General features: G+C 43.7%; 5 protein-coding genes and 3 non-coding genes across 9 annotated transcripts; 2 read left to right on the forward strand and 6 right to left on the reverse strand.

The window, feature by feature from the left end:
- Positions 1-3322: 3322 nt before the first annotated feature.
- Positions 3323-6990, forward strand: LOC124698431 (co-chaperone protein p23-1-like). Its single transcript, XM_047230918.1, has 6 exons — positions 3323-3473; positions 4308-4491; positions 4568-4727; positions 4826-4857; positions 4936-5029; positions 6634-6990. The coding sequence occupies exons 1-6, from the start codon at positions 3469-3471 to the stop codon at positions 6708-6710; spliced, it is 552 nt and encodes a 183-aa protein (XP_047086874.1). The 5' UTR covers positions 3323-3468; the 3' UTR covers positions 6711-6990.
- A 1074-nt stretch (positions 6991-8064) lies between these two features.
- LOC124698432 (probable F-actin-capping protein subunit beta) lies at positions 8065-12140 on the reverse strand. Of its 2 annotated transcripts, XM_047230920.1 has the most exons (8): positions 11976-12140; positions 11493-11563; positions 10627-10740; positions 10379-10461; positions 10234-10295; positions 10005-10124; positions 8604-8699; positions 8065-8508 (listed from the first exon to the last, which is right to left on the reverse strand). In XM_047230920.1, exons 1-8 carry the CDS (start codon positions 12102-12104, stop codon positions 8425-8427), a joined length of 759 nt encoding a protein of 252 aa, XP_047086876.1. In that variant the 5' UTR covers positions 12105-12140; the 3' UTR covers positions 8065-8424. The 2 variants fall into 2 exon arrangements, with proteins under 2 accessions (XP_047086876.1, XP_047086875.1); XM_047230919.1 differs by having other exon boundaries at positions 8065-8699.
- A 6481-nt stretch (positions 12141-18621) lies between these two features.
- Positions 18622-22806, reverse strand: LOC124695676 (tRNA pseudouridine(38/39) synthase-like). The gene is made up of 11 exons (XM_047228501.1): positions 22736-22806; positions 22237-22282; positions 22047-22157; positions 21131-21197; positions 20692-20782; positions 20408-20468; positions 20199-20329; positions 19981-20098; positions 19578-19701; positions 18975-19076; positions 18622-18677 (listed from the first exon to the last, which is right to left on the reverse strand). Exons 1-11 carry the CDS (start codon positions 22750-22752, stop codon positions 18622-18624), a joined length of 924 nt encoding a protein of 307 aa, XP_047084457.1. The 5' UTR covers positions 22753-22806.
- Positions 22807-24493: 1687 nt separating this feature from the next.
- LOC124695677 (galactose mutarotase-like) lies at positions 24494-25816 on the forward strand. Its single transcript, XM_047228502.1, has 3 exons — positions 24494-24704; positions 24785-24834; positions 24953-25816. The coding sequence occupies exons 1-3, from the start codon at positions 24494-24496 to the stop codon at positions 25814-25816; spliced, it is 1125 nt and encodes a 374-aa protein (XP_047084458.1).
- A 2343-nt stretch (positions 25817-28159) lies between these two features.
- Positions 28160-30565, reverse strand: LOC124698433 (40S ribosomal protein S9-2-like). The gene is made up of 3 exons (XM_047230921.1): positions 30453-30565; positions 29438-29819; positions 28160-28558 (listed from the first exon to the last, which is right to left on the reverse strand). Exons 1-3 carry the CDS (start codon positions 30478-30480, stop codon positions 28381-28383), a joined length of 588 nt encoding a protein of 195 aa, XP_047086877.1. The 5' UTR covers positions 30481-30565; the 3' UTR covers positions 28160-28380.
- On the reverse strand, positions 28743-28826 carry LOC124704970. Its single transcript, XR_007003824.1, has one exon. It is a non-coding gene; the product is annotated as a small nucleolar RNA Z162 (small nucleolar RNA).
- On the reverse strand, positions 28929-29013 carry LOC124704968. Its single transcript, XR_007003822.1, has one exon. It is a non-coding gene; the product is annotated as a small nucleolar RNA Z161/Z228 (small nucleolar RNA).
- On the reverse strand, positions 29165-29252 carry LOC124704966. The gene has a single exon (XR_007003820.1). It is a non-coding gene; the product is annotated as a small nucleolar RNA Z161/Z228 (small nucleolar RNA).
- Positions 30566-70740: the final 40175 nt, after the last annotated feature.

Consider the following 70740-nt stretch of genomic DNA (forward strand, 5'->3'; position numbering starts at 1 on the left):
ATGCATCATAGCACTCGTAGTTTCAGAGGCTTTTTTAGAGTGCAATCTCTGGGCGTATTTTCCATTGCACCGATATTCGTTGAAATATATGAACAAGGTTCCTGCAATTCTTCAAAACTTGAGTCTTCATATCTTCTTGGGTTCCAGCGAACTGGCGCTCCTGATGGGAGTAATAGTCTTCATATCTTCTTGGGTTCCAGTGAACCGGCGCTCCCGATGGGAGTAATAGTCTTCATATCTTCTTGGGTTCCAGCGAACCGGCGCTCCCGATGGGAGTAATAGTCTTCATATCTTCTTGAGTTCCAGCAAACCGGCGCACCCGATGGGAGTAATATTCTTCAGGGGACCGTGCGCACAGTCGAATCTTCAAGGGACCGTGAGCACAGTCGAATCTTCAAGGGACCGTGAGCACAGTCGAATCTTCAAGGGACCGTGAGCACAGTCGAATCTTCAAGGGACCGTGAGCACAGTCGAATCTTCAAGGTACTTCCATGCGGCGGGCGCAGCCGAAATAATGGCGCCATCCAAGATACTCCATGCGGCGGGCGCAACCGAAATAATTCATGCGACGCCCGGCCGGCGTGGTTGAAGTAGCGCACGGTCAGAAATAGTCGATGAAGAAGACGGGCTAGCACCCGAATATATCGGGTCCGTAATGTCGGGTCCGCGGTAGGCGAGCCCCCGAGTAAGAAGAGTGCGCGATGGCGGGCGCGGTCAGCCGAGCAGGGCAGTCGACGGGCGAGCTCCCGAATATATCAAGTCCGTGATGCAACGAGCGAGCCCCGAGCGTGGCGACTATGCGCGGTGAAGCAGTCGAAGTTTGTTCCGATCTGCAGTCATATTACAGCGCAAAAAACTGTGCACAAATAACAGTACGGGCCAAAAATATTTGGCTAAAAATAAATTTTGCATGTAGTAATTAACCGGAAGTATAGCACCTGATATTTTTGTATCGGACGCCCGTCGTTGACGAGCTCGGATGGCTTGATCTATGTAGGGTAGTAGCAGTCGATGAAGCAGATGCAGCCGATGTGGCAGATCCGCGACGGGCGAGCCCCCGAACGCGGCGAATGCGCGACAGCGGACGCGTGATGACGAGCCGGGTAGTCGAAGCTTTTTTTCAATCTGCAGGTATATTGCGACGCAAAAACCTGATATTTCGTCGTTGATAAACTTGTCTTCGCGACTGCAAAAAGCGCGCTGGCGGGTCCGATCGGATAAAGTTTCGGCCAGTGTTGATATCGGCAACCATGTACTCCCTTTATAATTCCTTGGGGTGCAACGATCGATCTCCTTTTTTTTCCCTTTTGCTCTGTAGCATCCAGCTGATTTGCTCCATATGCTGCAATTATTCAATCCCATGAACGATTTCCAGGACATGCAAAGCTAGTTGACTTGCGCTGGGCAGGTTCCTTTTTTTCTTCTTCTTTATCCTTGGTTTGGAAACTCTTCGTGAATTGTCCTCTTCTTGGCTTTCTCGTACGGAAAGCTGCACACCAGTTGTATAGAATTGATTCTTCTGCTCCGAAGGTTCTTCTGCTCGTACGGGATTCTCATGGTGGCGCGCAGATGCACGCCATCCTAACACTATGGATTTTTCTGATCAAATTAATCTGATGGATAGCCATCTTTGACACAAGCAGGTTTTGCGGGAGTCAGCAGAGTTTAGATCCCATGAATCCTCCGCTGTTCTCTGGACAGCCGCGACGAAACCGAAGACACAGATGCCGACTAGTCGGCTGATGGCGATCTTGAGCTGTAAATTGTAGAGGTTGATGGATCTTGCCCGGATGACAAAATCCAGCGTCGCGCTTCCCACAGACGGCGCCAATTGTCGAGGCGGTTCCTCGGCAATGCCCACCATGAGGGGCTTGGGTTTTAGAGAAAGGCGACGACGGAAGTTCCGGGAGCGAGGCGGTACACGACGTACCCAGGTTCACATCCCCACGGTGGAGGATCGCTACGTCCTGCTAGCAATCCACTATATGAAAATATGAGTACAGGGGGCCGCCATAGGCGGAGTTGTTGGATCTAGTCTAGTTCTAATCCGCGGGTTGCGGTGTCTAGGCGTGTCGCCTCTATGATCATGTTTCTGATTATGCCTGTTCTAAGGGGTGCCCCTGCCTGGCTTTATATATCAGCCAAGTTAGGGTTTACAAGAGTCCTAGTAGGATTCGTGTTGGAGTCTTCTTTCCTTGTAGTCCAAGTTGATATTCCTTGCGGGTCCAGCTCGTCGAGTCCTTATGCTGGTCCATCTTCATAGTTTGCACCGGGTATGACAATGCCGAGTACCCGAAGGGTTATGCCCACGCAGTCATTGGCTGCTTCCATAAGGCCGGGGACGAACCACTTGGCCTTGTGGTGACATCGAGCTCCAACGGCTGGTCGAGAGGGCCTCTAACATGGAAGTTGATTTTGGGCCACCTTCTTGGCCAGAGATCATGGCGACATCGGTGGTCACCATGTGTTGCGCTCGAGGAAGAGGATACGCTCCTGGACGCCGCTCCTTCGATCCTCCAACATCACCAGGGAACTGCTCGCCATCTCCACCTCCACGGTGGGTTGAAGGAGAAGAAACCGCCGCGATGCCATCCACATCAAGGAAGCAGCCGACAAGCTTTATTGAAGAGGACGTAGTGGCGCCGCCGCCACCCATCTCCGGCTCCATCCATCGGAGCTCCATGAGTAGCAACACCACCGCAACTTCCCGACGACCAGATCCTCATCGGCATCTCGCCAGACTCCACTTGGGAACAAACTAACCCTAGACTCGATCTAGCCCTAGACCTAACAATATGTAATCTGGCGCCTCTCGTTGACCATCTTCGGCCAGCTATTCCGGCAGAGAAGGCCTTGGATCGGCCCGGTGAGCGGTGGGGGCCTCTCAAGTTACTATAGCGACTTGAGAGCAAGGAGAGGGAAATGAGCCGCTCTTGTACATGCATTAATTCTTACAACGAGCATGGTCAATCCACCTCTCCTAAATGAGGCCTTAAGAGGAAAACCTAAATAGGGGCACACTCTAGCTGAGAAGTATTTTTTAATAATTAATTTGTTAGTGGTAGAGTAAGACAGGAATTAAGGACCAAAAATAGTTGACGCTGAAATGTTCATCGGAAAAAGAAAGAGGAAAACCCATGTTCATCGAAGAAAAAAAGAGGCTCATCATGAGGCAAAGAGAAGAGGCGAGCGGCCTGCGAACCGGAAGGAGATGGAATGATCTAGAGCCTCTGCGAAGCAGCCAGGCCACCGCATATTTACGGTCTCACCCCCACCCACACCCATTGCCTTCCATCCCACTCCACCGCTTCCCCGTCCGTCCATTATTATACGCCGCGCAACATTCTTCCTCCCTCGGGTCCTCCTCCTCTTCGTCTCAGCTACTCCCCTCCCCAGAGTCGACTCTAAACCCTAGCACCCGGATCCCCACGCAGGAGGAGTCCCGCGTCCGAAATTCCGGAGAGCAGCATGAGGTGATTCCCCGCTACCGTTCACGATCCTTCTTAGCGCGCTGTTTGGTTCTTGATTTATGTGCGGTGCTGTGGTTAATTTTCAACTTCTCTGTTCTTGATTCATGTGCGGTGCGGTGGTGCCGCGGGATGGTCTGGTCGGGCTAGGATTGGTTACCAGCGGACTGTATTGGTCTGGTTATAGAATTCTCCAAGTTCTTCTCTGTTCTAGTTAATTGGATCCTGGGTCTGGGGAATTGGGACTGTGGCCGTTTTGGTGAGGTGGTTGGCTTGGCCGCGCGCGTGTAATTACCTCCTGATTAGAAAGAATTATGCGAGTTCTTGCGTTTTTTATGATTCTAGGTTTGTTCACGTGCTCACCCTGTTAGGCCTTATTTGGTGCTAGAGTTTTAGTGGGATTAGTGGGGATAATCCCAGCAAACTCCAAATCACCACTTATTCTAAATGCATGTTTGGTGCTATGTTATTGAGCGAGTTTAATCCCCACCTATCCCCACCTTTTCCCAAATCTTAGTGTATTTTTCTCAATTCTCAATACTCTACCCCTACCTAGTGGATTGGGGATGAGGTTTTGTGGGGATTAGGTGACGATAGGGGTTCACCCAATACTCTAGAGTTCATCTCCACTAATCCCCACAAACACTCTAGTACCAAACAAGGACTCAGGGATTTAATCTAATTGATTGATTTTAGGTGCTTCTCTAGTTTAATTGCACTAGTTCGAGAGATACTTGTCATGTGGGTAATCTGTTAACTGTTACAGTTAAGCATATGATTGATTGTTGTAATTTTAGACTAAATTGTGATGATAAAAAATGGGGATTGTTTGTATTGCAGTCGCCACCCGAGCACCAAGTGGGCGCAGAGGTCCGACAAGGTGTACTTGACCATCGAGCTCCCCGACGCCAAGGATGTGAAGCTCAACCTGAAGCCTGACGGCCATTTCAACTTCTCAGCCAAGGGCTCTGACGACATGCAGTATGAGCTCGACCTTGAGCTCTTTGATGCTGTCAATGCCGAGGTTCGTAACTACTGGCAAATGTCATTCTCTTGCTGAACTTTCACAGATGCTAATGTTGTTTGTATTTGCGTTGCAGGAGAGCAAGGCGGCTGTCGCCCCGAGGACTATATGCTACCTCGTCAAGAAAGCCGAGAGCAACTGGTGGCCCAGGCTGCTTAAGAAGGAAGGCAAACCGCCTGTGTTCCTCAAGGTTGACTGGGATAAGTGGCAAGATGAGGACGATGAAGACGCTGAGCGTAAGCCCTCTGGTTCAAACTCATGTTGGTTTGGGTACTATGCTACTTTTACCATGTGTAGTTCAGCGTGAACTGACCTCGGATTACCTGGTTTGCAGTTGGTGATGACTTTGGTGGCATGGACTTCTCGGTATGGGCCTGGTTCAATCTTCCTTTGGTAATCAAGTAAAATGGTAGGACGGTGTCTCATCTTTCTCTGTTTTTGCAGAAGCTGAACATGGGAGGTGATGACCGTGATGATTTTGAGGATGAAGATGAGGATGAGGATGACGATGATAATGTGGTTGACAGTGCTAACAAAGGTAGACTATGCTCTTTGTTTTCTCTAAGATTTATTTCAGGAGGGTCGCCTTTTCCAGGCTTTCATAATTGAGGGATGATATTTGACTAGTGCTTTGCTGATATTATTGAGGATGAACATCCTTAGTAAGGCCTTTAAGGGGGGAGGATTGGGTGCTGAATACCTCTCTTAATTAATTTCTACAGTTTAACAATTCAGCTGAACCATCCAACTTTATAGAGGTCCAATGTGAAAGTAGGTGGTATAGTCCTGACATTTATTTTTGTCCGATATTGTCCCCATACTGCTGTCATAATCTGCTTCTTACACACGCGCATGGATGTCTTCACAGTTGATTTTGATGTATTGTTGTGTAGTCAAGTCATGGTCTTAGGTGTTAAAAGTGTGGAAATTTCTGACCAGTGCTGTTCAATGTCTAAGGGTGTGTTTGGTAGACCGGGGCAACAGAGAATCACTATCTCCACTCATACATGTTGCCCTTATACAAGCTCAGCTCAGATTTTGTCCCTTGTTTGTTAGCCCGGTTGTGGTGAAACAAGTTGGACTGAGATGTTGTTTGGTGAAACAATCTAGACTGAGATTTTCTCCCACGTTTTTTTTACAAAGAGGTCCTGGGACAGAAAAGGAAAAAGCAATCGGGTCCTTCCATAAAAAAACAAAAAGCAATCGGGTCCCTGTTCGTCGGTGCCGCTCACGTCCGCCAGTAGCACGTCGTCGCCGTCGTCCCTGGCCGTGCTCCTGCGCGTCGTCGCCGTCGTCCCTGGCCGCTCGGAGAAGCCCGTCGTCCGGCGCTGGCCGGCGCAAGGGCGCACTCCCGCCGCGCCGCGCTGTGGCCGTCGTGCGCTTCCAGGTACCCGACGATGACGTGCAGGCGGAAGAGCTGCAGCACGCGCGTGGTGTTCCAGCGGCGGCGGGGGGCGTACAGGCTCGGGCGGCGTCCAGGGACGGGCGGCGGCGCGAGTCACTGGAGGCGGCGCGAGCCCCTGGTGGCGGCGCGAGTCCCTGGAGGCGGCGCGGGAGGGCGTGCTTGCGCCGGCCAGTAGAGGAGGCTGTGCCTGGCGTTGAGGAGGAGACACGAGAGAAGGTGGAGGGGGGAAATGAGGCCGTCGGGTGGGGGTCTGGGGGCCTCGCGGGACGGGCGAACAGTGTTTTGCAGGACGAGTTCATCCCGGATGAGTAGCGAAGCTCGATTTGAGCTTCGCTCTCGGGCAGGGCTCTCGTCCGTTTTTCGTATGAGCTGGGCAGTGGGGAGTTGACCCGAGCCGACCTAACAAACAACTTCTCTCAGCAAAAGGTGGGATGGGGAGGGAAAATCTGAGCTCCCCCAGTCTACCAAACACGCCCTAAGTCTCCTGTTCAGTGGTTTGTGTGCAAGAACGTTTCAAACTAAGACTGGCTGACCATCACTTTCAAAAACAAAAACAAAAACAAAAACAAAAAACTTCTGTCGCTTTTGCCCTGGTCTATTTTTCTATCCCAACATGAAGTTCTGTAAATGAAACAAAGACTTCGGTTTCTAACACGTGAATTCTGAACACAAGTCTTGGATATTCAACTCTCGTGAAGTCATTACGCTGAACTAATTGCATGCTACTGAAAATGCAGAGGATGAAGACCCTGAAGCAGAAGGGAGCAAGGGAGAGGAAGCCCCAGCAGCCGCTGTGGGTGAAGCAAAGCCATGAGAAACATGGAGGCGGTCTCCATCCATGCCTTCTTTGTAATGATCATCATATCTTTGTTTAGACCCTACGTAGAATTTCTGGTGTGAACTCTTGAGAATGGATCACTGCTCCTGGAGTAAGGAAGTAGGTGTCATGTTGGTAGTTTTTGGCTGAAACTCAGGGGCTAATGTCAATATTTGACAGTGCTATCTTATAATCGCTAGCTATTCTGGATTCTGCTATTGTGGTCAGTGGACGCATCTTGTTTAGAAAGCAAAATCTGTGATCTGTTTGTCCTGAACATTATGTTACTTTCTGTTGTGCTGTATGACAAACTGGGATTACACTTGGGCGGAGGGAGTAGTATATATAACTTCTGTGATCCTAGGCTTTGTTATACTATGAAAGGTGAGGTATTGTTGCTTTATATGCCCTGATCAAGATTAATAAGGTTTTGGACGAGTTTCTGTTAGAATCATGACCGTTAAGAGATTGAACGATAGATAAATATGTAGCATGGCATTGTTAAGACAACATTCTGAATTTTTTGAATCTTTGATCTCTCCAATCGTTATCTGGGTTGATCAGGGTTGATCAATCTCTTTTCACTGTTGATTTCATTCTGAAAATATCTCTAAAAACAGACCATGACATGCTTCGGCTACTTTTTTGTTTTACGTCAATGACATTTTCTATTGAAAAGCATGTTTGCATCAAATCTCTGCCAAGTGGCTGTTCTTCGGTGTTTATTGAAAAAAGTGGGTCAGCTCTCTTGAACTTAATCAGGCATGCACTGCTGTTATAGAAGTTTGGGGCCCTTTTTAAAAGCTAGCATGATGAACACGATCCCTTTTCAGCATTGTCCAAGGGAAGCAAATGAAGTAACAGATCAGTTAATTAAGTATCTTATGATTTGAAAGAAATGGGCTGGTGACCCTCTGAGCTTTATCTTACCTTTTGTAACAAAGGATGTAACTATTCCCTGTTAAGAAAAACTACACTATCTGTTCAATAAAGCGCCATTAGGTTTTCCCTTAAATAGGACGTGGCCAAGGAAAGGCAAAAAAACACTGGCTACAACATTGAAGGAGATCATCCAAGAGTAAGTAGATCATCCAAGAATGGCATTACAGAGTTTAACCAATGCAAAAGTGGCTGCCAAAGCTGGGATTTATACCTATGAAAGATGCACAACTTCTGAATATCCATCCGCAGAAGAGGGAGCTCTATGTTTACATATGAAACCACCCATCTTACCATATGTTCCGGGGAGCACAAACAAATATTTCAACGCCATGGTTTAGCCCTCTGGATGAGCTCGCTATAGGGCCAGTTTATGCACACACAGTGTCAGCACCTATGTGCAAAACGAACATTCGAAGAACAAGATTTGCTGTTGGTGCGAAGTATGAACTTGAACTACCAAAATACAGCTTAACTTTAGGCAATATGCTTCAACAAAGTGTGAGCTCTTACACATATGAGAGTACTCTCAGCACATAACAAAGCTGACGGGAACTTCCTACAGTTATGCTTGGTGCTGACATCTCTGCCTAACCTCTTGTCAACAACTGCCACCAAACTTCCCCAGTTCCTCCCGGATCAAAGGACAACAATACTCTGCTATGGTAAATACACATGTGAAAAGCGAAAGAGAAACAGGCTATGGCACTATGGAGACAATCGTCACACCGCGGCATATTCCTCTGTTAAACTGGCATCTCTATGTATCTGCTCAGCTGTCAGGTATTCTCATGTTAAGTACTTCTGGTGGTGGCCGAAGTGTGCAAACCATTTCCCTGGTCTTCCCAAAGTAGACCTGCAACCACAGCCATGTGTCGTTCGAGGATAAATGCATTTACAAGTTGAAGCAGATGTCCGAGATCTTTCAAGAAATTTATGTGATGCTAATACCTGGTCCAGCGAATTTCTCAGCTTGCCCTCCATTTCTTCTATCATTTTCCCCATATTAACCAGATGCCCATCTGCCACAGCAAGAGTCATGCTCATCTGAAAAGAGGAACGTATAGACAAGGTAAGCTTTCTTGTATTTCCTGCAGCTTAGAAAGCATTTCTGATCAAGGAAAAGCTGCACAGCTAATTCACAGGCTATCACGCATCAGTTACAGAAATATGTAACCTTATTCTATCTAGTACATTTATAACATTTTTTACTGACTCCCTATCTTATTCTATTCGATTTACACATGCAAGTTACTTTGAGGTTAGCAAAAGAATAAGTCTATTAGTTTGAAGAACTCCATTTTTTCAGCTACCCCCTTTGAATGCAAATATAGGATATCTTAGAACAGTGCCAATCAAATGTTTTTAGGTTTGACCATGAGTGCAAAAAGGTATCTCAGTTGGCTGTATTTTTTCTAGAACACACACCGAAACGCATATCATTCTGTATTAGAAGAGGAATCCCGACAACGCATAAAGTACAGCCGGTGGTACGCCAAAACAAAATGGAAGCCAAAAGACTACCCTAGCCTAACCATTTCTGCAAAGAAGAGAGAGAGATATTAATCCCCCTCTTACTGAGGGGATTTATCCATAAGGAGGGCTCACGTGTAAATTGGCTATATAAAACTAAAGCTACCAGATTAGTTATAAATATATACAGGGTATTTACTTATCTGTAAAGACAAACTGCAGTATGCAACTTATGATGCCATTTGGTTTGTGTTCAGAAGTATTTACTCATGGTTGCATTTTGTATCACATAAACTGCATATCAATGGAACAATTGTTGTCTTAACCAATCAAAATGGGCACTACATTTTGCAACAGAATGACTATTTTGATAGAACCAGTAGTGTGGTGTAATGTAGTGCCAGTCATACCAGAGGAAGAGACGCATAGCACTATTTGGAGAGGGCCTTAGGGCCCAAGTTTAGCTTAGAGATATTACTTTGTTTCCTTTCAGATCTGGTTTGATTATTTTTGCTTATATATCAAGCTGGTGGTTACGACTCCCTAGACATAAAGGGACTTGGCCGGATCAACTATAGGTCATCATGGCAGCTATTCTTGGTCACTCTTAGAGCACAATTAAGGCTAAATCCCCAAGTCTACATCAATGACAACATTCAAAACCTAGACTTCGTATAGACAAGTAGTTTACTGCTAGATTGTAATGTTGACACACAATCGATCTACTATAAGTGTAGACTTGATAGCGATGAAGGAAACTGTTTTGATAACACACAAGAATAGTCATCACAAGCCGTGATAAGTTAGGCTTATCTCTCATAGCTCCTTGATTAGAATGACATTTAACATGACAAGGGAAGAAGGGGTTGGGGGGATAACCTGCCGCCGAATTGAACCAGACAAGTTGAAAGTTCCAGATTTCTTGTTATCTGTTGTCAATGATAACATGACAGTGCTGTTCAAGCAGTAATGAGCTATTCCTTCCTGTTCAGGTGCAACCTATTTGCATGACAAGAAATTTTTCATTTTTCAAGTGACGAAGTGAAATAAAAATAACAGCAATGAGGAGCAATTGACAACTTCATGATTTTTTTTTATCTTCAGCTACCTGGATAACATGAATAGCGTCCCATGAACCTATCTGCATATGACCTCTTTTTCCTTGTCCATCTGGAACCACAAAACGAGATACATGCAAATAAAATAGGTTATCTGGGTAACTAAATAAGATGATATCAAGCATTCCTACAGACCTTTCTTTATCAAGAAACATGCGATGAAACTCTCGTCTTCATCCTCCCAAATGTACACAGAGGAGATTCCACCTTCATAGTACCTAATTGTCAACAAAAGGTCATATTACATGCTCCACAATCACCTAATAAATATTAGCGCATGTATACCAAGTTTGATATTCTACTATAAGTGTTAACATTCTGTCATGATGCATGTGGTTAGCCTTGGTGCATAACAAGGGAAATAAATAAGATATGAATCTTACTGATCACGGTAGACAGAGAAAACCTCATTTGCCTCAACTTCAAGATTCCTCATCTCTTCTGAGGGAACTGTCCCATCTTCTAAAGGAGGCTCATATATGTTTGACCAAGGTGATCTGCAGGGAAACTCACAATCAACAAATGAAAACCAAATTGGCTAAAAAACAGGATCACATCTATTAATTCATCTGTGGTTGTTTGCACTCGTTTCCTCGGTGCATTTACTTATTGAACTGTTGGGTATGTTAGTCAAGGCTAGCCGTGAGCTTGACAATTTACAGTCATGGCCAGTGAATCTGAACAAAGCTTCTTTCGAATATATTATTAATCCCACTGTAAGGAGGTGTATATTGGACTGAAATGAAAGACGACACATGCAATAATGTACACTACAAGAAATAGGAGCAACCTAATCCTAGGTCCCTGCAATGCACCATTTGGCCTTCTCATTTGTTACCGTTTGAGTCATTATTCTATGTTCTCATACAACTCATCCCTACTAATAGTATTTTCTTGCCCTCTCGTGCAGCTAAATCATCAGAATATCAGCGCTTCATTTATCATCTATGCAACATAACTTTCTTCATCCATGGCCACTGGATTCAGCGGCACAGCGCAGCCTTCTTCACTATCTCCTACCGTCCCAATCCCAACTCAACTGCACCTTTCTCGATTCCCAACGTACGTTGTATGTTGTGTCTACTTACCATTTCCAAAGAGCAACTTCACTAATTTACCAGCTTTTACCATAGCATGATCTAGAAATTCCCGCAGCAAAAAGTGGTGCGTCACCTAGTTCATAGAATGGTTTGGCCCCAAAACGAATATATCCATACAGCACATAGTAAAATGAAAATCAGGGACTGACCGGTACGAATCAGCATCACGGTTGTACTCGCAAAGAATGTATTCCTTGTTATTCTCCTTATCCATGTGAACCTGCAATGTGTGGAAGCAGGAACAAATGAGAAATGTGTGGAAGCAGGAACAAATGAGAAATTACAAATGGAACGAAATCAATAGGTTCAGTTTTACAATATTTAGAAAACACTGCCCATAACAGCCTTTAACAAGGCTGGTTAGACTTATTCAAGGAACCAAATCAGCTGGGCAAGTTCTATTCGATTCAAGCACCTAAATCTAGAATGCAATAGTCTCGATTCAATGACGCAAGGGGCCACGACATGAACCTGAAGGAGGTGGATTTTCTGTCCTAAAAATAATCAAGGGCGGCACGCCCACTGGAGAGCATTCATGCCCACGAGCAATTCCAGACAAGTGATTCCAGCGCAGTTTAACAATCCTATCCGAATCAACAAGCTAGATGTCGGTGGAGACGGCGGTTGCGTACCTGGAGCGGGAGGTCGACCTGGGAGAGGAGGTCGAGGGAGTGGTCGGGGAGGAGGGAGAGCAGCGCGTTGAGCGCCGTCTCGGTGCTCCCCGGCGGCATCCGCCGCATCAGATCCATCGCCGCCTCCATGTTATCCCTTCCTGGATCTCCCCCCCTCTCTCTCTCTCTCTCTCTCTGCTTCCTCCTCTTGGTTTCTTGTTCTTGTCGTAATTCAGTTTCTTGTCTTCTTTTTCTTTTCTCTCTGTTTGTTTGTCTGCTCTCCTTTTTTTCATTTCCTATTTATTCCTGGCTCTGCTTGTTCTGTTCGTTTTATGTGTGCGTGACTGTGCAGTGTTTGCTGCTGATCCCAAAGCCGCAATCATCCCCACCCATTAGATATGGTGTGTGTGATGTCCTCTTTTTCGTATCAACAAATGCTGGTATTTTGGATTACCATTATTGCTGACATATCTATAATGCTCCATTTTATTTCTGTTATCACCTCATCAATGATAATACAATCCATATTAGTAGTTATAGTATCCTTATACTATTATTTGTAATGGGAGTTTATTCAAAATTTGCAAATTAATACTATGACCCTTAAAACTCTTTGACACTCTGTTCTAAATTAATTGAAGTTTTAGGACTTCTAAATCAAACTACTTTAAAATTAAATTTGACCCAAGTTTATAGAAAAATATATCGACATTTGAAACATCAATTTAACATCATTACATTTGTTATAAATTATATACTAGTACTCCCTCCATCCATAAAAGGATGTTCCAACTTTGTTAAAATTTGGATGTATTTAGAGCCATTTTGGTATCTAGATACATCCAAATTTGTTCGGCATAGATGGAGGGAGTACTATAGAATCGATGTTTTCGATATTAGCACACTTTTCTATTTTGGACTCACTAGTCACTACCAAATACAAACATCATAGATGTGTAAAACAGGTTGCGGTGCAGATTGATCACAAAACCCTTATAGTTTCACCCAATTAATCAAAATAATCCGATGTTTGGGATTGACTTTCCTATCTACTCTTTTTTTTTGAAACAGACTTTCCTATCTACTCGATGTAGTGAACCCATGCGAACCACTCTAGCTTTGGTTGCTTTACAACCAAACCTACCAATAAGATAAGATCCTGTCATTTCAGAATGCCTTACTGTTGGTGGAGAACTTCATCCAGTGTACTACCAGCAAACCAGACCTACAAAATACAAGAGTACGTGCCAACCACCACATGACACATTGACACTGCATAGTGCAAGAAATAACTCTTGCAGCAAATCTCCCGGTACAAGCAACGCCATGTGACTGCGGCTTGAGAAAACAAATGATTCTACCTTGGAGTAACGCATCTCATGATAGGGGTGTTGCTTAGAGCATCTCCACTCGTACCCCCGAACAGGCCCCCGGCGAGCATTTTTTACATCCGGACGGCGAAAATCGGCTCAGTCGCGCCCCGGTTCCTCGTTTTCGTCTGGATTTGGCCCTTCATCCATCCGGCGAGCCCACGCCACCCCCGGCCCCCCGGGGAGCGCTCGGGGACTCCGGACGAGTGAAAAGCGGGGAAGGGCCCGATCTGTCGGTGACTCGACGCACGAACCCCACCGCCACGTCGCTCAAAATCTCCCCCACCCCTCGTATCTCTCTCGCCGCCGGCACCACCCGGCCGGCTTGTTGCCTAGATTCCGCCGCCCCTCCTTCCCCACCTGCCTATATTCCGCCGGCCCGCTTGCTCTTCCGCCGGCCCGCTTGCTCCTCGCCGCTCGCGGCTCGGGTTGCCTCGACCACGCCCGTCGGTGTTCGTCCATTTGCCTCGCCGGCCATGGACTCGGACGAAGAGGAGGAGCAGATGTTCGTCGAGCTTATGCAAGAAGAGATGGCGAGCAGCCGCCCAAGACGAGGATCACATGATGATCCTCGGTTGCTTGGCAAGCATGTACGCCGGACCGGCAGCCGGTCGACGTGGTGGGTCGGCACCAGTGTCGCCGGAAGTGCAAGCCGAGACAGCGAATGGAGGGCTACCGCATGTTGTACGCCGACTACTTCGCCGACAATCCATTGCACGGTGAGAGTGTTTTCCGGCGTCGTTTCGGGATGAGCAGAAAGTTATTTCGCAAATTGTGTATGCCATCCGCCACTTTGATCCCTACTTCGGATGCAAGGCGGATTGCACCTGGTTTGGTTGGATTTTCGTCACCTGCGAAGTGCACGGTGGCTATGAGGATGTCGGCGTATGGAGCTCCCGGTGATACTGCAGATGACTATCTTCGGATGGCGGAGTCCACCGCCCTTGATTTTTTCTACCGGTTCTGCAGGGCCGTCATAGCAGTGTTCGGGGACTATTACTTGAGATCACCCACTGTCGAAGACACTGAGAGGATCCTTGCAACAAATGAAGCTGGAGGTTTTCCAGGGATGCTTGGAAGCATTGGATCGCATGCATTGGCAATGGAAGAACTGTCCGTTTGCGTGGCAGGGAATGTACAAGGGTCACAAAAAAGGCTGCACTGTGATACTTGAAGCGAGTGGCTACCCATGATCTCTGGATTTGGCACTCTTTCTTTGGTATGCCTGGATCCAACAATGACATCAACGTCCTAAACTGCTCCCGGTCTTTTCCAAGCTTGTTGAGGGTCATGCTCCCCGGTGGACTATGTGATCAATGGTCGGCACTACAACAAAGGATACTACCTTGCGGACGGTATCTATCCAAAGTGGGCAACATTTGTGAAGACTATCTCGAATCCTAGCACCCCCAAACTTTGCGAGTTTGTCAAGAAACAAGAAGCTTGCCGAAAAGACGTCGAGCGTGCATTTGGTGTCCTCCAGCAGAGATTTGTCGTCGTCCGGTTCCCCGCTCCGACTTGGTCCAAAGATCAGATGTGGGAGGTGATGAACTGCTGTGTGTGCCTACACAATATGATTATTGAAAATGAGCGAAAGCATCCGGTTCCTCTGGCTGAGCAAGAAACACCATATGAGAGAGAGGGTCCTCTTGCACAGCCTAATCACCAGGTGCCTCCATCATGGGCCGCCTTCATTGCTATGCGTCAGGAGATTCGAGACTCTACAATGCATCAGCTGCTGCAAGATGATCTAGTGGAGCACATATGGAGGCTCCGAGGCAACGCCAACGCCGACGCCAACTAGTCTCGTCTAATTTGTTTGAAAAATTGTGAAATTGTGTGCTTCATTTGTTTCAGCACTTGTTAAACATTGTACAATTATTTTCGTCGAATTTGTTTCAGCAATTTTCGTACTGTTGGTCGCCGAACTTGTTAAATTTAATGTTAAATTTGTTTGAAATATGTCAAATGGTCGAGGTTGGGGGTTTCCTGCCGGGGGGACGGCTGGAACTTCGGCGCTCCCCACGCCAAATCTTCCTCCAATCCGGACGAAAATATCGCCGGATTTGGGCGTGGGGAGCGCCAACGAGTGGGGATGCTCTTAGATGCATGGGCGGAGCCACGACCTGGCGAGCCTGGGCAGCTGCCCGGGCTCCGATCTGTGTTGCCTCGCCGGATTGATACTTTCGCTGGATGAGCGGCGTACGTGTGCAGTTGTTTGCCCGGGCAAGTATCCTAAGAGCATCTCCACTCGTCCCCCCGAACAGGCCCCCGGCGAGCTTTTTTTACATCCGGACGGCGTAAATCGGCCCAGTAGCGCCCCCGGTTCCTCGTTTTCGTCCGGATTTGTCCCTTCATCCATCCGGCGAGCCCACGCCATCCCCGGTCCCCCGGGGCGCGCTCGGGGACTCCGGATGAAACTTTTTTAGCACGAAACGCCGTGTGGACCCGCGTAGTCGGCGACAGGAAAACCAAATCCTCCATTCCCTCCATTCCCTCCAATTTGCTTGCATATCCCCATTCTCTCCCGCCGAATTTCTCCATTTCCCTCGTCTTCCAGTTCCAGTCGGCGGCGTCTTCTCCTCCACCACCGCTCTCCTCCTCATCTTCTCGTCCACCACAATGCCGCCGAAGGGGATGACGAGGAAGCCGCGGGCGAAGAATGCTGTGGCAGCGCGCAAGGATCATGTGGTGGATGTTGCCGACGGAAGCCAAGCCGTCGAAGAAGAAGAAGACGAAGAAGAAGGAGAGACAACTCAAGCCGCTGTCAACCTGTCGAAGGGGAAGAAGAAGAGGAAGAAGGACTCGCCGCCTGCCGAACCGCGTATCAAATGGACGCCGAAGGAAGAGGAGTGCCTCGCCGAAGCTTGGATGACCGTGTCCATGAACGGCATAATCGGTGCCAATCAGTCGTTCGACACGTATTGGCTTCGAGTGAAGCAGGCGTACGAGGAACGCAAACTCGTCGATCCCTACTTCAACAAGACGAACATGAACGTGTACCGGGGAGAGAAGGCAATGGCCACCCATTGGGGGATCATGCGAGACGGCGTGCGGCAAATGGCACGGCATACGGGAGGAGGTCGAGAAACGGCCGATCGGCGGCCATGACTTGGAGCAAAAGGTATGCTCCGTCGACCCTGCATCACCGAGGTACATCGTCGTTAGCTGACCCGTTTCGCCGTGCTCTTTTTCCCCAGCTGCGCCGAGCTTTGGACATGTACACGGACGACACCGGCCTGCAGTTCAAGTTCCTCAACGTCTACGCCCGCCTCGAGAACTGCGAGAAGTGGAAGGAAACTCGCACGACCCTCTCGAAGAGCAAGACCGAGCAGTACAACCCCGACGCTCCGGCGGCTTGCGCGGCGGAAGGGCGCCTCGAACTCGGCCGAAGAAGGCCGAAAGAGCTCAAACGGACGGACGGTCCCGCCGACGGGATGCGGGCGTCGATCGACAAGTGCTTGGCCGACTTGAGGTCGCACGCCGACGGCAGGAACGACAAGTTCGACGACGGGTGGCGGGAGATGCTCGCCAACCAAGGCGTCCGGATCGCCTGCCGAAGACGACGGCGGCGGCGAAGAAGAGGAACACGGACTTGGCGTTCCCGATGGGCGGCGGCGACATGGAACTGATGGACGAGGAAACGAGGAATTGGTACCAGGGCCACCGCAGCGACATCCTCCGAGCCCCTCCGGCCAGTCCTTCGTCGTCTCCACCGGCTCCTACCTCGTCTACCTCACCATCTACCTCGTCGACTGCGGATGCTTCGACGTCCACTGCCGCTGCTTCCTCGTCGGCCGCCGCAGCCGCTTCCGCCACGGCGTGTGAGGAAACTGGTCCGTCGGACACCGCCGTGCCGGTCGGGACTGCCGACGAGCCTGTCTCCGTGTAATTTCCCTCCGATCGCCGATCTGTGGCTGATCCTTTTGCTCCTTTTGCCGATCAACTGGCCGTACTTGTAGCGCGGGACGGAGATTTGTTTGAATTTAAACTCTATCCGCCGAACTCCGGGTGGACGACTGGAAATACGGTACTCCCCACGACTTATTTTCGTCCAATCCGACGGTTGTTTCGTCCGGATTTGGGCGTGGGGAACGCCAACGAGTGGGAATGCTCTAAACAGCTCGGTTGTGAGATTTGTTCCGAAGGTTCCGATGCGTCCCTACACTGGTTGGGCGTGGTTTTCCGAATGGGCTGCACGCGTTTGTGCAGCTGCAAAATCGATCAGACTTTTAATCTAACAACACATCGAACAAGCACACCCAGGCATGCCTGAACTCAGCCTAATTCGTGTCAGTAGCCAAAACAAGATTAAAAGTTAAATAAGATAATTAATGTTATTGTACTCCCTCTGTCTAGAAATACGTTGTGTGGATTTGTCTAGATTCGTATGTATGTATGCGAATCTAAACAAATTCAAATCACTTCTTTTCGAACAGAGGAAAGTACAACTTATGCGTGTAATTTTAGGTGTTGTATATTTTTATAGGATACCAAGTTCATATTTTCAAAATTAAATTTCATTGAATTGCCTAATTGTTATTTTTCAACAAAGGTCCAAATATTATTCTTAATCTTTTGTTTGCCTAACCATGAGATAAAAAATCTATGTTTGGGACAGTCGATCTCGAGTACTTACGAAACTTTCAGTCTACTAGATGCCTCAAGTTTCAGATATAGTTATGCAAAATTTTAACAATATTTTTGCAACATTACGAGAAAAACTACAGATCAAAATTGTTATTCAAAATTTATTCGAATATCCGATAATGTTTTTCGTAACCTAAAAAATTTAAGTTTGTTGTTCGCCCAGGCTCAAAAAAATTCCTAGCTCCGCCACTGACTACAAGTAACCAGCCGGCTTGCACCATGAAATGGCAATAAGATTCAGGTCAAAATGTAAAGATTTTACAGCCCTCTACAATACACATATATATGATCCGTACAAGAACGCCTGTCAAAAGGTTGGAGTAAGTAGCAGGGTGGTGCATAAGCATAACCCAAGCTTCAAGAATCTTGAATGATGAAACTTCTTCCTCAGTTCCCATCACCAAAAAGTACCAAAAGCTTGAGAAGCAGATCCTAAACAAAGGATTTACGTAAACTATGTCAGCATTGCTTGAATTTATTTTTGAAGTACACGAACATAGTTCTGGAATGGAATGGAACAGAAAAAACATAATTCTTTTGGCAAATTTACCTTGGTGCTGGATAACTGGAACATTCAGAAGCACCCGTCTTCAAAGGCCTCAACCCATGAATTCAAAACTCCGGGTGTACTACTTGATTGTAGGCACTCATTTAAGCAATGCTGCTTTTGCTTTGACTTTTGATGTGCGCTCCTCATATGAAGCTGAAACAGAAATATAGGAAATTCATTTTCATATGTAACTACAGAAGTTCTTATCTAAGAAGGGCTATTAATAGTTGATGTAGACAATGGATTACACAAAACAGAAGAAACCTTATGCGAGTTCAGAGAAATATAAAAATGATGACAAACTTACGCTCTGTTTGTCGTGACAAGAGAGGAATATGGTTTCTCTTTTTATGACGAGATTCAAATGGGTTAGGCCCTGCATTGACATGTAGCTCCTTTTAGGTGACTAGCGTATTACATACAATTTAGAACAGATTTAAATGTGTGTACCTGGAGAAGATAAACAGGACAAGGACTCATAATATATGGCAGCTTGGAGCATATACTGATGGTATTCATCCTTGAAGTGTTCAATCAATGCCTGCCTGGTATCTAAAAGAAATGATAGTGCAACTGGAATCAGATATCCATGAACAAACTAAAACCATTGCAAGATAGTGAAAACCTAGACTGCATACCTCAGTTTGTACTTAAAAAACTGACTTCACATTAAATATTTCAGAAATGACACAATTATTTTTCTGAAAAGTTGGTCATAAGTTTTACCGAAACAACAACTATGTTTCATAGCTGCCATTTAATTATTTATGAAACAGACGTACTGTATTGCTTTATAGTGCCATTTAATTCTAAGGAATAATTAGTAATAAGTGAATGCTCTAGTTCTCACTGTGATCTAAAATCTCACTATTTTCACAATATAAATAAGCAAACTGGAAGCAGCAGCAAGATCATACACTCCGCTGGGCAAGAGACCAAAATATGAAATTGACATTTTGCTTTGAGTACAAATTACGATGATTACTTCGACATTTCAAGGCTGAAAGTACTTTCTGAAGGTAGCACCAAGCACCAAACTTCTAAGAGACATACCTGATGAGCACATAAAGCTGACATTATCAAATAGGCAAGATCGTAGAATCAATGGAAGCTCTGGTGCCATTGTATACTGAGGTTTTCTAGGAGTCTTTGTAATATCCAGGAGCGAATCAACTACCTGTGGCATAATATAAAATCCAGCAAAGGTGAATAATCCAAATAAAATCATCTGTGAGTATGGTTCGCTCAATAGTAACATCATTTCACTTGCATAAGTGATTCAAAACCTATCTTGGATAAGGTCCTGAAGTGAATCAATCATGCAAGTGTGGGGACCTAAGGAAGTAAACACTGATAGTTCATGGCCCTAAGGGAACTTCTGTGCCAAGTTTGAGGATATATTGTGTAATTCACCCTTTCCAAAACAGAAGGAGGCTTCAGAGAATATTATACTCACAAATGGTGATTCAAGGCCTTGACCTATAAGAAATAGAACAGCTACCATGCAGCGAACTTGATGCCACAGAAAGGCACTACCCTTGATGGTCATGGCCCAGAGCTCATCATCGTTCGACCTTGAAGATTCAAAGAACTTCCATTATTTAGTTCAGGCATTACAGGTATCACATATATAGCTAGAAGGACAGGAGAGTTTGACTAAAACACAAATTTAACCTTTGGTCACAGGCAAAAATATCAAAATCTGTAATGCGTCGCTTGTAGTTACTCACGTTTGTGGCATCCATCTTACAGAAATTCCTGAAGTCATGCTCCCCGATGAATTTAGATGCGGCATTCTGCATCTTCTGTTGACAATTTGAAATCAATGGACCGGTAGAAATGGCAAATCTAGCAAAGTAGAAATAGAATGATAACATAATTACCAGTATATCCAAGCTCCCCTTCCAAAACAGGTACTTATATTCCCTGCCCAAGCAGGAGAATCTGCAAACAGAAGTGGCGGAAGGAATAAAACTCTAATTACATACACGCGTAAATTACAACTAAGATGATAGTCGATAGCTAGCCTCATTAACAAGAGAGGAAATGCATTTATCTTGATATATAAATAAACTATCCAAGAAGAAATACATAATCATTTTTTTAGAACTAATTTGAGGAAGAGCATCTTTTACACTTGCCCAAAAAACACAGAATTCAAGCTAACCTTGCAAGAAAGTCTGCTGCAACAGGACACCAACCTATTACACGTATATCTCGTGGAAGGGTTTTGTTCAATACTCCAACATAATCAATCTCTGAAAGAAAACAAAAGGCACAAATTTTAGTCTGACAGAGGAAAATTGCAAGGATGAACAGATGCAACTGACTTAACTGAGACAAAATAAACTTGGAAAATGAAAATAACATATTATTCCTTTGTCCTACAATATAAGATGTTTTGGCAAGCTAAAACAGCTTGCCAAAACGTCTTATATCATGGGACGGAAGGAGTACATGGCATTAATAGAAGAAGGTCAGGGAGATTTCTTATCATTGGTAACAGTTTATATGTTAACCAACACTCGATCATGTCACTGAATTATCTGCTGCTCTCACTAGTCACTACTAAGGAAAACTTTCAGGACTAGAAGGCAGAAGTATACCATATCTTTCATCAAATGCATTGCCTCCTGCATCTTTCATGTTCGATCGCAAATATAAGGAAATTACCTGCATGTTGCAACAGGAGCTAACATATTATATTTAGTTCATAGACAAAGCTCTATAATCCAAACTGCACTAATTTCTGTACGGCACCAAAGTAAAAAAAAAAAAAAAACTTCTCTGTACCAAGAAGCATGTACGTGGTGCATGCATACAGCATTTCATTTTCACAAATTATGTCATCAGAAATTTATAGAATAGTCCGATCAGAATAGCATGATTGGCCACAAAAAGTGTGCATCAAGAAGGTCTATTATATGCCTTTGCTTAGAGTAACCAAGTCTATGCCTAGTTTCTTGTACATTGATAGTTGGATAGAGTAGCATACCTTACCTATTTTATTTCTGACATGCAACATGTGACTTCCTCTTTGTTTAAACCATGAACATACACTTACTATTTCACTCTAAGTCAACCTTCTCTTTCAAAGTCGCTACAACTCACCCAATATTGAGTGTAACATGTTGTAACACCTTTGCATAGGCAACTCCTTTGCATATTACATTTCTACGTTTTCTGTACAAATATTTTTTGATAAGTGTGAGGTTGTAATTGCATCAGGGAGACAAACGGCTATTACTTTTTTTTCACATTTTATTGCCATGAAACGAAAATGAACTTAGAGTTGGATAGAATGATTGTTTTCATTCACAACATCCTTTTTAGAGGGTAACTGCTTCTATAATCAAGTAGCAACTAGCAATAGAGTAGATATGATTACTGTACTAGCCTAGACAAGTGCTGCTTAAACACAAAAGGTAGAGGCAGAGATAACTCCAGAACATTTGTGACCAAGTACTATCATAAGAACTGGATAATCAATAATTATTGAATTTATCTAACATATGGATTTACCTGTCCAGTAGCAGAAACTCCTTTGTCAGTTCTTCCACACCTAGAATAGCAAGATTCTTTCCTATTGTTGACCAGCAGTCTTGCTCTTTCAAGTGCTTTAAATACCTCAGACTGAGAGGACCAAAAGATAGAAGTCCTTACCAAAACCTTACACAATGCCTTTAGAAAATGCGAAGGAAGGGAAAATTACCTCAACCGTTGGTTCAGTTTGGGCTTCCGAAGCAAAGCCATAGAATCTGCACAAGAGCAAGGTAACATGATGAGGGGTTGACGGAGCTAGACATAAACAAAACTTATAGACATGTAGAGCAAAGAACAGAGAGCAGATACATATGCCACAAGAAGATCCGATCTGAAAATTATGAGACAATATTGTGGAATAACTAATAAACTTGGTGGTCCCGGTTCATATGTTACGTACTTAGTAGAAATTCCGCACGAGGGAAATAAATGTATTAATGTGATTGACGCATTGTTTGGCCTGTGACCGACAGAGTTCCATGGATAACAAAACTCTTGAAGTACAGCTACATATTAATTGACTTATTTTGCAATATAGCAGAACAATTTCGACAGAACATTTATCTTCAGAACAAACTATTACATTTAAGTAGTATACAGTGTTCAAACAAACAAAATACTGCATTGAAGAGCAAGTATTTGATTTTATGTTGGAAGTACAATCATACCTCTGGCCAAAGTACATGATTTTCAGAGCAACTAGTCTCTTTTGGCAGTGACTGACAGTCCCCAATTTGTGACCTGTGTAGTAATCAAAAACATCCGTAAGATTATACAGAATTGTTCTGACCAGGTTAATATTTTTATGGAGTTTAAGTATATTCCATCAATCTCAAAAGATATACACTGAACCTTGCATTAAAAAAGGTACAGAGTTTCTCATAATAAAAATAGTATCCTGTGATTGATACAATTAACATATCTTAAGTTCTACCTCTCCTATTAGCACGTCTTTTTTGGGTTTTAGGTACATCACTGTGTCCTCCCTCATTGTCGTTGCACTATAGGTCAAAATGCATTTATATGAATCAGATCAGATAAGGAAAAAAAAATCCATATATGAAAGTTCGTTTCAGAATATGTACCACTACTTTTTCAGTAGATATTGCCACATGATCAAATGGAAGGCTCGCATCATGGCCTGAACTTCCACTTTCTTGTAGTTTCCCCTCATGTACTTCTTGATCACAGCCATACAAACTTACAGTACCAACTGGAGAGGACGGAACAGTATCCTCCTATAAAAGAGGAAAGTTGACAAAATATCCACAGGCAATAACTTGGTGTTACATGTTTTTCAGAACCATATTGACATGAACATCATTCAAACTCCAGCATCTGCAACTGCAAGTACAGCTGCATATTAAGTTAACAGCAGAAGATTTTAAGATTGTGTGCATGATGTACTCGTGTTTGCAGTATTTATCACCATTATATTATGGAGTATATGCATGTGAAGACACTATTGAGAATTGGTTTACTAAACCTACTTGGAAAGTAGCTCATATGACACAGGAACAATTTGCTAAAAAGAATATCATTCACCTAAGATTCGCCAGGAATGTCAATTTACTCTATGGAAGCTCATATTGACCATATGCAGGCTGAACAGAATGGGCATAATGGGAAATCACCATTCGTAAACAATGGCTAAGGTGAAATCAGGCAAGAACTAATCAGCCAAAGCTCACATATCTGTAGCTACGTGTAAATGAATGAATGAATGAAACAGCTTAATGCTTCTTGTCTCACCTTGGCGCCGCAGCTACAGCTCGAAGCAACCTGGGCCAGCCTCTGGTTCTCCCTCTCCAGCTCCTAACCACATCCAGTTCACCAGAGAAAGATGAACAAATTAGCCCAAACCAAACATATACCAAACAGCCAAAAGCAGGCCAGCAGCAGCAGTTAGAGCTCACCAGCACGCGCAGCTGTAGCTCGGCGACCTCCGTCCGCAGCGCCACAGTCTCGCCGTCACCCGCCGCCATGGCGCCGGCCTATCGGAGCCCTAGATTCTCCCGGTAAGAGAAGGCCTCAGTCAGCGATTTGTTCGGCGGATCGGGGGCCCGGTGGGGATTTTCGTGTATCTCCAAACCCGGCCCGTTAAGACATTACCGTCCACGAAGGGGGGTTTTGACCGGTCATGTAGCGGTTAGATTCAAACTGCACGGATTAAGGCGTCAGTTAACCGGCTTCAGCTCAGGATCTTCGCATGGATGTGACTGAGAGAGGAGCAAGATCTAGTCCCAGATAGATCCTGTTGACTAGGACAGTCGTTGCTCTATCCCTCTCCCTCCTCTGCTTGATCCTAGCACTGGGTCGAGTACGAAGATCACCTCTATAAATAGGCCGTTAGTAGTTGATCATCACAGGGAGCTGCAGCAACAACAACAGAGTGACCATCTGTTGAGTTAGACAAGAGATTGATCATGGCAATGAGCAGGAGCGCGACGGCAGAGACAACGACGCTGCTGATGTGCGTGCTGGTGGCGGTGGTGGTGTCGCTGGGAGGCGCGGAGGCGAGGAGGCAGCAGGGGAAGGGGACCCTGGGGTTCTACGAGCTGCGCAGGGGCGAGTTCTCCATGGTCGTCACCAACTGGGGCGCCACCATCCTCTCCGTCAGGCTCCCCGACAAGACAGGTACCTGCAATGTTTTCCTTCTGTTCTTCTTCTCTCTTCTGTTGTTAAGGTGGGAGAGATGTTGATCCATCCTTTTGCAGGGCACATCGACGACGTTGTTCTTGGGTACAAGAAGATCGGATCCTACGTGGTGCGTGCGTGATCTTTGTTTGAATTGTTTCTCTTAACCGATCGATTGTTTAGTCTAAGGATCAAGGAAATTATTGAACTGACTGGATACACCATCGATGTGTTTTTTTTTGATGAAGAATGACACGACCTACTTCGGCGCGCTGGTGGGCCGCGTGGCGAACCGGATCGCCGGCGGGCGGTTCACGATCAAGAACCACCCCTACCACACGTACAAGAACGACGGCAACAACACGCTCCACGGCGGGCACCGCGGCTTCAACCAGGTGTTCTGGTCGGTGCGGGAGCGCGTCACCGGCGAGTTCCCCTACATCACCTTCTCCTACCGCAGCTACGACGGCGAGCAGGGGTTCCCTGGCGCGCTGGACGTGCTGGTCACCTACAAGATCGACGGCGACTACTCGTACAGCGTCACCATGTACGCGCGGCCGGTGGACAAGCCCACGCCCGTGAACCTGGCGCAGCACAGCTACTGGAACCTGCGCGGGCACGGGCGGGGCACCATCCTGGACCACTCCGTCCAGATCTTCGCGTCGGCGGTCACCCCCGTCGGCGCGCACCTCATCCCCACGGGCGCCGTCACGCCCGTCGCCGGCACGCCCTACGACTTCCGCACGCCGGCCGCGCCCGGCGCGCACATCGCGGAGGTGGAGGGAGGCTACGACATCAACTACGTGCTGGACGGCGCGGAGGTGGACGGGCAAGGGGTGCGCAAGGTGGCGGTGGTGAGCGAGGCGACGTCGGGGCGGGTGATGGAGCTGTGGGGCGACCAGCCCGGCGTGCAGTTCTACACGGGCAACTTCCTCAAGGGCGACGAGGGCAAGGGCGGCGCCGTGTACGCGAAGCACGGCGGGATGTGCCTGGAGACGCAGGACTACCCCGACGCCGTGCACAACGCCAAGTTCCCCACAGAGATCTACCGCAAAGGCCAGGTCTACAAGCACTACATGCTCTACAAGTTCTCCCTCGCGCCCAACAAGTAGGATATATTGGCTCTCGTAAGAGACCGGAGAAGATCCATTAATTGTAGGATGAAGATCCATTGAATGGCTTAGAGTTTGATAGGCTATAGAAAATAAGCTTGTACTGCTACTCAAAATTAAACGGGAAGACACTCGAGTTGATAATGTTGTCGAACTGGGCATGCATGTTGCACACATTACGGTGAGGTTCTTGTGCAAAAAGAGTGGGGCAGCTAGCAAACATCAGAGCCCCCGTAAAAAATAAAAATCAAACATCGGATGACTAATTCACCCATAAATATCCAAAGGGTTTTTCTTTGGAGAACAGCAACAGTACATGTTTTGTCCTTGCCGTTGGATTTTCTCCACGGATTTGGCTACAAAAGCACCCGAGCCGGACGGCTTTCCGGCGCATTTCCCCCTGAAACATTGGCATTTGTGGTGACGAGATCATTGAGATTGTGATTACAACTCTCAATGGAGAAGATTTGCCGGAGTAGACAAGCAAAATGTTCATTGTTATTATACCCAAGGTAAAGAACCCGTCAGATCTCTCTAGTTCAGACCAATTATCTTATGCAATTTGGTGTTCAAAACTGCATCCAAGGTACTAGCAAATCGGCTGAAGAAAATTCTCTCTAAGATTATATCTAAAGAACAGTATGCTTTTCTGCCAGTCGCCTTATCATTGATAATGTCATTACTGCTTATGAGTGTTTACACTTCATGAAAAAAATTAGAAATAAGGGGAGGTTTCATTGCACTCTTATGTGAAAGGCGTATGATCGGCTAGAGTAGGATTATCTTGAGGCTATCACGAAGAAATTGGGTATATCTCCAAGATTTGTTGAGGCTGTTGTGAGAGGTGTTCGGTCTATTTTTTCGGTTCTTTTCAATGGGTCTCGCAAGGAAGAGTTTAAAGTTTAAACCAACCAGAGGCATTAGGCAGGGAGAACCTATCTACCCTTATCTCTTCTTGCTAGCAGCTCAAGGTTTATCATGCCTCTTGAATCATGCTTTGGATTCTGGAGAGCTGAACGGAATTCAAATTTCTAATAATGCACCAAGAGTAAATCACCTTCATGACTGTATTCTTTTCTTTAAGGCGGCCCTTTGCTGATGCAAATAAAATGAAGGACATTTTGCTAAAATATTGTAATGCATCCAGGCAGAGAATAAATAATGATAAACCATCAGTGTTGTTTGGAAAGAAGTACTGTGATTCTATGAAGGCTGGTATCAAAGTGATTCTATAAGAACAGAATGACAAGTACTGGGAGCTACCATGTGATGTTGGGGATCTAAAAATGGGGCTTTTGGATACTTGAAAGATCATATATGGAAATGGCTTCAAGGTTGGATGGAGAAAACTTTATCGAGTGGAGGAAAAGAAATCTTGATCCAGTCGGTGGTGCAAGCCATTCCTACTTATTCCATGGCACTTTTCAAGTTACCAAGAGGATTATGTGATCATATTACATCTGTGATTTGGAAATTTTGGTGGGGAAGCAAGAATGTCGAAAGGAAAGTGGCATGGGTTGCATGGAATGATATGACTATGCCAAAAATACAGAGGGTTTAGAATACGAGCACTAAGTGATTCTGTCTCATTCAGAATTTCCCACACCTGCCTAGCAAGCAAGGCCAGGTTGGAAACCACCGAAGTTGGTGGCTGAACTGGTATGCTAGGCGACGCACAAATGGCACAGTGGCGGAGCCATGGTTGAAGCAAGTCCCAGGCCAAAAACTAGGCACAACAAAAAATTCTAAAAAAAACTCCTGCAATAACACATAAAATTTGGTACAATTAGGAAAGACAAACATATATTTTCAAAGGGGGCGTACTGTATGGTCACTAACAAGATCATCTTGTGTTGTTAGTGGAATTTCTTCTAAATTTGAGAAAGAAGGGCTTAATACATCTAATAAACACTCTTCTTCTGCTTGACTTCCCGCAACAGTTTCTCTATTTATTAGAAGGCACAGATGGCAAAACCAACTAATGGAAGGGTACGTGAAACTAAACATAGACGCTTCACATGATAAAACAGAGTTCCTATTGAGAACTGAGCCGGTGCAGTGTACATGCTCATGTGTCTGTGCTAGGGATGAGAAGAGACTAAGATGCGTTTGTCACGCTACGGATGTATGCTGATGACAAACAGATGACAAGCACACAGAAAAGACTCATCAGGTACCATGTCTAAACTGAACAGGCACCAAACACAGGATAGTGGAGGCTCGTAACTTATCTTGGAACTGCATGAAACGACCCAATGTTGCAAACAAATCAAAATCTGTGTCAGCATCTTGTTATCAAAAGAATGCCAAATCAGAGTAAAGAAAGCTATAGAAGGGAACACATAACAATAGCGCCACGGAATTCATATGTCCATTAGATAATCATGGGACAGAACTTGCAAGTATCAAACCAAATCTTTGCAATGATGGACTCAAGAACTGGAAAGAGCAATTCTAGACACCCACGGTGACCAACCTTTGTTCAGAGGCATGTAACAAAATCAGGTTCTACCAGGTGACAGCAAAATTAGGTTCTACCAAAAAAACAGAGCTGAATCATTTGATCACTCTTCCTCCTCATCACCATCACCACCGCCACCACCTGCAGCCTTCTTTTGGTTCTTCCTCTTGACCCTTCCAGGCTCACCACCACCAAGTGGGCTGGTCAGGGAGAAGTCGACGTGCTTCTCAGTGTCAACTCTCACCATGAACGACGGAATGTTGACAAGCTGCCTCCCAACTCTGAAAAACAGGTTGAACTACATTGAGACAACAGAAAAAACTACATATGCAAGATAAAAAGTAAGAAAAAAACTAAACATAGTATAGTTCCAGACTATTTAAGAGCAATACTTGTTCAAAATCATGGTCAGCAGATAAAACTTAAACAGAACAGAGCAATTAAAAGTTTAACTAATAGACATTAGAGGCACTCAGAATGAAAAGGACATATCGAGTCACTGGCCTTTCAACCTCATGATATATTAAGTTTGTTCCTCATTGTGCAACTTCACAACCAATAGATGTACAAATTATAAACAAATGCAGCAAGCCCAATCAAATAAAATTAAGAAACTTGGTGTGAACGCAAAAAATAAAGAAAACAGAACAGGCATCAGAGAACATATGAATGCACCATTACACACAAAGTGTCTCAGACGACCGTCGTGAGTTGCATATGGTTTCTCATCACATGCAAAATGCAACATAAACAGTATGCAAAATCCATAAAACCAAGTGCATATTAACACAGTTGTTAAGTTCAGGAGATCAGGTTATCCCAAAAATAACATCACCACACACATGCTCTCCAAGACTTCAAATCATGTATACATAAAGGAACTGAAACGCCATCAGAGATATATGTATGCACCATTACACACAAAGTGTCTCAGACGACCGTCGTGAGTTGGATAAAGTTTCTCATCATATGGCACAAAATCAGAACAATAGTTCAAATCTTACGCTCTAAAAGGTAAAACAACAAAATTCAATGCTTGCCAGCGTTCTACAATTGTTAGGTCTAGATCTGAAAGATGTTCATTTGTGCAGACACATTTCAGGACATTGGTCAACAATGAGAATGTTAGGGACGATTTCCAGGTGAAATGTTATTTATACCTGATGTGGCGTTGTCTGATGAGCACGCGAGCATGATGGATGGATTTTGCCATGCCGTTCTTGAAGACAATGGTCTGGAGGCGGCGCTGAAGGAAGTTATCAACAGTGAGCGCAAGCACGTAATCAAGCTTGTTCTGGTCCTCAGAAAGGAGACCATAGCGGTTCATGCGACGCAGGAGAGCCGCGCCTTCAAAGATACGACGGGGGTTCTTCTCATCCAGGGTGAGCAGCTCCCTTGCAGCGTTGCGGATCCGGCTAAGGGCATATTGCACACGCCACAGCTCACGCTTGCACCTGAGGCCATACTCCCCCACCAGTTTCAGCTCAGCATCAAGACGCTCCTTCTCATAAGGACGCCTTGGCTTCTTGAAAGTCTTACCGTCTGCATCATGTTAAAATAAAAAGTATGACTACAACAGAATAACACAGTGCAGCACCAAAATAGACAAAACAATTCTGATCAAGAAGCTCCAAAAATAACCTCACAAAATAAAATATCTGGCAAACCACATATAACATAGCTAGAAATATATAACCAGAGATTTTATATCTAGTATATTTTTACAACCCAACCGCAAGCTGACCAAATGTTATCAAGACAACAAGAAACAAGGAATACAAATCGCTGTCTTTTCTCTTCCTAAACTATGTACTTGCATCTAACATCAAACCGTAATACAATATCAGTGGTTTCAGGATATCCGCAATCGTAGCAGGAAGCAACATGACAAAATAGACCTCACCAAACATATGAAACTTACGCTTCCAGAAAAGCTAATGTACATCGTTACAATCCCACGCGTCAATAAGAACAAGATAGTAAGAAATAATACAAATCTAGCAATGAACATGGAACCAACAGTTCGCAATTGAAGACACGGGACGGGGATCTAGAGTTCCAGATTCAAGCACCCACAACCGAGTAAGCCTTTGAATATAACTAGCTTTCGAGATCAGAGGATAGAATATGGCGTAAAATGGATCAAGGGCACGGGGAGAAAAGAGAGTGGCTTACAGTTGCGGTAGAAGTTGACGTGCACCATGGCTGACGATGCCTCCGCCCCTCAACGCCGGTCTCGTACGCCGGCGCCGCCGCAGGATGGGTCGTCAGGTCGGGGAGGTAATGGAGGAGACGGATCGTTTGGAGGCGGACTTATTATAAAGGATGCGCAAAACCCTAACCCTAGCTATTCAGGCTTAGCGGGCCGAGATTTTAAAGGCTGGGATGGGCTATCCTTATGGGCCTAGCTTAGACACCGCTCAGGCTTTCTTTTTTCTGTGCACACTCCACATAGCTCAACTTAAATTGTTGTTAATATGTCATCTTGATAAATTTTCAAAAAAAATGTAATATTGATTTAAAAAATAATTTTGGATTTTTTCCCTAAAAAGTCAAAAGGTGATCTAGAACTTGAAATCGGGAAGGAGGAAGAAGTGGGTTACACGACTAGAAGGATGGACCTGACTTGATGACTGGGTTGAACTGTTGCGGTAGTGTGTAGTAGTTGCATCAATATCGATGACTCGATCATTCAGTTGCGCTAGTGTAACCGTGTAGTAATATATATGTTCCTAAATATAAAACATTTTGAAAGTTTGAATTTAATTATCAAAACGTCTTTTAATACGGAATGTTGATGCATCTATTGCGTCAGTGCATGGCATATCAATGACTCGATTATTCGGTTGCAGTAGTGTAATCATGCAGTAATACATATGTTCCTGAATATAAAACATTTATAAAGTTCAAATTTAATTATCAAAATGTCTTTTAATCTGGAACCTTGATGCATCTATTGTGTTAGTACATGGCATTGCTGATTTAGTGTCCTTAGAGGCACATGCTTAAAAATAAGCTCTCTCACGGAAATACACTTTTGATCCCAGGTGCATATGCTCTTGCTAATCAAAAAACATTTCAAAATATTTTTTTAAAAAGCGAACAAAAATTTCACGCACACATGTTGACATTTTAGGCGTGCATGTCACATGGAAAATTGACATTGTTTGTATCATGTGTAAAAAAGATAAAGAAATATCTCCATAAAAGCTATTTTAGCATAGAATTTGTCTTTTTACCACACGGTACAAACAATATCAGTTCAAACGACTTTGCGAGCATATAAAACGTTGAGATGTACGTGCGATATTATTTTGTCAGAGTTTTTGATATTTTTAATTGTGTTTAAAACTCATTTTAAAAAATAAGAGCATGCAGTCCAAGGTGCAAAAACGCCTTGTCCACTCTCTCACTGCTTTGATTTTAAGTATAGTTAGGTTGCCTTAGATTGTCTTAAAGTGATTAATTTCATGCACGCAATATATATCAGTATATTTATGGAACTATTACTCGGAGATTGAAAAGAATAAGCCAATTTCTAGGCAGTTGTGTTCATGTAAGAGATACATAAGAATATTTTTGAAGCTTGTGATCTCACCGGGATAGTAACATCACTATTGTCATGGTTGTCGAATGACAATGTTAAAGAATGTAGACTTTTTCCGACAATGAAGCAATCATGGTACCCTCAAAACTTAAATCCTCCATATCTACTCAATAAATTATGTACTTGGTATATTTTTTCTTTTCTATATGAATCAACTTAGTTATTGTTTCGCACACGCCTAGAATAAAAAAAGAGTTTTTTATACACATAAATGTTTAAATAAAAGATGGAAGATCGAGGTTTATCCACCCAAGGGATGAATAAGAGATCATGCAAATTACTTCTAGTATGAGAAGATATAACATATGCTTCAAAGAACTACCCGATGCAACAAGAAGTACTTAATTAGTGGAGACAGAAACTAATGCAACTGGCAAAGAACTCAAATCTAGGGACGAAACTACATCAAAGTAAAGCAATTATATATAAATTAACAAACACACCATAATTGATTCCCAGAGTTTCAGTTATTGGCAACATCTCTACGTCTTATTTTCCTTGAGGATAATTCCTCAGGAATAACTCAAATCACTCGTGGTAGATCTTGTGGTGGTCCCCGAACCTTCACAAACTAATGTCACAAGTCCACCAATCGGATGCTAAACAATAATACCTAGCCATTTAGGAGATGTCAAATCAACAAGAGTAACAAGCATACATCTAATGTTGAAATGTGCTATCGCTTGATGCTTCCCTATGATCAACTATTTGTATTTCAGATATTCCTAAAGAAAATGAGAGAGATGAAACTTTGCAACAACAAAAAAATAGATCTCAGATCTATGAATTTGCTCAAAGTCCTTAACTCTATTTTCGCAAGAGTTCAGTCCTTATATAGGTGCACACAAAAAATTAATCGTTTTATGAAATGTGCTCACTACTAATGCATCAAAACTGCAACTTTTATGGTGCATCATCAAAGCACTGCGCGTAGAAGCACCATATACTTAGAGTCTCAGAGAGACCTCTAAGGACAAAGTTCCCTAACTCCACATTAAATGTGGCATTACAGCATGGCTCTTTCTCCCCCTCCTCTCTCTTTCTCCACTAGCTTTGAGAGTCGTCTCAGCCAGCCAGAGATAGCGTGAGAGGGAAGGTCGGTCCTCCTTTGTATATATTAGTTTACGGTTTGTAGTTGTTTCCTGCGTGGAGTATGGCGCTATGCCGAGGGGATCAAGGTCTTGGACGCATCTGAGCTGTGTCCATTGGCCGGTGCTGGTGACAAGGGATTAACTTGTCAATGCCTACGTGATGAGGACATCCCATCTATTGATACAACCGTTGTACCTACATAAGACTAATACTAAATCTGATACCACTTGATAGGGCAAAGGTGGCCGATCTTTTGATACTAAATCAGATTGTTGCTGCAGATTTTGTGCCACATAAGACTAATACTAAATCTGATTCAAACCATGCTACTGAAATTCGTTTCAAAAATCCTTGTTTGCTTGCTAGCAAATCTGATATTGCTGAACTTGATGTGAACACTACTCAATGCTATGCTATTATTTGCAAAGAAGTTATGTTTTCATTTGAGGATATGCCTCCTTCTTTGCCACATGCGGTTGCTAACCTTTTGCGAGAATTCATTGATGTGTTCCCACAAGATGTACCACCTGGACGACCACCTATCCGTGGGATAGAACACCAGATTGACTTGATTCCAGGTGCTTCGCTGCCCAACCGTGCGCCATATCGTACCAATCCTGAAGAGACCAAAGAGATTCAGCGACAAATTCAGGTTCTACAAGATAAAGGTTACATCCGTGAGTCTCTTAGCCCATGTGTTATTCCTGTTATCTTGGTACCTAAGAAAGATGGATCTTCACGTATGTGTACTGATTGTAGAGCTATTAATAATATTACCATTCGATACCGTCATCCTATACCTCGTTTAGATGATATGCTTGATGAATTGAGTGGTTCTATTATGTTCTCTAAAGTTGATTTGCGTAGTGGTTACCACCAGATTCGTATGTAATTAGGAGATGAATGGAAAACAACGTTTAAAACTAAGTTCGGTTTATATGAGTGGTTAGTAATGCCTTTTGGTTTAATTAATGCACCTAGTACTTTCATGAGACTGATGAACGAAGTTTTACGTGCTTTTATTGGACGTTTTGGGTGGTATATGATACGTCCCAAACGTATCTATAATTTCTTATGTTCCATGCTACTTTTATGATAATACTTGCATGTTTTATACATACTTTACATCATTATTATACATTTTCCGGCACTAACCTATTAACAAGATGCCGAAGTGCCAGTTGCTGTTTTCTGCTGTTTTTGGTTTCAGAAATCCTACAAAGGAAATATTCTCGGAATTGGACGAAATCAACGCCCAGGGTCTTATTTTTCCGCGGAGCTTCAAGAAGACCGGAGGGGATACGAAGAGGGGCCACGAGGGCCCGGCGCCATAGGTCGGCGCGGCCAGAGGGGGGCCCGCGCCGCCCTATGGTGTGGGCCCCTCGCGCCGCCTCTTGACTTACCCTTCCACCTACTTAAAGCCTTCATCGCGAAAACCCCTGTACCGAGAGCCACGATACGGAAAACCTTCCAGAGACGCCGCCGCCGCCAATCCCATCTCGGGGGATTCAGGAGATCGCCTCCGGCACCCTGCTGGAGAGGGGAATCATCACCGGAGGGCTCTACATCATCATGCCCGCCTCCGGATTGATGCGTGAGTAGTTCATCCTTGGACTATGGGTCCATAGCAGTAGCTACATGGTTGTCTTCTCCGCTTGTGCTATCATGTTTAGATCTTGTGAGCTGCCTAACATATTCAAGATCATCTATTTGTAATGCTACATGTTGTGTTTGGTGGGATCCGATGAATCTAGAATATTATGTCAAGTTGATTATCAATCTATCATATATGTGTTGTTTATGTTCTTGCATGCTCTCCGTTGCTAGTAGAGGCTATGGCCAAGTTGATATTTGTAACTCCAAGAGGGGGTATTTATGCTCGACAGTGGGTTTATGCCTCCATTGAATGCGGGACGAGTGATGAGAAAGTTCTAAGGTTGTGGATGTGCTTGTTGCTACTAGGGATAAAACATCGATGCTTTGTCTAAGGATATTTGTGTTGATTACATTACGCACCATACTTAATGCAATTATTTGTTGTTTACAACTTAATACTCGGAGGGGTGCGGATGCTAACCTGAAGGTGGATTATTTAGGCATAGATGCATGCTGGATAGCGGTCTATGTACTTTGTCGTAATGCCCTCATTAAATCTCATAGTAATCATCATTGATATGTATTGAATCTTTATTTTTCAATTGCCCACCTGTAATTTGTTCACCCAGCATGTTAGTTATCTTATTGGAGAGACACCACTAGTGAACTGTGGACCCCGGTCCATTCTTTTACATATGAATACAATCTACGCAATCATTGTTCTCTACTTGTTCTTTGTAAACAAACATCATCTTCCACTCGATACGTTTAATCCTTTGTTTTCGACAAGCCGGTGAGATTGACAACCTCACCGTTACGTTGGGGCAAAGTATCTTGATTGTGTTGTGCGGGTTCTACGTTGGCGCCGGTTTCACCGGTGTTGCGCCGCACTACACTCCTCCACCAACAACCTTCACGTGCTTCTTGGCTCCTACTGGTTCGATAACCTCGGTTTCTTTCTGAGGGAAAACTTGCTGCTGTGCGCATCACACCTTCCTCTTGGGGTTCCCAACGGACGAGTGCATCACGCGTATCAAGACTGTTTTCTGGCGCCGTTGCCGGGGACATGAAGAAAAGTTACACCCGAGAGATTTCTAACTCTCACGTCAACTACACGCCAGCAACTGTTTTCTGGCGCCGTTGCCGGGGAGATCAAGACACGCTGCAAGGGGAGTCTCCACATCCAATCTCTTTACTTTGTTTTTGTCTTGCTTTACTTTACTTTATTTACTGTCTTGTTTGCTTTATATTAAAAACACAAAAAAATTAGTTGCTTTACTTTCTGTCTTGTTTACTTGTTCTATATCAAAACACAAAAAAATTAGTTACTTGTCTTTACTTTATTCTATTTGCTTAGTTACTTTATTACTGCTACAATGGGTACTCCTGAAAATACTAAGTTGTGTGATTTCACTAGCACAAATAATAATGATTTTATAAGTACTCCTTGATACGTCTCCAACGTATCGATAATTTCTTATGTTCCATGCTACTTTATTGATGATACCTACATGTTTTATGCACATTATATGTCATATTTATGCATTTTCTGGAACTAACCTATTAACAAGATGCCGAAGAGCCGATTCTTTGTTTCTGTTGTTTTTGGTTTCGAAATCCTAGTAAAGAAATATTCTCGGAATTGGACGAAACTTTCGCCCGGGGTCCTATTTTTGCACGAAGCTTCCGGAAGACCGAAGACCTAACGAAGTGGGGCCACGAGGAGGCCGGGGAGGGAGGCCGGCGCGGCCTAGGCCCCGGCCGTGCCGACCTACCCCCTGGGCCCCTCGTGTGGCCCCCGCGTTGACCCTCCGCCTACTTAAAGCTTCCGTCGCGAAACCCCCGATGCGAGAGCCACGATACGGAAAACCTTACGGAGACGCCGCCGCCGCGAATCCCATCTCGGGGGATTACGGAGATCGCCTCCGGCACCCGCCGGAGAGGGGATTCATCTCCCGGAGGACTCTACACCGCCATGGTCGCCTCCGGAGTGATGAGTGAGTAGTTCACCCCTGGACCATGGGTCCATAGCGGTAGCTAGATGGTCGTCTTCTCCTTGTTGTGCTTCATTGTTGGATCTTGTGAGCTGCCTAACATGATCAAGATCATCTATATGTAATTCTATATGTTGTGTTTGTCGGGATCCGATGGATAGAGAGTACTATGATTATGGTGATTATCAATCTATTGTTCATGTGTTGTTTATGATCTTGCATGCTCTCCGTTATTAGTAGAGGCTCCGGCCAAGTTTTTACTCTTAACTCCAAGAGGGAGTATTTATGCTCGATAGTGGGTTCATGCCTCCATTGAATGCAGGACAGGTGACGAGAAAGTTCTAAGGTTGTGGATGTGCTTGTTGCCACTAGGGATAAAACATTGATGCTATGTCTAAGGATGTAGTTGTTGATTACATTACGCACCATACTTAATGCAATTGTCTGTTGCTTTGCAACTTAATACTGGAGGGGTTCGGATGATAACCTGAAGGTGGACTTTTTAGGCATAGATGCAGTTGGATGGCGGTCTATGTACTTTGTCGTAATGCCCAATTAAATCTCACTATATTTATCATATCATGTATATGCATTGTTATGCCTTTCTCTATTTGTCAATTGCCCGACTGTAATTTGTTCACCCAACATGCTTTTATCTTATGGGAGAGACACCTCTAGTGAACTGTGGACCCCGGTCCTATTCTTTACATAGCATACAATCTACTGCAATTGTGTTTACTTGTTTTCTTTGCAAACATCTTCCACTCGATACGTTTAATCCTTTGTTACGGCAAGCCGGTGAGATTGACAACCTCACTCGTTTCGTTGGGACAAAGTACTTGGGTTGTGTTGTGCGGGTTCCGCGTTGGCGCCGGAATCCTCGGTGTTGCGCCGCATCACATTTCGCGACCATCAACCTTCAACGTGCTTCTTGGCTCCTACTCGGTTCGATTAAACCTTGGTTTCATACTGAGGGAAACTTGCTTCTATACGCATCATACCTTCCACTTGGGGTTCCCAACGGACGTGTGCATCTACGCGTATCAAGCTAAATTTATGGCGCCGTTGCCGGGGAGATCAAGACACGCTGCAAGGGGAGTCTCCACTTCTCAATCTCTTTACTTTGTTTTTGTCTTGCTTTATTTTATTTACTACTTTGTTTGCTGCACCTAAACAAAATACAAAAAAATTAGTTGCTAGTTTTACTTTATTTACTGTCTTGCTCTCTATATCGAAAACACAAAAAAATTAGTTACTTGCATTTACTCTATCTAGTTTGCTTTATTGTCCTGCACTCTATATTTAAAATACAAAAAAATTTAGTTACTTTTATTACCATGTCTAGCTCCGAACCTGTTACTTCTTCACCTGAGGACTTAGTTTTTACTTTCAAGCAAGGGGATGAGGAGAGTTTTAAGGATGCTTGGTCTAGAATTTTTACTTCTTATCGTAAAACTGAACCTCAAATGACTCTAAGTTTGCTCCTTAGTAATTTTTATTTTGGTCTTATGGTTTGCTATAGATATGCTTTGGACACTTTAGTAGGAGGAGATTTCCTTCATTGTAATGGGGATCAAGCTTTTAATGCCATAAAAAAATTGGTTGCATCACATGATTCAGCTAATAACTTTGATTTAGCCCTTATTAGCATTTATAATAGATTGAACAATCTCGAGATAAGTACATCTCGCTTAAATGACAATTATCACTGTGTTCGTAATCGTCTTGAACAAGTCTTAGAGAATCCTAAACCTTCATTATGGGACCCTTACTGTTAAAATTGTTATCGGTGATCGAACTCTTCATGCCCTACTTGTGATATTATGTATGAATTTTGCCTTATGCCCGAAAACATTTATAAATCTTTGAAACTTTGGGGAGTCGATGAAGGGGGAGAAGAAATAGCTCTCATTGATAACTCTATTATAATTCCTAAGGGAATAGCTGCAGGTGTGCATACAACCATTCATGGGAGAACAATATCCATTGATTATCTTATTATTGAAACAGGAAAAATCATACTCGGAAGATCCTTGCTGAAACTATTGGGAGCAGTCATTGATGTGGGAGAAGGCACTCTGAAATTCACCTCTATACCAGGGGGAAATCATATATTTCCTAAACCAAAAGGAAAGAAAAAAACAATAAGAAAGGTAAGGATGAAGCCCAAGGTAAGGTTGACACACCTACTCTCGATGTTACTTGATTTGCACTTTCTGCGCCTAGCTGAAAGGCGTTAAAGAAAAGCGCTTATGGGAGACAACCCATGTTTTTACCTACAGTAATTTTTTTGTTTTGTTGAGTCTTGGAAGTTGTTTACTACTGTAGCAACCTCTCCTTATCATGTTTTTGTGCCAAGTAAAGTTTCTATGTCAAAGTTGATGTTATATTTGGGATTGCTGCGCAGAAACAGCATTGCTGTCTGTCACGAATCTGGGCACAATTCTCTGTAGAAAATTCGAAAAAATCTGCCAATTTACGAGCGTGATCCTCAGATTTGTACGCAACTTTCATTAGTTTTGAGTTTTTCCATTTGAGCAAGTCTAGTGCCAACTTTAAATTCGTCTTTACGGACTGTTCTGTTTTTGACAGATTCTGCCTTTTATTTCGCATTGCCTCTTTTGCTATGTTGGATTTATTTCTTTGATCCACTAATGTCCAGTAGCATTATGCAATGTCCAGAAGTGAAAATAATGATTGTGTCACCTCTGAATGAGTGAATTATTAATGATGCACTAACCCTCTAATGAGTTTGCTTGAAGTTTGGTGTGAAGGAAGTTTTCAAGGGTCAAGAGAGGAGAATGATATACTATGATCAAGAGGAGTGAAAGCTCTAAGCTTGGGGATGCCCCCGTGGTTCACCCCTGCATATTTTAAGAAGACTCAAGTGTAACATCCCAAATTTCAATAAAATGAACAAGAGAGAAATTCAAGAACCCAAAAATTAGGGTTAACAAAAACTTTCTCTCATCATATAGGTTTATGCATGTAGAGCACCTTATTGATTATTTTGAATGTGCAATTGCCATGATGCTTGCTTATGTGTTCCCTCTCACTCTAAAACCCTAGCAATGATCACTTGATCATCCAAAGTCAAATAAAAAGGAAAGGGAAGAGAAATAATAAAAATCAATCTCACACATACATAAGGCTTAGGCCATTTTTACAAATCTTTGTTAGAGACCAATTTGGTTTGCCCCATTGAGTGTAATTGGTTACTAAACATATATTAACAACCTTGAAAACAATCAAACACAATTTAAATCAAAATTGCAACAAATATGAGCTCACATGTGATATGGTCATATGTGACATTTATAATCTGGTACTCACTTTGGGCCCCTGTATTTTCACTTTTCACTTCTACACCTGGCTATTTCTTTGCACCTCATCCAAGACAACATCAAGCACTCCAACTTTGCCCAAAGACACCACCCCAAATTCATCACCATTTCCAAATGAGAAGCAAGCAAAGTTGGAACATTTTAACATATGCAAGATCATATGCAAAATGTGATTTTGCATCTCTTTTCCATTTTGACCACCACCACCACCAAAATGCTCCACTTCATATATGATTGCAACCCACCAAAGGGAATTTCAAAATTCAAAAATCTTTTTCTTGCGGGCATTTGATCGAACACTTGGCAGGCAGGGTATCAAATTGAGCCCATACTGAATATTTTGGCTTGGACTTGGTCCAACCCGACCCTCTCTGCACCCTGGCACCTCCCCTCACCCCTCAGCATCAGTGCCCAGCCATGCCATCATCTTCCCTGGCTCACAGTGGCAATGGCATGACCATGCCGTGGCATGGCATGGCCACACCATGCCCTCTCTCTCACCTCTCACTCTGGCCATGCACCATCGTGTCTATGAGCTCACCCACACTCTCCTGATCATGCCCAGCCGTGGACTCGACGAATTCGTGCCCTGCCTTGACCGGAACACGACGCGCCCAAACGTGTCCAGTGACACGCGCGCCAGCCAGAGCGTGCGTCGACCCGCGCCAGAGCACGCGCGGGCATGACGTCGCCCCGGCGCTCCAGGCCACCACTTGCCCCCGCCGATCGTCAGCACCTGCGCCACACCACCAGGAACAGCCAGGACATGGCCGATGGTCCGCGGGAGAGCTGTGGCCGTCGTCACCGTCGACGCGACCCGCCACGGTGCTGAGCGTTCCCATCAAGCTCCCCATCGCCACAGACCCCCTGCAGCGCCACGATCACGCGCGTCAGCTTCCTCATGACGCCAGCCACCGTACGCGCCCATGCCTTGCCCCTTCGCCGCCATGGAACGACGGCGACGACGACGACCCTAGCCGGGCGCCACAGCCACCATCCGCTCCTATAAAAGGAGGGCCTCTCCCACCCATTTGAGCACACCGATCGTCTTCTCTCCTCTCCTAGCTTCTCCCCGCCACTCCAATTCCACCAGACCGTCGCCGGAGGCCGCCAATTGCAAGATCGCCGCCGCCGCCGGTACACGGAGCAAGGAGGAGCAGGAGGCCACCCCAGGAAGCGCCGCTGCTACCAGGCGCCTCCTCGTCCTCGACAACGTCGCGGCGCACCCCGCCGGCGACCGCCGGAGCCCCCAGGCGCCCTCCGACCCCCTACTGCAGCCGCCGGTGAGCTCCTCGCCCGCCGTCGACGACGACGCGCGTGGGCCGTGCGATCGTGCTCTAATCGCACGGCTCACATGCGACGTACCGTTTCGCTGGCCAAGCCCCGCTGACAGGTGGCCCCCGCCGTCAGACGGCCTGCTCGCGCTGGACGCGAAGTGGGCCGGCCCAACTCTTTTTCCCCCTGCAGCCCAGTTATTTTCCCGCGCGAGCCCACCAGTTCAAATTCGATTTTCTAGAATAAATAAGATATGCAATCTGATGCAAACTTTGGAAATTAATAGGGACAAATCTACTCAGTCAAATTTTACAAACTTTATATATTTGGAAACCTTAGGACTTTATCTATACAATGCAACTGGATGGAACCCTAGATCTGTTATAGAAATTAAATGAGAAAATAAACAAGGCAGGGACTTTTCTGCATTAGAATAATTATTAAAAATCAACCAAACATGCTTTTAAGTTAATTCCAACTCCTATAATTCAAATTTCACTTATACTAATTGTTTCTACAAAAATATGCCATGCTTACTGTGTATGATCATGGCCTAGTGAAATTAAAGGACTTTATGGCTATTTCTAGTCAAGGATATTGTCCAAAAATATTAGTAAATCATATGGGAGCTTTTCTTCCATTTAGATCTTGTCATAAACAATCCAATATGAGGTGAAGACTCTGGTCATAAAAATCTCATATGGTTTGTTGATGATATTAAATCATTACCATGCTAGAATTAAATTGTATGGGATGCTACACCCCATTTAAATCATTTTCTCAAAATGATAAGTGTGAAGAGGTTGACTTGGGTCAACCTAGGTCACATATTATACATAAGAGAAATTAAATCTTAAAAAGATAATGAGAGGAAATTATTTTTCTGAATAATTCAAAGCAACATGAAAGATTATTATGAGAGGAAATTATTTTTCCTAATCAATAATAAAAACCCATCCACCAACATAATAGTGATATATGATGCTAGTTTAATTTGTGTGAATCATGTGTGTGCTTAGTTTAGCACATAAATTGGTGTGATGATTGTGTACCCCGTATTCGTATTTTAGACGCTAGTACCGAGGAGTATCCGGAAGAGGAGGAGGTCTACTGTCAAGGAGAAGAAGACCACTTTGACCAGTTTCCCAACCAAGGCAAGATAATACTCTTGCAAAGTGCTAGCTCATCCTGAGCCAAGCACCACCCATTTACTTTATATTATGAGCCTAATTCCCAGTTTTACTTTTAAGTTTTACTTACTGTTATTTTGTACTGTTGTTTCATAATTCAATAGGGTTAATGTTAGATTAGTACAAGAGTATCAAAGTTAGCCTAGGAGCAAAGCAAATTACTTAGCACCCCTCATCCCTAGATGCTAGTGCTAAATTAAACATGACTACTCTAGATGGGAACAGGTGTGGTGAAATAATGAAATGACTTTTGAAGGTGAATATGACCAAGAGAAGATGGTGATTTTTGATTAAAAACTAGTATTGGGTTGGATGCGATACCTTTCCAATTATTGAGTACCCCCACAATACCTGATTATGGGTAGGGGCTTAACTAGAAGTTTATGTATCTTAGTATGGGTTCCCTCTGAACACACATCATAGGGGTTATGCCGAGGCTGCCTCCGTTGTTGAGAAATGATGTGAAGTGAATTGTACGGCCAAGCCTCGTGCGGTTCCCGGAGTTGACGAGTTGGTCTTCACTCGGGAGGCCAAGCTCATGGGGAGAGGTGCTCATACTAGGGTTAGTAAATGAAAGGTTATGGTTGATGATCCGCGTATCGTGTTGCGATGATTCGGGAAATCCCGACGGATGAAATCAAATGTTGTGGCACAAGTGTGCAACCTCTGCGAGTGTAAATCTATTCGAATAGCCGTGTCCACGGTTACGGACGGTTGGAAAGGCCATACGAGTTTCCAGTATTAGAATTTGATCATGTTGTTGATATGAATGGTGAATGGTGAATTGAGTATTTTGAAACACAACGAGTTGTGGGAATGACACTAATGTTCCCACTTGAGTTAGTTAGCATCGGAATAAGTCTTTAGCAAATACCTGTGAACAAAAATTGGCTTTATGCAAATGAACTAGAGCTTAGTACCCCACTTGCTAGAAATGTTAGCACTTACACTAGTATTAGTTTGCGAGTACATAAAGTACTCACGGTCTGTGTCCCTGGCTATTCAAATGGCCGGACTATGAAGAGGAGCGAGCAATACGAGGAGGACGGTCAGCGGGAAGTCTACAACAACTAGGAGTCCGCTAACGTCAAGCGTTGGCTCGTGGACTATAGAGTCCTTGTATCTTACGCTTCCGCTATGAACTTATGTTTGTTCGTTGACTCGGTTCGTTGATCGTTAGATCAACTATTTGTGTAATATGGATCATGTGATTCCAATTTGTAAGACTTTATGAGTTGTAATGAATGATGACTGTGATACTTAACTATTATGCCTCGCAACAACAATATTCCTGGGATTGCGATGTATGACATAATAGGCATCCGGACTTAAAAATCCGGGTGTTGACATCAAGCGTCTAAGCTTGGGGATGCCCAAGGCATCCCCTTCTTCATCGACAACATCATCAGGTTCCTCCCCTGAAACTATATTTTTATTCAATCACATCTTGTGTTCTTTACTTGGAGCGTCGGTTTGTTTTCGTTTTTGTTTTTGTTTGAATAAGATGGATCCTAGCATTCACTTTGTGGGAGAGAGACACGCTCAGATGTTGCATATGGACACATGTGTCCTTAGGCTTTACTCATAATGTTCAAGGCGAAGTTTCTTCTTCGTTAAATTGTTATATGGTTGGAATTGGAAAATGCTACATGTAGTAATTCTAAAATGTCTTGGATAATGTGATACTTGGCAATTGTTGTGCTCATGTTTAAGCTCTTGCATCATATGCTTTGCACCCATTAATGAAGAAATACATAGAGCTTGCTAAAATTTGATTTGCATATTTGGTTTCTCTAAGGTCTAGATAATATCTAGTATTGAGTTTTGAACAACAAGGAAGACAGTGTAGAGTCTTATAATGTTTACAATATGTCTTTTATGTGAGTTTTGTTGCACCTGTTCATCCTTTAGTTTGCTTCAAATAACCTTGCTAGCCTAAACCTTGTATCGAGAGGGAATACTTCTCATGCATCCAAAATCCTTGAGCCAACTACTATGCCATTTGTGTCCACCATACCTACCTACTACATGGTATTTCTCCCGCCATTCCAAAGTAAATTGCTTGAGTGCTACCTTTAAAATTCCATCATTCACCTTTGCAATATATAGCTCATGGGACGAAATAGCCTTAAAAACTATCGTAGTATTGAATATGTACTTATGCACTTTATATTTTATTAAGTTGCCTGTTGTTCGATAACCATGCTTACGGGAACGCCATCAACTATTGTTGAATATCATGTGAGTTGCTATGCATGTCCGTCTTGTCCGAAGGTCTATCATTTTAGTGGTTGGAGCATGCAAAATTGTTAGAGAAGAACATTGGGCCGCTAACTAAAGCCATGAACCATGGTGGAAGTTTCGGTTTTGGACATATATCCTCAATCTCATATGAGAACTATAATCATTGCTACATGCTTATGCATTTAAGAGGAGTCCATTATCCGTTGTCCATGTTGTCCCGGTATGGATGTCTAAGTTGAGAATAATCAAAAGCGAGAAATCCGAAATGCGAGCATTCTCCTTAGACCTTTGTACGAGCGGCATGGAGGTACCTCTTTGTGACACTTGGTTGAAACATGGCATGCGAAGACCCGGTAGTCCAAGTTAAGTAGGACGAGGTGCGGGCACTATTAGTATACTATGCGTGAGGCTTGCAACTTGTAAGATATAATTTTCATAACTCATATGCTTTATTACTACCGTTGACAAAATTGTTTCATGTTTTCAAAATAAAAGCTCTAGCACAAATACAGCAATCGATGCTTTCCTCTTTGAAGGACCATTCTTTTACTTTTATTGTTGAGTCGGTTTACCTATCTCCCTCCACCTTAAGAAGCAAACACTTGTGTGAACTCGTGCATTGATTCCTACATACTTGCATATTGCACTTGTTATATTACTTTATGTTGACAATATCCATGAGATATACATGTTACAAGTTGAAAGCAACCGCTGAAACTTAATCTTCCTATGTGTTGCTTCAACACCTTTACTTTGATTTATTGCTTTATGAGTTAACTCTTATGCAAGACTTATTGATGCTTGTCTTGAAGTACTATTCATGAAAAGTCTTTGCTTTATGATTCAGTTGTTTACTCATGTCATTACCTTTGCTTTGATCGCTGCATTCATTACATATGTTTACAAATAGTATGATCAAGATTATGATGGCATGTCACTTCAGAAATTATCTTTGTTATCGTTTTACCTGCTCGGGACGAGCAGAACTAAGCTTGGGGATGCTGATACGTCTCCAACGTATCGATAATTTCTTATGTTCCATGCTACTTTATTGATGATATGCACATTATATGTCATATTTATGCATTTTCTGGAACTAACCTATTAACAAGATGCCGAAGAGCCGATTCTTTGTTTTCTGCTGTTTTTGGTTTCGTAAATCCTAGTAAAGAAATATTCTCGGAATTGGACGAAACTTTCGCCCAGGGTCCTATTTTTGCACGAAGCTTCCAGAAGACCGAAGACCTAACGAAGTGGGGCCACGAGGAGGCCAGGAGGGAGGCCGGCGCGGCCCAGGCCCTGGCCGCGCCGACCTACCCCCTGGGCCCCTCGTGTGGCCCCCGCGTTGACCCTCCGCCTACTTAAAGCTTCCGTCGCGAAACCCCCGCATCCGAGAGCCACGATACGGAAAACCTTACGGAGACGCCGCCGCCGCGAATCCCATCTCGGGGGATTCTGGAGATCGCCTCCGGCACCCCGCCGGAGAGGGGATTCATCTCCCGGAGGACTCTACACCGCCATGGTCGCCTCCGGAGTGATGAGTGAGTAGTTCACCCCTGGACCATGGGTCCATAGCAGTAGCTAGATGGTCGTCTTCTCCTTGTTGTGCTTCATTGTTGGATCTTGTGAGCTGCCTAACATGATCAAGATCATCTATATGTAATTCTATATGTTGTGTTTGTCGGGATCCGATGGATAGAGAGTACTATGATTATGGTGATTATCAATCTATTGTTCATGTGTTGTTTATGATCTTGCATGCTCTCTGTTATTAGTAGAGGCTCGGCCAAGTTTTTACTCTTAACTCCAAGAGGGAGTATTTATGCTCGATAGTGGGTTCATGCCTCCATTGAATGCGGGACGATGACGAGAAAGTTCTAAGGTTGTGGATGTGCTTGTTGCCACTAGGGATAAAACATTGATGCTATGTCTAAGGATGTAGTTGTTGATTACATTACGCACCATACTTAATGCAATTGTCTCGTTGCTTTGCAACTTAATACTGGAGGGGGTTCGGATGATAACCTCGAAGGTGGACTTTTTAGGCATAGATGCGGTTGGATGGCGGTCTATGTACTTTGTCGTAATGCCCAATTAAATCTCACTATATTTATCATATCATGTATATGCATTGTTATGCCTTTCTCTATTTGTCAATTGCCCGACTGTAATTTGTTCACCCAACATGCTTTTATCTTATGGGAGAGACACCTCTAGTGAGCTGTGGACCCCGGTCCTATTCTTTACATAGCATACAATCTACGCAATTGTGTTTACTGTTTTCTTTGCAAACATCTTCCACTCGATACGTTTAATCCTTTGTTACGAGCAAGCCGGTGAGATTGACAACCTCACTTGTTTCGTTGGGACAAAGTACTTGGGTTGTGTTGTGCGGGTTCCGCGTTGGCGCCGGAATCCCGGTGTTGCGCCGCATCACATTTCGCGACCATCAACCTTCAACGTGCTTCTTGGCTCCTACTGGTTCGATTAAACCTTGGTTTCATACTGAGGGAAACTTGCTTCTATACGCATCATACCTTCCACTTGGGGTTCCCAACGGACGTGTACATCTACGCGTATCACTCCTATTGCTCCACCTGCTACTGCAGCAGAATCTATGAAATTAAACCTGCTTTACTGAATTTTGTTATGAGAGAGCAATTTTCTGGTGTTAGTACTGATGATGATGTTGCACATCTTAATAATTTTGTTGAACTTTGTGAAATGCAAAAGTATAAGGATATATATGGTGATATTATAAAACTAAAATTGTTTCCTTTCTCATTAAGAGGAAGAGCTAAACATTGGTTGCTTTCTTTGCCTAAGAATAGTATTGATTCATGGACTAAATGTAAAGATGCTTTTATTGGTAAATATTATCCCCCTGCTAAGATTATATCTTTGAGAAGTAGCATTATGAATTTTAAGCAATTTGATAATGAACATGTTGCTCAAGCATGGGAGATAATGAAATCTTTGGTAAAGAATTGCCCTACCCATGGACTGACTACTTGGATGATCATCCAAACCTTTTATGCGGGATTGAATTTTTCCTCAAGGAACCTATTGGATTCAGCTGCTGGAGGTACTTTTATGTCCATCACCTTGGGCGTCGCGACGAAGCTTCTTGATGATATGATGATCAATTACTCTGAATGGCACACTGAAAGAACTCCTCAAGGTAAGAAGGTAAATTCTGAAGAAACCTCTTGTTTGGGTGATAAGATTGATGCTATTATGTCTATGCTTGCAAATGGTAGATCTCATATTGATCCTAATAATGTTCCTTTAGCTTCATTGGTTGCTCAAGAAGAGCATGTTGATGTGAATTTCATTAAGAATAATAATTTCAACAACAATGCTTATAGGAATAATTATGGTAACAACAACTATAGGCCATATCCTTCTAATAATGGTAGTGGTTATGGTAATTCTTACAACAATAATAAGAGTGTACCCTCTGGTATTGAAGTCATGCTTAAAGAATTTATTAGTACACAAACTGCTTTTAATAAAACTGTTGAAGAAAAGCTTGGTAAAATTGATGTTCTTGCTTCTAAGGTTGATAGTCTTGCTCTTGATGTTGATCTTTTAAAACTGAAAGTTATGCCTGAGGAAGTTAAAGATTCTAGGTTTGCTAAAACAAATGCCATCCAAGTTCAAATTAATGATAATATTAGAATGTTGGCTGAATTGCATGCTAGGTGGGATAGAGAAGAAAAAGAAAAACTTGCTAAAGAGAATAATGTAGCTAAAGTTTGGACTATTACCACCACTAGTAATGTTGATTCTACACATGTTGCTACACCTCCTACTATCAATGGTAAAATAATTGGTGTTGGCAATGTTCCTACTCCTAGTGCAAAGCGTGCAAAATTGCATGAAACTGTTGAAACTGTTTGTGATAATAGTGCTGAAATTTTTCAGAATGTTGTAGATCATAATGGTTTAGATTTTGATGATTGTCATATTACTGAAGTTATAAAGTTCTTACAAAAACTTGCTAGAAGTCCTAATGCTAGTGCTATAAATTTAGCCTTTACAAAACATATTACAAATGCTCTCATTAAAGCTAGGGAAGAGAAATTAAAACTTGAAGCTTCTATTCCTAGGAAGTTGGAAGATGGTTGGGAGCCCGTCATTAAGATGAAATTCAATGATTTTGAATGTAATGCTTTATGTGATCTTGGTGCAAGTATTTCTGTTATGCCTAAGAAAATTTATGATATGCTTGACTTGCCACCATTGGAAAATTGTTATTTGGATGTTAATCTTGCTGATAATTATAAAAACAAACCTTTGGGGAGGATTGATAATGTTCGCATTACGGTTAACAATAACCTTGTCCCCGTTGATTTTGTTGTCTTGGATATCGAATGCAATGCATCTTGTCCTATTGTGTTGGGAAGACCCTTTCTTCGAACTATTGGTGCTGTTATTAATATGAAAGAAGGAAATATTAAGTATCAATTTCCTCTCAAGAAAGGTATGGAACACTTCCCTAGAAATAGAATGAAGTTGCCTTTTGATTCTATTATTAGAACAAATTATGATGTTGATGCTTCTTCTCTTGATGTTACTTGATTTGCACTTTCTACGCCTAGCTGAAAGGCGTTAAAGAAAAGCACTTCTTGGGAGATAACCCATGTTTTTATTCTACTACTGTATTGTTGAGTCTTGGAAGTTGTTACTACTGTAGCAACCTCTCCTTATCGTGTTTTTGTGTCAAGTAAAGTCTCTATGGTAAAGTTGATACTAGATTTGGATTGCTGCGCAGAAACAGAATTGCTGTCTATCACGAATTTGCCCAGAACTCTCTGTAAAAAAATCAAAAAAATCTGCCAATTTACGTGCGTGATCCTCAGATATGTACGCAACTTTCATTAGTTTTGAGTTTTTCCGTTTGAGCAAGTTAAGTGCCTCTGTAAAATTCGTCTTTATGGATCGTTCTGTTTTGACAGATTCTGCCTTTTATTTCGCATTGCCGCTTTTGCTATGTTGAATGGGTTTCTTTGTTCCATTAACTTTCAGTAGCTTTGTGCAATGTCCAGAAGTGTTAAGAATGATTATGTCACCTCTGAATATGTGAATTTTTTATTATGCACTAACTCTCTAATGTGTTTGCTTGAAGTTTGGTGTGGAGGAAGTTTTCAAGGGTCAAGAGAAGAGGATGATACAATATGATCAAGAAGAGTGAAAGGTCTAAGCTTGGGGATGCCCCGGTGGTTCATCCCTGGATATTTTAAGAAGACTCAAGCATCTAAGCTTGGGGATGCCCAAGGCATCCCCTTCTTCATCGACAACTTATCAGGTCACTTCTAGTGAAACTATATTTTTATTCCATCACGTCTTATGTTCTTTACTTGGAGCGTCTGTTTGCTTTTATTTTTGTTTTAGTTTGAATAAAGTTGGATCCCACCATCCTTATATTGGAGATATTACGCTCCGCTTTTTCATATGAAACAATTGTGTTCTTAGTTGTGCTTTAATGTTCATGGCGAAGGCTGAAAATTGCTTCGTTGATTGCTATTTGGTTGGAATCAGAAAATGCTTCATATGGTTTGGAATAACTTGAAACTTGGCAATTGTTTTGAGCTCTCATTAGATCATGTTTAAGCTCTTGCATCATGTAGTTTAATCTATTAGTGGAGAACTACCGTAGAGCTTGTCAAAAATTTAGTTTGCATGATTGGTCTCTCTAAGTCTAGATACTTTCTGGTAAAGTGTTTGAACAACAAGGAAGACAGTGTAAAGTCTTATAATGATTGCAATATGTTTTTGTGTAAGTTTTGTTGTACCTGTTCATACTTGTGTTTGCTTCAAACAACCTTGCTAGCCCAAACCTTGTACTGAGAGGAAATGCTTCTCGTGCATCCAAACACCTTGAGCCAAAACCCATGCCATTTGTGTCCACCATATCTACCTACTATGTGGTATTTTTCTGCCATTCCAAAGTAAATTACTTGAGTGCTACCTTTAAAAATTTCATTCCTTTATCTTTGCAATATATAGCTCATGGGACAAATAGCTTAAAAACTATTGTGGTGATGAATATGTAGTTATGTGTCTTAGTTCTTATAAGTTGCTTGTTGAGCGGTAACCATGTTTTCGGGGACGCCATCAACTTTTTACCTTTGTTGGATATCATGTGAGATGCTATGCATGTTCGTCTTGTCCGAAGTAAGGGTGATTTTCATGATCAAATGGTTTGAGTATGCATATTGTTAGAGAAGAACATTGGGCCGCTAACCAAAGCCATGTATCATGGTGGAAGTTTTCAGTTTGGACATACAACCTCAATCTTTTATGAGAATATTATCTGTTGTTGAATGCTTATGCATTAAAAGAGGAGTCCATTATCTGTTATCTATGTTGTCCCGGTATGGATATCCTAAGTTGAGATCTATTAAAAACGAGAAATCAAATGCAATTGATCTCCTAGGACCTTTGTACAGGCGGCATAAAGGTACCCCTTTGTGACACTTGGTTGAAACATATGTCATGCAATGATAATCCATGTTAATCCAAGCTAACTAGGACAAGGTGCGAGCACTATTGGTATTCTATGCATGAGGCTTGCAACTTGTAGGAAGTATTATGCATAGCACATATGAATTATTACTACCGTTGACAAAATTGTTTCTATGTTTTCAAAATAAAAGCTGTAGCACAAAAATAGTAATCCATGCTTCCCTCTGCGAAGGGCCATTCTTTTACTTCATGTTGAGTCAGTTTACCTACTTCTTTCTATCTTAGAAGCAAACACTTGTGTTAATTGTGTGCATTGATTCTTACATGTTTACCTATTGCACTTGTTATATTACTCTATGTTGACAAATATCCATGAGACATACATGTTACAAGTTGAAAGCAATTGCTGAAACTTAATCATCCTTTGTGTTGCTTCAATGCACTCTACTTTGAATCTATTGCTTTATGAGTTAGCTCTTATGCAAGTCTTGTTGATACTTGTCTTGAAAGTACGAATTTTGCGTGATTTTATTGGACGTTTTGGGTGGTATACTTTGATGATATTCTGATTTATAGCAAATCTTTAGAGGATCATTTGGATCATTTACGTGTTGTTTTCAATGCTTTACGTGATGCGTGTTTGTATGGTAATCTTGAGAAGTGCACCTTTTGCACAAATCGAGTTGTGTTTCTTGGCTATGTTGTTACTGCGCAGGGTATTGAAGTTGATCCAGCCAAGATTGAGGCAATTGAGAGTTGGCCGCAGCCAAAGACGGTCACACAAGTGAGGAGCTTTCTTGGCCTCGCTAGTTTCTATAGGCGCTTTGTGAAATATTTTGGATCCATTGCTGCGCCGCTGAATGAGCTTACAAAAAAGGATGTGCCCTTTGTGTGGGGTGATGCACAACAAGAAGCCTTCATGATACTGAAAGATAAGTTAACACATGCTCCATTACTCCAACTTCCTGATTTCAATAAGACTTTTGAGCTTGAATGTGATGCTAGTGGAATTGGTTTGGAATGTGTGTTATTACAAGAGGGCAAACATGTTGCATATTTTAGTGAGAAATTGAGTGGGCCTAGTCTGAACTATTCTACTTATGATAAAGAATTATATGCGCTGGTTCGGACATTAGAAACTTGACAACATTATTTATGGCCTAAAGAATTTGTTATACATTCTGATCATGAATCTTTGAAGCATATTCGTAGTCAAGCTAAGTTGAATCGTCGCCATGCAAAGTGGGTTGAATTTATTGAGTCTTTTCCTTATGTTATCAAACACAAAAGGGTAAAGATAATGTTATTGTCGATGCTTTGTCGCGCCGTTATACTATGCTATCTCAACTTGACTTCAAGATTTTTGGATTAGAAACTATAAAGGAACAATACTTGCATGATGCTGATTTCAAATATGTGTTGCTGAATTGTAGAGATGGTAGAACATGGAACAAATTCGTCCTCAATGATGGATTTATGTTCCGTGCTAACAAACTATGCATCCCAGATAGTTCCGTTCGTCTTTTGTTGTTACAGGAGGCGCATGGAGGAGGATTGATGCGTCACTTTGGTGTCAAGAAGACAGTTGCACACTTTTTTGGCCACGTATGCGTCGAGATGTTGAGAGATTTGTGGCACGCTGCACTACATGTCAAAAAGCTAAGTCTCGACTTAATCCACATAGTTTATATATGCCTCTTCCTGTTCCTAGTGTACCTTGGGAGGATATTTCTATGAATTTCGTTTTGGGATTGCCTCATACACAGAAGGGGACAGATAGTATCTTTGTTGTGGATCGATTTTCTAAGATGGCACATTTTATTCCATGTCATAAGACTGATGATGCTACACATGTTGCTGATTTGTTGTTTCGAGAAATTGTTCGTTTAGATGGTGTGCCAAATAGTATTGTTTCTGATCGTGATACTAAGTTTCTTAGCCATGTTTGGAGATGTTTATGGGCTAAGTTGGGGACTAAATTGCTGTTTAGTACTACATGTCATCCCCAAACGGATGGACAAACTGAAGTAGTAAATAGAACTTTGTCTACTATGCTGCGGGCTATTTTGAAGAAGAACTTAAAATTGTGGGAAGAATGTTTACCTCATATTGAATTTGCTTACAATCGTTCTGTAACATCCCAAGTTTTAACAATAATGAAATCAAGGGAGAGATCAAGTACTCAAATTTTGCAACAAACAAAAACTTTTTATATGCATATTGTGTCACATACAAGTTCATCCATATGAGTGATTTTCTTTGGTGCATTTGCCATGATGAGTGTTGATATGATTCTCACTTGCTATTAAACCCTAATACATGATCATAACACCCCTCTTTGAGAAAAATAAAAGAAATGCTAAGTGTGATCTAAAACCCTCACATACACATAGGTCAAATATGCAAATCATCACCAAAGGCCACCATGGCTTGATCTTTTGTTTCTAAAATACTTATATAACTCAAACAAACCTAATGGCATCAAAGAAACCAAAATTAAATCAAATTTGAGCTTAAAACCATCTCACATGTGATGATGGTCACTTGTGCACTTTTTAACATGATCCCCTCTTTACCCCTCACGGTTAAATCAATTCTTAAACTAAACTTGGTCAACCAAAGCCATGTCATCCAAGACCATGTCAAGGTGATGAACTTTCATGTTGACCACCCTGGCTAGAGTTGACTAGGTTGACCAGTAAAAGAGTGACAAGTGAGGACTTTGAATCAATGTGAAGATCATACCCAATTTGATTTTTTGCAAACTACCTTAATTTTGACCACCACCACCACTCTACTGCAAATAATATATAAATCAAACCCTCCAAATTTCACTCAAAAATTCCAAAGTTGAGTTCTTGCGGGCATTGTGTCGAACACCTTGCTGGCATGATCTCAGAATTGTGCTACACCCTATGATCCAGTGGTTTCTTGCATCAACCATCAAGCCTAGCTCAGCAAATGTACTCCCCTTGACCCTCTACACCTTGCCAAACACTCCGGACAAGAAATGGTACACCAGGGCGTCACCATTTTGGCCAGGACATGCCATGCCGTGGCATGGCATGAGCTCACCATGCCACCTCCTTTTCTGGCCCTCTCCAGCACGCTCCACCTTGTCAAAAGCATGCACCACACTCCACTGAGTCACCTCGACACGGCCCTCGACGAAATGGTGCATCACACGGCCCAAACGAGCGATGCCCAGACGTGCCAGTGACGCGCACGCGCGCGCCAGAGCGTGCACGGCGACGCCACGGACACGCCCAGAGCGCCAGCTCCCCCGCCAACTCCGTTGACCCCTGCCTCTTCTCTCTGCGCCACCAGCTTCACAACGTCACCGGCAACCGCAAGGACATGCCCACTGGCCCGCGGGAACGCTGTAGCCGACGAGCTCGTCGACGACGTCCGCCACGGCCTGGGAGCTCACATCACGCGCCCGTCCTCGTCTCGCCCTTGTTTTCACCGCAATCACGCCTGGCGTGACCGTCGTGACGTCGCCAAGCGACGAGCGTCAGCGCCAGTGCTCCGGAGCCGCTGTAGCGATGTCGCCATGATCGCACCGCCACAGCTCACCGCGGCCACCATCGACCGCTATAAATAGTGCCCCTCAGCTCTCCCTCTCTTCACACAAACTCCTCCCCTCTCTGCACTGAGCCTTCTCCCCCATCCAATTCCACTCCATCTCGCCGGAGTAGCTCCAATTGCAAGCTCGTCGCCGCCGCCAGTACACGGAGCTCGCCGGAGAAGGAGGCCACCCACGGAGACGAGGCCGCTTCCGGGCGCTTCCTCATCCACTACAACGTCGCGAGCGCACCCCTCCGACGATCGCCGGAGCTCCGACGTGCTCTCCGACCCCCTACCTGCGCCGCCCGTAAGCCCCCTTCTCGCCGGGAGACGACGACGCATATCGTCCGTTCGATCTCGTTCTGATCCTACGGCTCACACTCCCCATACCGTTTCGGTGTTTTAAACACACTGACGCGTGGACCCCACGCTGTCAGGCGGCCCGTTGCGTGGTCGCGCTACTGGGCCGGCCCATTCCCTTCCTTCTCTGCTTAGCCCGTTAACGTTTCCCGCCAGCCCAATGAATTCAAATATTAATTCTCGAATTTTGTTAATTACTCTCAGATGCTGTTTTCAAATTTAAATAGAATAAAATCTACCCAACCAAATTTGACAAATTTTATATATTTGGAAACCTTGTGAAAATATCTACAAAACTACACTGGTCCCAACCCTAGATTGTTTGTCGAATAAATCTTAGAAAATAAACAAGGCAGGGCCTTTTTCCACTTCAATTAATTATTAAAAATTGAATAGAAATGCTTTTAAGTTGAAACCAACTCTCAAAAATCATATTTCAATATATCTATCTGAATATGTAAAAATATTGCATAGTTGTTTGTATGATCATATCCTTGCTTAAAAATTGGCCCTAAGGTTATTTAAAGTACTTTTTAAATGAGCTTACCCATTAGTAATATGTATGAGAGCATCTCTCTCATTTAAATCTTGTCCCCAATAAGTTAATATGAAGAAGACACTATGGTTATGTTAAACTCATATTAATATTAGTTGATGATATTAAATCATTAATCAAGAGTGATTAAAAGGCATGAGGTGATGTACCTCATTTAAATCTTTTTCCCAAATAATGATTATGAAGAGGTTGACCTTGGTCAACCTAGGTCATATGATATTAATTGAGGAAATTAAATCTTAATAAGACTTAATGAGAGGAAATTATTTTCTCTCAAGAAATAAATAGAAATCCAACTCTATATTTATAATGAGAAGGAATTATTTTCTTCTAAGTAAAATAATTAAATCAACTCACATAATAAGCATGTTGTTATGATAACCTAGTAAGAATGATTCATGTGTGTGCTTAGCTTAGTATTTGAGTTGTGTGGTGATTGTGTGTATTATACTCGTATTTAGACGCTAGTACCGAGGAGTACGCCGAGGAGGAGGAGGTCTACACTCAAGGAGAGGAAGACCACTTTGATCAGTACAACAACCAAGGCAAGCTAATACACTTGCAAAGTGCAAAGCTCCCAAGAGCAAAGCACCCCACCATTTTGTTTTATCTTTACTAAGCCTATCCCAGTTTTATTACAAGTTTTGCTTTCAAGTTTTACTACCTTACTTTATCAAAGTACTTTTTGATTCATGATTCACTTGATCTAGAGTAGAACAATATCATCAAAGTTAGTTTATGGCAAACAAGCTAAGTTAGCACCCCTCATGACTAGTGGCTAGTGCTAACTACCTAAAATTGACTACTCTAGATGGGAACATTGTGATATGAGATGATGATGGTGAAATGATGAAAGGAATTTTGAAGGTGAATAAGACCAAGAGAAGATAGTGATTTTTGATTAAAAACTAATGTTGGTTTGGATGCGTTACCTTTCCAATATTTGAGTACCCCCACAATACCTGATTATGGGTAAGGCTTAACTAGAAGTTTATGTATCTTAGTATGGGTTCCCTCTGAACACACATCATAGGGGTTATGCCGAGGCTGCCTCCGTTGTTGAGAAATGATGTGAATTGAGGTGAATTGTACGGCCAAGCCCTGTGCAGTTCCCAGGTTGACAGTTGGTCTTCACTGGGAGGCCGAGCTCATGGGGAGAGGTGCTCATACTAGGGTTAGTAAATGAAAGGTTATGGTTGATGATCCGCGTCATTGTGATACGATGATTCGGGGAAATCCCGACGGATGAAATCAAATGTTGTGGCACAAGTGTGCAACCTCTGCAGAGTGTAAACCTATTCGAATAGCCGTGTCCACGGTTACGGACGGTTGGAAAGGCCATCTAGTTTCCAGTATTAGAATCTGAAAATATGAATGGTGAATGATGAATAATGGTGAATCACAACTGAGTTGTGGGAATGACACTAATGTTCCCACTTGAGTTAGTTAATTTATGAATGGTCTATATGAAATGATTATGAACTAAAATTGGCTTTATGCAAATAAAACTAGGGCTTAGCACCCTTTCTTTAAAATAGTTAGTGATTGCTTTGGTATTAGTTTGCGAGTACTTTAAAGTACTCACGGCTGTGTCCCTGGCTATTCAAATGGCCAGAATATGAAGAAGAGCAACAGTATGAGGATGACGGTCAGCAGGACGTCTACAACAACTAGGAGTCGCCTGACGTCAAGCGTTGGCCTGTGGAATAGATAGTTCACTCCTATTACGCTTCCGCTACTATGTTGTTCGTTGATCAATAGATCAACTATTTGTGTAATATTGGATCATGTGATCCCCTTTTGTAAGACAATGATGGTATGTAATGAATGATGAATTATGGTATCAACTGTTATGTCTCGCAACAACAATATTCCTGGGATTGCGATGAATGACATAATAGGCATCCGGACTTAAAAATCCGGGTGTTGACAAGTTGGTATCAGAGCCATTGTTTGACCTTAGGAGACCCTAGTTTAGAATGGACGTTCTGAAAAATTTAGTTTCTAAAACAAATGAAGTGAATACTTGGGAAAAATTTACTCATTCTCTTTTCTACAAGATCTTTTCAAAAATGATGACCATGCTCCTCCATTTAAAATCCATCTAAATTTTTTGCCACACTTGTTCACATCTCTAACTTACTCATCCATTTCACTTTCAGATGGATCCCTACGCCCAGACGGAGACCTACGAGCTGGGAAACGGAGGAAGTCTGGTGTTCGAGCGCGACTTGTACCTCGTGTCCGAGAAGCTCGAACGCCCACCTCCCCAGTTCCACGGAGTCCGGATCCACAACACCCCCACAGGGGAGGAGCAGTGGATGATCACCGCTGACTTGAAGGGAAGCCCGGAGCCTCCCATCTCGGAGAGGATCCTTTTCTCCTTCAAGGCATGCAACTGGGTGGACGGTCTTGCTCACGCCCTTCAGGAGGGACTTGCTCGGGTGTGCGGACAGAACATCGCCGCACTCCGGGGAAGCCGCTTTGCCTACTTCGCGAGGCACGACACCATGGGAGAACCCATGGCACTCTCTTCGCACCCGGTGCTCAAGATCCATGTGCAGCATTTGGACTTTATGCTCCATGAGACCCGGAAGGACCTGGAGCTGACGCGTGTCCACGCCCACCGTGCCCAGATGGCTTTGGCTCATCATGCCGACGCCATCAGGATGCTCTCTAAGGACCGCAAATCACTCCGCCTGCAGCGCGCCAAGAAGGATGCCACTATCAGCCGCCTTCGCGAGAAGATCCGCACCTTGGAGGTGACTGTCCGGACCCAGCAGGACCAGATCCAGGAGATGGAGGAGGATGGAGAAGACATCCAGGGAGGCGATGACTTCCTGAGTGACGACAATGACTTTGAGGATGATGAGTTCACTGATGAGGAGGACTATGCGTTTCTGGAGTCCGAGGAGGATGGGATCATTCCCATCGATGTGGATGAAGACGATGAGGAGTAGTTGCACTAGCTTCACTTACGTAGGTGTGAGTTGTACCCCGCACCATGTATCGTAGTTTGTGGAAAAAGGGTTCTTAAAACCCTTAGTGTGTTAACCTGTAATGTGTGATGTTGTGTGAATAAATAAAATGTGTGTTATGTTCATCATGAAAATATTTCAAGTTTTAAGTTTAAACTTAACTCAAAATAAGCCATAGAAATTCCCTCTCATCTCATAATCTATCTATCTGTTCGAGATGGCCCCTCCGAACCGCAATCAAGATGCAATGATGCAATTGCTACAAACTCGTTGGTCGACCGAGAAGAGGAAAGGGCTGAAAGGCAAGCCAACATAGCAAGACTGCAACGAGATCGCCAATCAGGGCCATGGAAACCATGATCATCCTGGATCTAAACTTAAGAATTTCCAAAATACCAACCCACCTGTCTTCAGTAAGACGGAGGAACCCTTAGATGCAGATGATTGGCTGCAAACCATGGAAAACAACTTGGAGGTAGCCGGAGTAGATGAAAATGAGAAGGTGCTGTTTGCTACGCACTACCTAGCCGGACCAGCAAGAGCTTGGTGGACAAGCGCCCGTGCATTGAATGCCGGACAAATGATGACTTGGGCTGATTTCAAGCTCAAGTTTAGCAAGTATCATGTGCCACCAGGTTTGATCAAGAAAATGAGGGATGAATTCCGGGAGCTGAAGCAAGGAAGGATGTCGGTGGTAGAATACCGCGACAGGTTCCTCACCCTGTCAAGGTACGCCCCCGATGAAACCGACACCACCGAGAAAAGAAAGGAGAGATTCCTCAACGGTCTGCACGATGAGATGCAGACAGTCTTAGTCAACATCCCCTTCGCCGACCTAGAAGCCCTCGTGGACTCTGCCATCCAGATGGAAGGCAAACTGCACCAGGCAAATGAAAACCGCAAACGCCGCATGATGAATCAAAGTGGGCCCAGCAATACCCCCCGGTTTCGCCCCAGCTCAAGCGGTGGTTTCAACCCCGCAACACCAAGCCCCAAAACCAGATGTCGCGCCCTGGTTTTCAGAACCGGAGCGGAGGAAACCCAAGGCCAGGAGGCCCCCACCACAACAACAACTATGTACACCACAACAGCAACTTCAACCGCGCCCCGCCGCGAACCCCCAACCACAACCATAACAACAACAACACCAACACTGCACCCAGGACTGGAAGCAATGCCATCCCCGTTGCAACCAAGGACAAGTCCACAATCACCTGCTATGAATGTGGAGTTGTGGGACACTTCTCCAATGAGTGCCCCAAAAGGCTGGCCAAGCTCGCCGGCAACACCTCTGCACCAGCTCAGCAGCAGCGCCGTGTCTCCACCGGCAAAAAGTTCGCCCCCAACAACCCGAACAACCGCGGAGGTCGCCTCTACCACATGAACGCCGAGGAAGCCCAGGAAGCACCAGATGTGGTGCTGGGTATGTTCTCTGTTAACTCAATACCAGCAAGAGTGTTGTTTGATTCAGGAGCATCGCATTCATTTGTTACAGAAGATTTTGTGTGCACTAGTAAGATTCAACCAATCAGCTTGAAACATGTCATGATAGTTCAAATACCTGGATCAACCACTAAAGCTAGAAAATTTTGCAAAGAAGTACCCATCAGAATTCAAGAAATAGTGTTTTTCGCAAACTTAATTGTTCTGGGAACAAAAGGATTGGAAGTAGTACTGGGTATGGATTGGTTGGATTGATAGACTGCGCCAAGAAGGCCATCACCATGACTAGTAGCACCGGAATAACCATAGAACATGTGTCTGAAAAACTACCCAGAAATTTCACCTGCAATCAAAGTGTAGCCAAACCAACTCTGGATCGGATCGGGGTCGTCCGTCGATACGCCGATGTGTTTCCGGATGATCTACCCGGTATGCCCCCGGATCGGGATATCGAGTTTATCATCGAGTTAATCCTGGAACCGGACCTATAGCCCGGAGAGCCTATAGCATGAACCCGACAGAGAGTTAGTAGAGCTGAAGAAGCAACTGGATGATATGTTGTTCAAAGGTCTGATTCGACCAAGTGCGTCGCCTTGGAGATCACCAGTTTTGTTTGTGGATAAGAAGGATGGTGCCAGCCGGTTATGTACGGATTACCGTAAACTTAACGATATCACCATCAAAAACAAATACCCCTTGACAAAGATAGAAGACCTGTTTGACCAGTTGACCGGTGCCACAGTGTTCTCTAAGATTGATCTTAGGACTGGTTACCATCAGCTGAAGATCCGTGCATCGGATATCCCCAAGACTGCCTTTACCACCAGATATGGGTTGTATGAATACAATGTCATGTCATTTGGATTAACCAATGCCCCTGCCTACTTCATGAACCTCATGAATAAGATTTTCATGAACTTCCTGGATAAGTTTGTCGTTGTCTTCATCGACGACATCCTTATCTACTCAAAAACCGAAGAGGAACACGAGCAACATTTGGAGGTTATCCTAGAAACCCTTAGGCAGCACAAGTTGTACGCCAAGTTCAGCAAGTGCGAGTTTTGGTTGAAAGAGGTTGGATTCCTGGGACACATCTTGTCTGCAGGAGGAATTGCTGTAGACCCAGCCAAAATCAAAACCGTTGAAGAATGGAAAACCCCAACCACACAGACCGAGGTCCGTGCATTTCTTGGACTAGCCGGATATTACCGCAGATTTGTTGAGGGATTTTCAAGCATTGCCAGGCCAATGACACAACTGTTGAAGAAAGATAAGAAGTTTGAATGGACTGATAAATGTGAAGCCAGCTTCCAGCAACTTAAGACCAGACTAACCACAGCCCCCATCCTAATCATGTCGGACATCACCAAGCCCTTTGACGTCTATTGTGACGCATCTAAGATTGGTCTTGGATGTGTATTGATGCAAGAAGGAAAGGTGATATCTTATCTCGTCCGGCAGTTGAAACAGCATGAGCAAAACTACCCAACCCATGACCTCGAACTTGCAGCCGTAGTGTTAGCATTGAAAGTTTGGCGTCATTACCTCATGGGTAACCGATGCGAGATCTATTCTGATCACAAGAGCCTGAAGTATATCTTCACACAGAAAGAGCTGAATATGAGGCAAAGAAGATGGTTGGAACTGATAAAGGACTACGATATGGAAATCCACTATCACCCCGGCAAGGCCAACGTGGTAGCGGATGCTTTGAGTAGACAGCCGTGTCAGCTGAACTCCATGATAGCAGCCGAACAACCTAGCCTGCATGAAGAGTTTGAACAGTTTAGGTTGGAGCTAGTTAGTGAAGGATACCTAGCCAGCATAGAGCTGCAACCTACTTTGATTGGTCAAATCAAGGAAGCCCAGAAGGGAAATGCAAGCATTGACGGAATCAAGAGTCAAATGGCAGCAGGAAAGGCACCGGGATTCACAGAAGATGAAGAAGGAGTACTTTGGTACAACGGTCGCCTATGTGTGCCGTCAGACTCAGAACTGAAGCAAGTCATACTGCAGGAGGCCCACGACACCTTATACTCTATCCACCCCGGAGGTACTAAGATGTACCAAGATTTGAAGGAACAATTTTGGTGGCATGGAATGAAGAGAGAAATAGGGAGCTATGTAGCTAAGTGTGATATCTGTCAGAGAGTCAAGGCAGAACATCAACGACCCGCCGGACTGTTGCAACCCTTACAGATTCCGGAATGGAAGTGGGACTCAGTCGGAATGGACTTTATCACCGGACTGCCCAAATCTAGCAGAGGAAATGATTCTATTTGGGTGGTGGTAGATAGATTAACCAAAGTAGCTCATTTTATCCCCGTCAAAACCACTTATCAAGGCCCGAAGCTAGCAGAGTTGTACATCTCAAGAATAGTCGCCCTGCACGGAACACCAAAGTCAATAATGTCAGATAGAGGATCGCAGTTCACCTCAAGATTCTGGCAGAAAGTACATGAAGGACTTGGAACCCGGCTGAACTTCAGCACTGCTTATCACCCCCAGACTGACGGACAGACTGAAAGAGTCAACCAGATACTCGAGGACATGCTCAGAGCCTGTGTACTGGAATATGGATCCAAGTGGGAAGACTGTTTGCCTTACGCAGAATTCTCGTACAATAACAGTTATCAAGCCAGCTTACAGATGGCCCCCTTTGAAGCCCTATATGGAAGAAAGTGCCGTACCCCTCTGAACTGGTCAGAAGTCGGAGAAAGCCAAGTCTTTGGACCGGATGTTCTTCGAGAAGCCGAAGAGAAGGTGCACAAGATTCGCGAGTACCTCAAGACTGCGCAATCAAGACAGAAGAGCTACGCCGACAAGAGACGCCGAGAGATGACATTCGAGATTGGAGATTTTGTTTATCTCAAGGTGTCACCCCTCAAAGGAATGCAAAGATTCCAGCTGAAAGGAAAGCTCACGCCCCGATATGTCGGACCCTTTAAAGTTCTGAGCCGCCGCGGAGAAGTATCTTATCAATTGGAATTACCGGAAGAAATGGCGGCTGTGCACAATGTGTTTCATATCTCACTGCTCCGGAAGTGCCTTGAAGTACCGGAGAAGACTGAAGTGTTCAAGAATATTGATCACAGATCGGTGGACATCAACTCGGACTTGACGTATCGCGAAGTGCCTATTCGCATCCTGGAAGAAGCATACAGAACCACCCGCACCAGGAGTATCAAGTTCCTGAAGATACAGTGGAGCAATCACACTGAAGAAGAAGCCACCTGGGAGCGAGAGGAAGACATGAGGAAGGAATACCCAGATCTCTTTAGTACCTAATTTTTTTCTTTAAGATCTCAGGACGAGATCTTTTGTAAGGGGGAAGGGTTTGTAACATCCCAAGTTTTAACAATAATAAAATCAAGGGAGAGATCAAGTACTCAAATTTTGCAACAAACAAAAACTTTTTATATGCATATTGTGTCACATACAAGTTCATGCATATGAGTGATTTTCTTTGGTGCATTTGCCATGATGAGTGTTGATATGATTCTCACTTGCTATTAAACCCTAATACATGATCATAACACCCCTCTTTGAGAAAAATAAAAGAAATGCTAAGTGTGATCTAAAACCCTCACATACACATAGGTCAAATATGCAAATCATCACCAAAGGCCACCATGGCTTGATCTTTTGTTTCTAAAATACTTATATAACTCAAACAAACCTAATGGCATCAAAGAAACCAAAATTAAATCAAATTTGAGCTTAAAACCATCTCACATGTGATGATGGTCACTTGTGCACTTTTTAACATGATCCCCTCTTTACCCCTCTGGTTAAATCAATTCTTAAACTAAACTTGGTCAACCAAAGCCATGTCATCCAAGACCATGTCAAGGTGATGAACTTTCATGTTGACCACCCTGGCTAGAGTTGACTAGGTTGACCAGTAAAAGAGTGACAAGTGAGGACTTTGAATCAATGTGAAGATCATACCCAATTTGATTTTTTGCAAACTACCTTAATTTTGACCACCACCACCACCACTCTACTGCAAATAATATATAAATCAAACCCTCCAAATTTCACTCAAAAATTCCAAAGTTGAGTTCTTGCGGGCATTGTGTCGAACACCTTGCTGGCATGATCTCAGAATTGTGCTACACCCTATGATCCAGTGGTTTCTTGCATCAACCATCAAGCCTAGCTCAGCAAATGTACTCCCATTGACCCTCTACACCTTGCCAAACACTCTGGACAAGAAATGGTACGCCAGGGCGTCACCATTTTGGCCAGGACATGCCATGTCGTGGCATGGCATGAGCTCACCATGCCACCTCCTTTTCTGGCCCTCTCCAGCACGCTCCACCTTGTCAAAAGCATGCACCACACTCCACTGAGTCACCTCGACACGGCCCTCGACGAAATGGTGCATCACACGGCCCAAACGAGCGACGCCCAGACGTGCCAGTGACGCGCACGCGCGCGCCAGAGCGTGCACGGCGACACCACGGACACACCCAGAGCGCCAGCTCCCCCGCCAACTCTGTTGACCCTGCCTCTTCTCTCTGCGCCACCAGCTTCACAACGTCACCAGCAACCGCAAGGACATGCCCACTGGCCCGCGGGAACGCTGTAGCCGACGAGCTCGTCGACGACGTCCGCCACGGCCTGGGAGCTCACATCACGCGCCCGTCCTCGTCTCGCCCTTGTTTTCACCGCAATCACGCCTGGCGTGACCGTCGTGACGTCGCGACGAGCGTCAGCGCCAATGCTCCGGAGCCGTTGTAGCGACGTCACCATGATCGCACCGCCACAGCTCACCGCGGCCACCATCGACCGCTATAAATAGCGCCCCTCAGCTCTCCCTCTCTTCACACAAACTCCTCCCCTCTCTGCACTGAGCCTTCTCCCCCATCCAATTCCACTCCATCTCGCCGGAGTAGCTCCAATTGCAAGCTCGTCGCCGCCGCCAGTACACGGAGCTCGCCGGAGAAGGAGGCCACCCCTGGAGACGAGACTGCTTCCAGGCGCTTCCTCATCCACTACAACGTCGCAGCGCACCCCTCCGACGATCACCGGAGCTCCGACGTGCTCTCCGACCCCCTACCTGCGCCGCCCGTAAGCCCCCTTCTCGCCGGAGACGACGACGCTTATCGTCCGTTCGATCTCGTTCTGATCCTACGGCTCACACTCCCCATACCGTTTCGGTGTTTTAAACACACTGACGCGTGGACCCAACGCTGTCAGGCGGCCCGTTGCGTGGTCGCGCTACTGGGCCGGCCCATTCCCTTCCTTCTCTGCTTAGCCCGTTAACGTTTCCCGCCAGCCCATTGAATTCAAATATTAATTTTCGAATTTTGTTAATTACTCTCAGATGCTGTTTTCAAATTTAAATAGAATAAAATCTACCCAACCAAATTTGACAAATTTTATATATTTGGAAACCTTGTGAAAATATCTACAAAACTACACTTGTCCCAACCCTAGATTGTTTGTCGAATAAATCTGAGAAAATAAACAAGGCAGGGCCTTTTTCCACTTCAATTAATTATTAAAAATTGAATAGAAATGCTTTTAAGTTGAAACCAACTCTCAAAAATCATATTTCAATATATCTATCTGAATATGTAAAAATATTGCATAGTTGTTTGTATGATCATATCCTTGCTTAAAAATTGGCCCTAAGGCTATTTAAAGTACTTTTTAAATGAGCTTACCCATTAGTAATATGTATGAGAGCATCTCTCTCATTTAAATCTTGTCCCCACTAAGATAACATGAAGAAGACACTATGGTTATGTTAAACTCATATTAATATTAGTTGATGATATTAAATCATTAATCAAGAGTGATTAAAAGGCATGAGGTGATGTACCTCATTTAAATCTTTTTCCCAAATAATGATTATGAAGAGGTTGACCTTGGTCAACCTAGGTCATATGATATTAATTGAGGAAATTAAATCTTAATAATACTTAATGAGAGGAAATTATTTTCTCTCAAGAAATAAATAGAAATCCAACTCTATATTTATAATGAGAAGGAATTATTTTCTTCTAAGTAAAATAATTAAATCAACTCACATAATAAGCATGTTGTTATGATAACCTAGTAAGAATGATTCATGTGTGTGCTTAGCTTAGTATTTGAGTTGTGTGGTGATAGTGTGTATTATACTCGTATTTAGACGCTAGTACCGAGGAGTACGCCGAGGAGGAGGAGGTCTACACTCAAGGAGAGGAAGACCACTTTGATCAGTACAACAACCAAGGCAAGCTAATACACTTGCAAAGTGCAAAGCTCCCAAGAGCAAAGCACCCCACCATTTTGTTTTATCTTTACTAAGCCCTATCCCAGTTTTATTACAAGTTTTGCTTTCAAGTTTTACTACCTTACTTTATCAAAGTACTTTTTGATTCATGATTCACTTGATCTAGAGTAGAACAATATCATCAAAGTTATTTTATGGCAAACAAGCTAAGTTAGCACCCCTCATGACTAGTGGCTAGTGCTAACTACCTAAAATTGACTACTCTAGATGGGAACATTGTGATATGAGATGATGATGGTGAAATGATGAAAGGAATTTTGAAGGTGAATAAGACCAAGAGAAGATAGTGATTTTTGATTAAAAACTAATGTTGGTTTGGATGCGTTACCTTTCCAATATTTGAGTACCCCCACAATACCTGATTATGGGTAAGGCTTAACTAGAAGTTTATGTATCTTAGTATGGGTTCCCTCTGAACACACATCATAGGGGTTATGCCGAGGCTGCCTCCGTTGTTGAGAAATGATGTGAATTGAGGTGAATTGTACGGCCAAGCCTCGTGCGGTTCCCGGGTTGACGAGTTGGTCTTCACCTGGGAGGCCGAGCTCATGGGGAGAGGTGCTCATACTAGGGTTAGTAAATGAAAGGTTATGGTTGATGATCCGCGTACTGTGATACGATGATTCGGGGAAATCCCGACGGATGAAATCAAATGTTGTGGCACAAGTGTGCAACCTCTGCAGAGTGTAAACCTATTCGAATAGCCGTGTCCACGGTTACGAACGGTAGGAAAGGCCATCTAGTTTCCTGTATTAGAATCTGAAAATATGAATGGTGAATGATGAATAATGGTGAATCACAACTGAGTTGTGGGAATGACACTAATGTTCCCACTTGAGTTAGTTAATTTATGAATGGTCTATATGAAATGATTATGAACTAAAATTGGCTTTATGCAAATAAAACTAGGGCTTAGCACCCTTTCTTTAAAATAGTTAGTGATTACTTTGGTATTAGTTTGCGAGTACTTTAAAGTACTCACGGCTGTGTCCCTGGCTATTCAAATGGCCAGAATATGAAGAAGAGCAACAGTATGAGGATGACGGTCAGCAGGACGTCTACAACAACTAGGAGTCGCCTGACGTCAAGCGTTGGCCTGTGGAATAGATAGTTCACTCCTATTACGCTTCCGCTACTATGTTGTTCGTTGATCAATAGATCAACTATTTGTGTAATATTGGATCATGTGATCCCCTTTTGTAAGACAATGATGGTATGTAATGAATGATGACTTATGGTATCAACTGTTATGTCTCGCAACAACAATATTCCTGGGATTGCGATGAATGACATAATAGGCATCCGGACTTAAAAATCCGGGTGTTGACACGTTCGCTGCATTCTACCACTAAGATGTGCCCTTTTGAGATTGTGTATGGTTTTGTTCCACGTGCACCTATTGATTTATTGCCTTTACCATCTTCGGTGCAAAATGATTTGGATGCTACACAACGTGCTGAATTGATATTAAAATTGCATGAGACTACTAAAGACAACATAGAACGCATGAATGCTAAGTATAAAATTGCTGGGGATAGAGGAAGAAAGCATGTTGTGTTTGATGTTGGTGATCTTGTTTGGTTACATTTGCACAAAGATCATTTTCCTGCATTGCGCAAGTCTAAGCTCATGCCACGTGCCGCTGGTCCTTTTAAGGTGTTAGAGAAAATAAATGATAATGCATATAAACTTGAGCTTCCTGCAGAATTGGGTCCGGTTAGTCCTACATTTAACATTGCAGATTTGAAGCCTTACTTTGGTGAAGAAGATGAGATCGCGTCGAGGACGACTTCAATTCAAGAAGGGGAGCATGATGAGGACATCCCATCTATTGATACAACCGTTGTACCTACAGCCACACAAATACAAGGACCAATCACTCGAGCTCGTGCCAAACAACTTAACTATCAGGTACTTTCGTTTCTTGGAACTATTCCTCATATACATGAGAATATGATGCTGCCTAAATCAGATATGTTTGTTACTCTTAGGAATGATGGACCTAGCATGGATGAGGAGGCATGATCACACATGGAGGAGATGGCAGCAAGCGTTTGAGGATTGAAGAGGACGCCGCAAGTGGAGATTTCAGAACTTTGAATCCACCATAAGAAGAGATGAAGACATGGACGAAATATAGAGTTCTCCACTTCATAATTTCGTCCATAGCATAATATGGTGCTGCGTAACCTTTAGTTTTGGGCCAGGCCCATGTCATTTTCGCAGGAATTAAGTAAGCCACTTTTTAGAGTCTGTATTGAAGGGGGAAAGGCCTTCTAGGGTTTGGTTCGGCCACCATAGGTATGGCTGGCCGAAACCCCACCTTTTCCTCCTTTAAATACCCCCATAGCCGTCACGTTTAGACTCGGATTTTGATTAGATTAAAAGTTAGCCATTGCTGCAACTCTCGTGTACTTCTTTTGAGGCCAACGCCCAGAACAAGACCGACTATTCGGAATCCCACTTTTTGAATAAAGCTTTCATCTATATCCGCAATATTCTGATTGCAATATTAGTTCTGACTTGTTCTTGATTTCAGGTAGGAATTAAGACTCTCGCTGGTCAGTCTGATCGTGCATCCGCAAGATCAGTAACTCCCGGAGATTGTCCTAGCGATTGCATTGGCGCACGAGCTTTGCACGTGTAGTCGGATCGTCAAGCACGAACTCCACCAACAAATCGAACTATCTTCATCTCATCGAAAGATCGGACACCTTTGCCCTATCAAGTGGTATCAGATTTCAGGTTGCTCGGTGAGATTTTTACAGCTTTCGTAGTGTAGATTGCATCTGCCTTCATACCCATAAACCACGAAAAAGCCAAAAATACTGTTAGGGTTTTTAGATCATCGTCCCATAGACCCCCTGCCACGCCTTGCATTGTCTTTTCAGTTTTGCATAATTGAATTTGTGTCTGCATCTTCGTGTCGAGTTGCTGGTCTTAGCGTCTAGTTCCTTTAGAGTTTCGGGTTCTTGTCATAGTAGTTACGCCGCCGCATACTCGCATCGCTCGCAGATCATCACCACCATATAATTCCGCCACTGCCATATACACCCACCAGATCGTTTCCGCCACCATCAGATATACCTGTCATATACTTCCGCTACTGCCATATATTTACGCCATAGTCGTGTCCAGATAATCTCCGCCTTCCGTTTGTGAGAAGAAGAGCAAAAAAAAAGGAATTTGCAAAAAAAAAATTGCAAAAAAAAAGTCAAATCCGCATTCAAGTCGGGGTGACCACGATTTCCACTAGTCAGGACCCTTTTAGTCCGAATTAGGCAGTTTTGGACAGCAAACTTTGACCGGCCATAAATTTTGCATAGGAACTCCGTTTTCGACGTTTGACCACTCAAAACAACCGGGAGAAAAAGTTCTATCCAACCTTCACCGTTGTGCGCTTTTCCGAGCTCTCAGAATTGCCAAAAAACGTCGGGAAGGTTGAGATTTTTTACCTTTAAGTTTACTACCCGGAAATTCCTGTGTTTTTCACTTATATCTTGCTTTTGAGCTATTCGTTTGTGCTTGTGGGAGCCAACCGCCACCATATATCACTTCATCTCTGCTCACTGCTTGTGTGCCGCGCCGTGACCTCGTTTGTGTTCTAGGCTCGCGTCTCTAGTACGGTCTAGCCTAGGACCAGCATAGTACCGTTGTTGAGCATACTTTCAATACTGCATTACTGTTTTGACAATTGCTGTTTTGCTACCATATTAGCCTTCCTACAGCTCTACATATTGTCTCCACGTGCACTGTGTCGACACCTAGTAATCACTTTGGCAATCTTTGGAGACGCCGATCCTTGTTGGTTGTCGTATCACCTTCCTCCTGTTTGGTAAGAACTTGTAAGAGCTTTGTATTTTGCTTGACGATTGCGCGTGAACCACCATATTCCGTAGTTTGTAGGCATATACATTTGTGCTTTTGCGTACTGAAAGATCGAGATGTCGCCTAGAGGGGGGGGGGTGAATAGGCAATTACAAACTCTTTCGGATTTGTCTTGTAAGAATGCGTTTAGTTTACAAGCACAAACCCTAGATATGCTAAGCTCAACTAGGTATAACAATAACAACTAGAGCTAAGCAAGATAGGCACAAGATATATGTAGCACAAGTGATAGCAAGATATATATATACTTCAAGCACGATGGCTATCACAAGGAAAGAGAGCTCGGGTATAGAAATAACCGAGGCACGCGGAGACGAGGATGTATTCCCGTGTTCCCTTGCTTTGCAACAAGGTACGTCACGTTTGGAGGAGTGGAGGTCCCACGAAGGATTCCCCGCGCCACGAAGGCTCACCCTATTCTCCGAACCACACCCACGAAGGATAATGGCCCTTTCCTTATGGTTAGCTTTTCCTCCGCTCCGGAGATTGCAAGCTCCACAACCACTTCACAAGCTCCACGAAGGAGAAGCCCGGGCCCCTTCACAATCTTCACGAAGAGATCACCGGGA

This window comes from Lolium rigidum, chromosome 3 (assembly GCF_022539505.1).
Source record: "Lolium rigidum isolate FL_2022 chromosome 3, APGP_CSIRO_Lrig_0.1, whole genome shotgun sequence".
In the NCBI taxonomy this organism is placed as follows: domain Eukaryota; kingdom Viridiplantae; phylum Streptophyta; class Magnoliopsida; order Poales; family Poaceae; genus Lolium; species Lolium rigidum.

What these genes read in the sequence shown, in the direction of transcription:
- LOC124698431 (XM_047230918.1), top strand. An exon ending in TTGATGCTGTCAATGCCGAG is followed by an intron (nt 4,492 to 4,567) that starts GTTCGTAACTAC and finishes TTTGCGTTGCAG; the next exon opens with GAGAGCAAGGCGGCTGTCGC. An exon ending in GGACGATGAAGACGCTGAGC is followed by an intron (nt 4,728 to 4,825) that starts GTAAGCCCTCTG and finishes CCTGGTTTGCAG; the next exon opens with TTGGTGATGACTTTGGTGGC.
- LOC124698432 (XM_047230919.1), bottom strand. Translation starts at nt 12,104, where the DNA reads ATGGAGGCGGCGATGGATCTGATGCGGCGGATGCCGCCGGGGAGCACC. An exon ending in ATGTTTCTTGATAAAGAAAG is followed by an intron (nt 10,296 to 10,378) that starts GTCTGTAGGAAT and finishes TTGTGGTTCCAG; the next exon opens with ATGGACAAGGAAAAAGAGGT. An exon ending in ACGCTATTCATGTTATCCAG is followed by an intron (nt 10,125 to 10,233) that starts GTAGCTGAAGAT and finishes TCATGCAAATAG; the next exon opens with GTTGCACCTGAACAGGAAGG.
- LOC124695676 (XM_047228501.1), bottom strand. An exon ending in GCAGCAGACTTTCTTGCAAG is followed by an intron (nt 20,469 to 20,691) that starts GTTAGCTTGAAT and finishes TTCTGTTTGCAG; the next exon opens with ATTCTCCTGCTTGGGCAGGG. An exon ending in ATTTTTGCCTGTGACCAAAG is followed by an intron (nt 20,099 to 20,198) that starts GTTAAATTTGTG and finishes TGAATCTTCAAG; the next exon opens with GTCGAACGATGATGAGCTCT.
- LOC124695677 (XM_047228502.1), top strand. Translation starts at nt 24,494, where the DNA reads ATGGCAATGAGCAGGAGCGCGACGGCAGAGACAACGACGCTGCTGATG. An exon ending in CAGGCTCCCCGACAAGACAG is followed by an intron (nt 24,705 to 24,784) that starts GTACCTGCAATG and finishes ATCCTTTTGCAG; the next exon opens with GGCACATCGACGACGTTGTT. An exon ending in AGAAGATCGGATCCTACGTG is followed by an intron (nt 24,835 to 24,952) that starts GTGCGTGCGTGA and finishes TTTTTGATGAAG; the next exon opens with AATGACACGACCTACTTCGG.
- LOC124698433 (XM_047230921.1), bottom strand. Translation starts at nt 30,480, where the DNA reads ATGGTGCACGTCAACTTCTACCGCAACT. An exon ending in CGTCAACTTCTACCGCAACT is followed by an intron (nt 29,820 to 30,452) that starts GTAAGCCACTCT and finishes AACATGATGCAG; the next exon opens with ACGGTAAGACTTTCAAGAAG. An exon ending in ATCAGACAACGCCACATCAG is followed by an intron (nt 28,559 to 29,437) that starts GTATAAATAACA and finishes CCTGTTTTTCAG; the next exon opens with AGTTGGGAGGCAGCTTGTCA.